General features: G+C 49.3%; 1 protein-coding gene and 1 pseudogene across 8 annotated transcripts in view; one reads left to right on the forward strand and one right to left on the reverse strand.

Moving 5' to 3' along the window:
* Window positions 1-11,992: 11,992 nt before the first annotated feature.
* Window positions 11,993-31,444, reverse strand: LOC144098195 (uncharacterized; annotated as a pseudogene).
* Window positions 31,445-57,204: 25,760 nt separating this feature from the next.
* Window positions 57,205-72,089, forward strand: part of LOC144096722 (medium-chain acyl-CoA ligase ACSF2, mitochondrial-like) — an 841,787-nt gene continuing 826,902 nt past the window's right edge. For 4 of the 8 annotated variants that reach the window (XM_077629564.1, XM_077629565.1, XM_077629566.1 and 1 more), the window contains exon 1: window positions 57,207-57,431. In XM_077629564.1, coding sequence (XP_077485690.1) covers window positions 57,234-57,431 — 198 coding nt within the window. In that variant the 5' untranslated portion in view covers window positions 57,207-57,233. Of the gene's footprint in view, window positions 57,432-72,089 lie in introns of all 8 variants that reach the window. The other 4 variants (XM_077629569.1, XM_077629571.1, XM_077629570.1 and 1 more) reach the window with 2 other exon arrangements.

A 72,089-nucleotide genomic window follows, 5' to 3' on the forward strand; every position in this document is an offset into this window, starting at 1 on the left:
GCAGCCTTCTCACTAATCGGCAGCAGTTTGTCTTTGTTAATAAATGTTAATCTTCTTATTCCTCTGTTATATCTAGGGTACCTCAGGGCACCGTCTTGGGCCCCCTTCTTTTTCTCATATATAATAACGGTTTGCCTGGTGACATATGTTCTAACGTTCGCGTATTCGCCGATGATTGCGTTATCGACCGGCCTGTTACTAACAGCGATGACATTTTGCTTCTTCAGTCTGACATTCAGCACGTACTAACCTGGTGTAATACATGGCTAATGTCCTTAAATGTGAAAAAAAAAACATCTCTGCTATCATTCTACCGACGTCATTCACAACCATCTTCAAGATATCTAATCGGGAATGCTGAAATCGCTTCAGTATTAACTTACAAGTATTTAGGCATCCATTTGACACCTGATCTCAATTGCTCTTTTCATGTATCTCAGATTACTAACGAGGCAGATTGCGTCCTTGGTTACTTTCGACGAACCCTGCGACTAGCACCCCCATCAGTGAAATCCCTTGCTTACTTAACACTTATCCGTCCCAAATTAGAATATGCATGCGCGATCTGGGACCCTCATCAAAATAACCTTTTCACTACTCTCGAATCTGTACAGAATCGCTCAGCTCGTTTCAATTTTTCAGCCTATTCTTATCATGTAAATGCAACTCAACTAAAACGCAATGCTCATCTCACAACTTTAGCGAACCGCCGAAAAGATTCCAGACTGTGTCTGTTTCATAAATTCGATAATCATCCACATCCCAACTCCATTATCAGCCCCACACATCGCATCTCCAATAGCACAAAGCACGGGAAGGCAGTCTACCGTCCCCCTGCCCGCACTTCTGCGCATCTGTCATTTTTCGTTAATACAGCAAGGGACTGGAATGACCTGCCAAACGCCATCGTTGATCATATCGACTCATCGTCATTCAGATCGTCAATAGAAGAAATATACTGCTGAAATTACACCCGTTCATGTAATACCCCTTCAATGGGGGCTTTGAAGTATTAATAAAGAAAGAAAGAAAGAAAGAAAGAAAGAAAGAAAGAAAGAAAGAAAGAGAGAAAGAAAGAAAGAAAGAAAGAAAGAAAGAAAGAAAGAAAGAAAGAAAGAAAGAAAGTGGTTGGGGAGGTTAAAGTAACTGCAGATTCAAAGTAACGTTATCTATGCTCACAAGAAAGATTTTAAGTACGTGAGAAATTGTCGATGTGTTAGCTTATGAACCATTTGCTGAATAGGTACGTTCAAAAATGAGCGCGAACAGAGTTATATAACTTACAGTGACGGAAGAAGTAGCGCTTCTTTCTGAAAAGCTGCGAACAATGGGCCCAATTAACATCTGAAATAAAGTTATAGATAAACATACAGAATATAACGAACTTGTCCTTAAACCCCCTTTAGGTTCTGAGGAAACATTTAATTGATTAAAAACATCATAATTATAAGCAGCCTTACCACGTCTATTGCATGGGAACGGTCTCTTCCATTGTCTCCAATTAACCCTGCTCTGGGCTAGGTGCAGCCATTCTATACCTGCAAGCTTTTTAATCTCGTCTGCTCACCTAACATTTTGCCGCCCCTTCTAGGCATCAGTGATGCCGGCATTGCTTAATCATGTTTTGGAAGGAGCACTATGTAAACCCAGAAATTATTCTCTACTGCTAGTGTACCCGCCGCAGTAGCTGCAGACAAGGCCGGCTGTCGCAGAATAGAAAGAGAACAATCCAAATGTTTGGTCTTGATTAAACTCTTTGCCTGTAGCGCTTGCGTCTAGTCCGTTCTGCGCGCACTCAAGAATTCTGGATGAGAAAAAAAACCGGGTGTCGTCTACAAAATCCGATTCTCAAAGTGTCCGGCTTCATACATCGGCAGAACGAAAAACCTCCAGCAAAGAATAAGGCAACAGAAAAATGACATCCGGCTAATGAATTCAGAATCCAACCCCCTCGCCGAACACTGCGAGACGCGCTGACCACAGGATATCCTTCGAGGAGGCGAGCGTCTTGGCCGTGGAACCGAACCTGTTGAAGAGGCGACATGTGGAGTCATGGCACATCCGGCTCACAAAGGAGGCGATGAATAGGACTCCAGAAACGCTCGCCTCTGCGTACGTTAGTGGACTGCGCCACGTGCTAACAAAGGGAGGGCGATGGGAACAACCCGCTGCAGTTGGCACACTTTAGTCACCCCTGAAGAAGGGACCGAGTTGGTCCCGAAACGTTGGGTAAAGTTAAAAACATTGGTTGGCGACAGTTGTTTTCTCTCAACTACCTCAAGAACCCAACCAGACCGACTTCCGTCGAAGATGTTTTCGTTGAAATCATAGACATTCTGACATACACACTGTAGTAGGCACTTTTTATTTGTTAAACATCTTGCTTTTTTCGAAATGACATTATAGGCGCTCACACAACACAGAATATATTTAATATAGCTTGGGTGATATTTACAACTGCATTATTGATCGTTGTATGCGGAGATAGGGAACCAAATCCGGTTCCAAACGGCGCGCACAAACCCTGAAGATAATTTCATAAAGCCAAATTGAGAAAGAATATCGTGTTAGGGGGTTTAAAGGAAATGGCACAATGTGAGACAGGCGTCATTTCCTTTTCTTAAACCAACTTTCATTTTCCTTTCCTAATGGCGCTGTTTGGGTGTCCACCGAGATATGTGAGACAGGCGTAATTTCCTTTCCTTAAAACCAATTTTCATTTCATTTTTCCTTCCCTTACGGGCACGGTTCGGGTGTTCACCGAGATATCTGATACGGGCGTCATTTCCTTGTTTGACCTATAGCTACATTCAAGGTCTAACGTGCGGCCCCGCGGGCGGCTCGAAAACCTGGCGTAGTGAAGTTTTTCGCTTCAAAAATGTATGTGGCCAAGAGCTTGCCTTATATATATAGCTTGGGTGTTATTTACAACTCTATTATTGCTCGTTGTATGCGGAGATATGGAACCAAATCCGGTTCCACACGACGCCGCACAAACCCTGCAGATAGTTTCAGGAAGCCAAGTTGAATAAGAAATTAGTTTTTTGGGGAAATGAAATGGCACACTGTCAGACAGGCATCACTTCCTTTTCTTAAACCAACTTTCATTTCCCTTCCCTTATGGCGCTGTTTGGGTGTCCACCGAGATATGTGATAATAATAATAATAATTGGTTTTTGGGGGAAAGGAAATGGCGCAGTATCTGTCTCATATATCGTTGGACACCTGAACCGCGCCGTAAGGGAAGGGATAAAGGAGGGAGTGAAAGCAGAAAGAGGTGCCGTAGTGGAGGGCTCCGGAATAATTTCGACCACCTGGGGATCTTTAACGTGCACTGACATCGCACAGCACATGGGCGCCTTAGCGTTTTTCCTCCATAAAAACGCAGCCGCCCCGGTCGGGTTCGAACCCGGGAACTCCGGATCAGTAGTCGAGCGCCCTAACCACTGAGCCACCGCGGCGGGGCCGAGATATGTGAGACAGGCGTCATTTCCTTGTTTGACCTATAGCCACATACATTCAAGGTCAAACTTACGGCCCCGCTGACGGCTCGAAAAGCTGGCGTAGTGAACCTTTTCGCTTACACATGTATGTGGCCAAGAGCTCGCCTGTTCAGTACATAAGTCTTTGAAGACTATACTAACCTGCAAGTATAGTAGTTGTTGCTCTGATTGCATTCTTGCATCGCAGATCGCTCTGCAATTCGTGTCGTCCAATTATTGTCGATACGGGCTAATGAGAAGCCATGCTTCCTCAACGGGCCGGTAAGAGATGTTTTAAGGGCTCGCTGTGGTCGGCATTCTCTAACTTTTCTTTTCGCTTACAGGATGCATACCCTTCATTGATAATTGAAGGAGGCAAGCTGCATGAGCCTACAGACTTTCTCGATGTGTTCGAAAGCCTGAAGATCGACGTTACTGATATTATAGCGGGTTTCACAAGTATCTGTAACCTGCTGGATAATTAATATCCGGTATTCTTTGAAAAACGAGAAGTTGTTTTCACTCTCTAAGCACTTCTGTGGGCTTATTTGCCCGACCCTGCCGCCGCGTGTCCTCTGGGTGATCGCTGACATTGAGAAGTCTGCCACACACGTTTAGTGAGCATGTAGGCTATTCCTTGCGAGGAATAAATTTCATTTATGCCACTCTTACCTCTTGATTGTTGCCACACTGCGTTATTTTGCGCAAAACACATGGGCCTGCGTTTCGTTTTTCCAAAGAAATGCAGAGTTCAGGAAATTTATAGTCCTTGTAGTCGAATGCAAGCTGCATCCACCTTAGTATTAGTGGTCAGCAGAATGGAATAGAGCCTGTGTGACATATGCCTACTGACGATCCAACGTTCGTATGATTACAGCAAAATCGTACCCAACTGCATTAACAAGTGGTGGCCAAATACACGGCTAAAGCAATGCACATATGACTAGGTTCTTTAATATTAATAATTAATTTTGTGGGAAAGGAAATGACGCAGTATCTGTCTCGTATATCGGCGGACACCTGAACCGCGCCCTAAGAGAAGGGATGAAGGAGGTAGTGAAAGAAGAAAGGAAGAAGTGCCGTGGTGGAGGGCTCCGGACTAATTTCGACCACCTGGAGATCTTTAACGTGCACTGACATCGCACAGCACGTTAAAGATCCCCAGGTGGTCATTAACTTGGGTCTTCTTGCTTGCAGCATTTTAAAGCGAAAGCTTTACTGGCCGCGAACTTGCGAATTCGCCGTGGCGGAGCTCCGACGATGCACATGACGTCACAACACCCATCTCGCCGCGGAGACAAACCGGTCTGGTAGGGCCGGCGGCGGCTGGCGCACTCGGTGCGAAATAGAGACGTGCTTCAAGTTTCCGCCAGTGCGGTCAGAGTGCGCCGAAGCCGCCGAACGCGTCGGCGGTCAAGCGCAGTTGGAGTATAGAGGGTCTCGCTTTGGCCGACGTGCCGTCGCCGTGCAGCGCGCGCGCGCACATGTTACGCCGGAGTATAAACGCGCCTTAACAGTGCCTGCGCTTAAACGCTAACCAATGTATTCGGTGGCGGCATCAATGGGAGACAGTGAAACCACCCTCACTGAAACCCCTCTCACTTCGAGTCACTGAAACCCCACTCACTGAATAAAAAAAAAACTCGTGCCGATGCTCGGAAGCGAACCAGGACCTTTGGTGTTTCAGACGGAGACGCTACCACACCGCGACGACGGCTCCCGCTTTAGTAGTCATAAAGGCGTATGTAGAGAATGCACTCTTTTGATGCAGGTCTCCGCGCTTTCGCTACATGTACCCTGATCTGACAGAGCTAGGCCATCAGCAATTTTTTAACTTCATCTGTCTTTTTAAATGGCAATGGGCCAGCAAATTAGCAGTGGGCAACTAGAAGGCATATTTCTAGTGCGGTGTCTTAGTTAAATATGCAACAACCTGCTCCCAGCTATTATAGTGCATGTTGATTTGCTTTCTACAAGTTAGTAAATTATACTATTCTCGGGTACAACTTTAGAAGGCAAAGGAATTTTCCCCTCAAAGGCGGATGCCAACATGCCTCCGCCAATAGGCGCGCACTTGAGGTGACGTCATGAGCCGGACGGCCGGTGGCCCCGCCGACGGAGAACATTCCTAACATGGCCGCCCTCGCGTCGAACTGGGCCGTGCCGCGTCAGCTGTGTGCGTCTCCGTTCGTCAGAGTGAATTCTAATTGTTTGTGGGCGTCTGTCATGCCAGAAATATTATTGCGAGCTTACGATGCACAAGTTGTGCCGTGTGCGTTTGTTCTGAGCCGCGAGCCGACGGAAAAAGATTGCAGCGAACATCGGCGATGCTGCGCTGCGCTTCGTCTGGAAACAGGATCCCACGGCGACACACCGCTGCAAACAAACATCGTGCGTGTTTGTTCTATGTTGTTTTCTTTTGCTCCTAACTGATGTTACTACGAGGAGAGTTTGCCAAAGTCTGGTACCCACTGTGAGCGGCGGGTGTGTTCGTGTACTGTGCCCCTGCGTTTCTCGTCGGACATGGTGAAATGATGGAGCAAAACCATTATCAGTATAAATGAGAAAAGCATGTGCGGATGAAACCAACCTACGAGTTCCTCAACTGAAGATTTGCGAAAGCAACCTCCAACGCAAAGATTCGTTGCTGCCAGCTCAGCGCGCAAACGATCGATTGTTGGCAGCAGTATGATAAGATAACCAAGCGTCTAGCAAGGCGTCGTTCGAGTGTCGTTCGATGCCGTCTATCTTGCTCCGTAGCAGACGACGCGCAGCGTTGTAGAAGGCATGGAGTTATTTTTCTGTCGCGATCCGGCATGTGCCTTAGCATTTCCATCATGATAGTTTTACCAAACCACTCATCAAGATACACAAATCTTATTTCTGCCGAGAAATACGCGCTTTAGAAGTGGTCACAATTTTTTCAGCGGGACTATTCATTTAGTCGCGGAGGCAATTGGCTGCTGCGCTTCGGTCATCTGGGCGTGGCCTCTCCTGTCTTCTAAAGTTGTACCCGACTTTTTCATAAACGGTTGGTGTTACTAGGTGCAGCTTAGTAATGCATGCCTGTTGTGGTTGTGCTCATTACTAGGTTTTGTAGCGATAGCTACATTACGCTAGCATTTCGAGCATTCAGCGTGGCGGCGCCGTTGGTGACATGGCTTGGTCACGTGGTTGGTGTGGTCACGTGGGTTGGTCATCTGGTGTGGAGCAGCTGCTGCTGCCGGCGGTGCGGCGCGCAACAGTTGCAACAGCTGTGCGCATGCGCCGTGTCAAGTACGACGAAGATGAAGGAACGCTCAGCGAAACGGAGCAACGAAAGACTGACTTTGCAATTCGACTGAGCGGGTTCCACTCGGCCAGCTGTAGCTATCGCGTGAGTCCAGGTTTAACCAGAGCTAAACTGCAGCCAATTTTTACTATAAGATTTAGTAACGGTTGCAGGTCGAAACCTAGTGCTTATTATTAGGATTTCCTTGTTAGGTTAGTCACGAGCACTAGTTCTTTGACCTAGTAACAGTTACTACCAGAGATGGGCATCCTCCCGAGGGCGAGCCCTCACGAGGGCGCCCTAACCCTCACCTCATGAGGATTTCACTTGGTGAGGCGAGGTAGAATGGGCGCATGAAATTTCGTGAGGATAAGAGTGAGGGAGGAAAGACATGGTGAGGTGAAGGTGAGTGAAAGAACACATGAAGAGGTGAGGGCGAGGGAGGGAAGATATGATGAGGGTGCGGGAGGGCAAGATGCACTGTCTGAGGGTGGCGGCCCGAACCGTACTCCGGTCTCACGCTTTCTGTCTGTGCAGCCCGTTATAAATTCCCTTTTTAAAGCGCTAGTTCTTAGGGTGAAGGTTCACAGGGAAGACGTCGTTTCTGCAGTCTGGATGAACACGAGAAGACAACGAACAGCGGGGAGCCGTACGCTTTCTCCGCCGCCGCGATGTACTGCACCGCTGACCATACTATGCCGGAAAAAGCGCTCTTCTATCCCAGAAAGCCTATTAGTAATAATTTTGTAAAGTCGTAGGTGAAACACGCGGTAAAGTGCGCTAAGGGGGCACTGGCCGGGCGGTGCGGGTGGCCGCCGGTCCAACGAGAACCGTGGCACCGCAGTCAAAATTTTCATTATCAGTCCTGAATCTGTCACATCATCAGAGAGTATATTAAAACATGTAGAAGTAGTGCCTGTGTCGGGAACTGGCAACGCGTCCCCGACTTTCTGCAGGAGACCGCTATCGCGTGCAGGTTCAAACAAGAGGACAAGAGCACAAAGGCATGAAAAAAAACAAAACGAAGCCGTATTTATAATTTTAACCCGCCGTGGTGGCTCAGTGGTAAGAGCGCTCGGCTACTGGTCCGGAGTTCCCGGGTTCTAACCCGACCGCGGCGGCTGCGTTTTTATGGAGGAAAAACGGTTAGGCGCCAGTGTGCTGTGAGATGTCAGCGCACGTTAAAGATCTCCAGGTGGTCGAAATTATACCGAAACCTTCCACTGCGGCACCTCTTTCTTCCTTTCTTCTTTCACTCCCTCTTTATCCCTTCCCTTACGGAGCGGTTCAGGTGTCAGACAATATATGAGACATATACTGCGCGATTTCCTTTCCCCCCCAAAAACAACAATAATAATAATAATTGGTTTTTAATAATAATAATAATTGGTTTTTGGAGAAAGGAGATACTGCACGCGCCATTTCCTTTCCCTTAAAACCAATTATTATGATTAATAAAAACCAATTATTATTATTAATAATTATAATTTAAAGGAAAAGTGACCAATAAGAAACGGACACGAAAACAAGAAAAGCATGCACTCAACACGCGTACAACACTGCAGAATAAAAGGAAAGAGTTTACCAGGTACTGAGCGTCCCAGGTGAAGCGGGGATGCCTTGCACACAGGTCGTACGCGGGTGGTTGTAGTGCGACGCATCGCTGGCGCTGCGTCGAAGGAAGTGACAGAAGGGAGCCAGGTGGTAATAGTAGCGGAGGGAAACACAGAGAGATGCCGGCGGTCTCCAGTCAACAGCCCGAAGAACTTGGCAGCAGCAGGAAAAAACGTAGCCAGGTCCCATGGACGTCGTCTCGAAACGCCGGAGACTTAAAGCAGGCTATCCAACAGCGCCTTTCGGCAGCACGGACGCTTACTCCATCGGCTGCCACATCCACACTTGCAAACAACGCAGGAGGCTTAGGTCGGTGATCCAAGGGAGGTCACGGCAGCACGGGCCTAACGTCCGACGGCTGCCACCACCTCGCTTGAATGACACGATCTCCGCTGCGCTGTCTCCCTTCACACTTCGGTTTTCTGACACGTCAGCTCTCCGCTCTTCTTGCTCGCCACGCTCTATGTCGCCGTCGCCTCGCACACACCATTTGCACGCGCGCAAGCGCAACGTTGGTAGGCACGCGCAGCGCTCCGCTGTCCGAAGCACCACTGTCGACGCACCGCGTTTACAAACCCCCCGAAGATTTGTTGTGCACCTCAATACCTTAATATTGTTACGTCGCGGAGTTCGAGGAAGAAGAGAAGAGAGGCGCGCGCAGTCTGATCTGGGCTCTGGGCCGTCGGCGACCAGCTTTCATCCGCCGAGCTTTCACCTGTATTAAAGCCATTTCATCCGCTACATTTGGTGCTAGGTGCTGGGTAAATACGTCCTCGATTCGCCAGTACCTCGTCGCAGGCGCCGTGTAGCAGGTTTGCCACCTCTCTCGCCTCAAGTGTTCCTCCCAATGCCTACCACGCAAGCGACGCAGACTCGGGTACAGCGACCTGACCAAGAGACGGCCTTGCTCCATCAGCGAGAGCCGCGTACGTTCCACGGCCAGACCGAAGAGGACGTTGAAGAATGGCTTCGGCATTATGAAAGGTGCAGCAAGTACAACCGTTGGGACTCTACCGCCCGCCTGTACAATGTCATTTTCTTCTTTGCTGGCACGGCTCTGACTTGGTTTGAGAACCACGAGGAAATTCTCACTACCTGGAGCCGATTTGTCGAAGAAATCAGTAAGTCCTTCGGAGACACTCTTGCGAAGAAGGAACGCGCTGAGCAGCAACTTTCTCAGACAGCCCAGCTGCCCGGCGAAACATGCACGCGGTACATCGAAGAAGTCTTGAAACTTTGCCGCACTGTCAACCGGCAAATGCTAGAAGATGATAAGGTCGGAAACCTTCTCAAGGGATTGCTGAGGACGTGTATCACTTCCTTATTTCACGCGACACCCTTGATACGGTTGCAGATGTCACAAAGCAGTGTCGTGCATTTGAGGCGCTTAAAGCACGCCGGATAGCGCCCAAATTCGGCCGCCTCTCGAATGTCACAACCGTCGCCAGCATCGACGTCCCCGACCCCGAAGACATCGCTTCTATAGTCAGGAGGATCGTGCGCGAGGAGTTGGCTGCTCAGCGGCCACGTACAAATTTTGATGCACATTACCAAGAGCCATCGAGGTCCGTGCCATCATGGGAACAGCCTACTCCATGGACTGCTGCCCCAAATGGCAACGGACCATGTTACACCACCGGCTCCGAGCGGACCCGGCAATCGACGTCGCACCCTTATTTCCAGCAGCGTCCGTCCCATCCTGGTGAAGTGCCTCGTGGTGCGCCCCGTCACGTGTCTGTCGCCTCTCCTCAACCTCCAACGGATCCTGATATGAGCTACCAGAGCCGCCAGCCGCCCATATGTAACGGCTGTGGATGCAGCGGACACATCTCCCGCTTTTGCCCGCGTCGACAACTTTCTCGACCCCCTGCACAACGCGCACCACGCATCAGGAATGACGCCCAGTGGGAGCGGCCACCCGCTAGCTTCTATCAGCCTCCTTCTCCCCCCCCTCACCCCCCCCCCCCCCCGATGTGCACGCAATGACTCCCCTGTCTCCGATCGCAGTATTACTCCGCCGCCGCAGCGGCAAGGCCGTTCACCATCCCCACGTCGCCGCTGCGTTTCTCCACCGCTGGGAAACTAGGTGGTGCGACCGATGGAGGTAAGGTCGCCGGACGGTCAATTTCGGGAATACCTCTGCCTATCATCATGTTAAAGAACAAAGTGTCAGTTTGTGTTGACAATGTTGAGATGGATGCTTTGGTTGATACTGGTGCCGCTGTGTCAGTTACGAGTCTTTCATTTAAGAACCGCCTTGGACACAAAGTTATGTTTGTGTGGGACAGAACTGGTACGTTTTGTGGAGTTGGGGGTGAAACTCTAGTTCCGGTTGGCCTGTGCTCGGCTTCAGTTGTACTAGGTGACGAGTGCTACAGAACAGAATTCGTTGTGCTGAGACGTACCACACATGACGTTATTTTGGGTGTTGACTTTTTGCGCGAGTGTGGTGCAACGCTTGACTTTGGTAGCGGTGAGATTTCTTTGAAGTCGAACACTATTCCGGCATTAGTGGATAACCTGTCCCGTCATCATGAAGGAGTTCTCTCTCTGACAGAAGATGTGCTGCTGCCTCCGATGACGGCAACATTTGTGCCCGTGAAATCATCGGACCATTTCTTGGGAAGACACTCAATAGTCGTCGAGCCAGATGTTCAGAACGGGGCGAAGAAAAACGTGTTGGTGCCACGTGCCATCCTGGAGGCAGTGGGTGGTCATGCACACCTCTGGACTGTGAATGTGTCAGAAGAGCCTGCTCGTCTTCCTTCTGGTCTAGTACTCGCGAGATTTGAGAACCATGTGACCCCCACCATTGAAACTATTTCTCATTGCAGCGGCGCCGCGCAAGCAAAGTCTGAATATGGTGCTGCGCTTGAGCGCATGGGCAACAAATCGCTCCCGTCTAGTGAACGCCATACCCTGAAAGACATTTTGACGGCTCATATCCAAGTATTCGGTTTTGCTTCCAACGGATCTGGTAGCCATTTCCCTGCCTCTCGACTGCAGCATAAAATTGACACTGGAAGCGCACCCCCTATTCTCCAGAAATCTTATAGAGTATCTCCGGATGAGCGCAAGTTAATTCAAGAACAGGTGGACGACATGCTGCAGAAAGGAGTTATCCTCGAGTTTTCTAGTCCGTGGGCCGCACCTGTGATCCTAGTCCGGAAAAAAGACAATTCTTGGCGATTTTACGTTCACTACCGTCATTTAAATGCGTTGACCAAGAAAGACGTGTACCCGCTACCTCGCATTGACGACGCCGCCAATTGTCTGCATTCCGCGTCATATTTCTCTTCCGTTGAATTGCGATCTGGCTATTGGCAAATTCCCCTGCATCCATCCGACCATGAGAAGACAGCTTTCGTAACCCCAGATAGCTTGTACGAATTTAATGTGATGCCGTTTGGTTTGTGCAACGCCCCCGCGACATTCGAGCGCTTTATGGACTCTATCCTTCGCGGGTTAAAATGGGAAATATGCATGTGTTATCTGGATGATGTCATCATTTTCGGCAAGACCTTCCAGGAGCACAATGCCAGACTGCGTGTTGTTCTCGAATGCATCGGCAAAGCGGGACTCATTTTGAACTCTAAGAAGTGACATTTTTGGGGGCCGGCAAGCTCTAGTTCTTGGCTTCCTCATCGACAAGGATGGCATCAGGCCCGATCCGCAGAAGATCGCTGCCGTCCGCGATTTCGAGATTCCACGCACCCTGAAAAGCCTTCGGAGCTTCCTGGGACTCTCTTCTTATTTTCGTCGTTTCATTGCTGGCTTTGCGCAAATTGCCCACCCCCTCACATCTCTTCTGCATAAGGATTCGCAGTTTGTGTGGACCCCTGAGTGCGAGTCCTCGTTCCATCTCCTCAAATCTTCTCTCACTTCAGAACCCCTCCTGCGGCACTTCGACCCTTCTGCTGTGACGGAGGTTCACACTGACGCCAGCGGCGTCGGTCTTGGGGCAGTACTTATCCAGCTGCATAGTGGGGCTGAGAACGTTGTTGCCTACGCCAGCCGCACGTTAACAAAATGTGAGCGTAACTACACTGTCACCGAATTGGAGTGCCTCGAAGTTGTGTTCTCTGTGCACAAGTTCCGACCCTACTTATATGGAAGCCACTTCACTATTGTCAAAGACCATCATTCTCTATGCTGGCTCATCGGACTTCGCGATCCATATGGTCGTCTGGCGCGCTGGGCACTGCGCTTGCAAGAATATAACTTTGCTGTCTCGTACAAAAGTGGCCGCCGTCACGCTGATGCAGACTGCTTGTCCCGCCACCCATTGCCGACATCAGTCACCGATGAAGACTGTTTCGACCGGTGTTTAGCCTCGCTCGCGCCGACCTTCCCCAGTGAGGCGACCTTTCGGCGCGAGCAACGTCGCGACCACTCACTGCAGCCCTTTATAGCAGAGGCAGAAGGAGGAGTAGATTCAACGCCCTTTACTGTCAAAGATGGCATTTTGTTCAAGAAGAAATACTCCGTTGATGGTGCTGCCCTGCTTTTGGTCGTTCCGAAAAGTCTCCGTCGGCAAGTTTTGCACGCTATGCACGATGACATCACATCTGGACATCTAGGTTTCTCTCGCACTCTGCATCGACTTCGCCAGCGTTTTTATTGGCCGCAAGTTTATAAGAGCACCAAGCAGTACGTTGCAACATGTGAAGAATGCCAACGATTTAAGCCACGAACCATCCCGCCGGCCGGTCCTTTGCAGCCCGTCAAACCACCCACTTCTCCTTTTGAAAAAGTTGGAATTGACCTTCTAGGTCCTTTCCCAAAGTCTTTTGAGGGACGCCGCTGGGTGATTGTGTGTGTAGACTATCTCACCAGATACGTGGAAACCGCCGCTCTCGTTACCGCAAAGGCTAATGCTGTTTCGACATTTCTCCTACACACCGTTATTCTTCGCCATGGCGCACCCCGTGTTATAATAAGTGATCGTGGAAAGCAATTTACTGCTGATGTCATGGAAGAAATGCTCCGGCTTTGTGGATCGGACTACCGACACTCCACACCCTACCATCTGCAGACCAACGGTCTTACCGAACGCACCAACCGCACTCTGACGACAATGTTGTCCATGTACGTCTCGTCTGATCATCGAAACTGGGACGCAGAGCTGCCATATGTGACGCACGCTTACAACACTGCCAATTATGAGGTCACCGGATATTCTCCCTTCTATTTGCTTTATGCCAGAACTCCCCGCGTTTTTCTCGACACGATCTTCCTGTTTTCCCCCAACGAAAACGAGTCGGTTGTCCAGATACTATGCCGTGCCGAAGAAGCCCGTCGTATAGCCCGTTTACGTACCCTGGCCTCGCAACGCCGTTCGAAAGAAGATTACGACCTGCGTCATCGTGCCGTGACTTACTCTCCACGAGACTATGTCTGGCTGTGGACGCCAATCCGCAAAAGAGGGTTGTGTGAGAAGTTCCTGTACAAGTACGATGGCCCCTTCGTCGTGTTGGACCAACTGACTGACGTGAATTACGTCGTCGCCAAAGTGACGACGGATAAACGCCGTTCCTGCAAGACACAAGTTGTTCATGTGGCTCGCTTGAAGCGCTGCCATCGCCGATCTACCTAACTTTCTCGGGGACGAGAATCATCTGCACCCGGGGAAATTGTTACGTCGCGGAGTTCGAGGAAGAAGAGGAGAGAGGCGCGCGCAGTCAGATCTGGGCTCTGGGCCGTCGGCGACCAGCTTTAATCCACCGAGCTTTCACCTGTATTAAAGCCATTTCATCCGCTACAATATTAAGGCTGTTGAATTTCCAAGTTTAAGTCTTGTTTCCCGGAAAGGAGTCCTAATTCAGCTAAGTGATGTTTCAAAGAACCGGCTGCGGTGCAAAAAATGATTCTACAAAATTCCACTGTCAAATCAAAGCTTGTTGGCGGTGTGGGTGGGGAATTTTTTTATTCACACTGTGAGTAGTTCAGTACAGTCGTATCTTTTAAACCGAAAGCTTTACTGGCCGCGAACTTGCGATTTCGCCGTGGCGGTGCTCCGAGAAGGCCCATGACGTCACAGCGCGCGCCTCGCCACGGATATTTCTCTCTCTCTCTCTCTTGCTACCTAGTCACTATTGCGCATGCGCCACTAGTAGCACCAAACCCCAGGGGTTCCGCCGCTGCCTTTTCTGGTGGTGGTCGTGGTCTTTTAATTAAAGTAATAGTAAAAAGGCACGAAAAGTTTTTTGCTAGCCCCGGCATCTGCCATTGACACTGAAGCACCTGAGCTGGGCCTGCGGAAATAAAGGATATCAGGCAGAATGCAGAAATGAAATGAAAGAGGGGAGGGGACAGGAAGGGAGGATAAGAGGAGGAGTAATATATACAAACTATTTCCACAATAAGAATTGTGTGCAGAATGTGCGCATGATTAGTTCATGATGGAGGAATTAAAACACGCGCACAGCACTGTGTTACTACAGCTGGAGTGGGGCGCCCAGTTCTTAATCGTTCAAGGTAGAACTTGCGGAGCGTTCGGTCCCTGCATGTAACTACCTGGCGGAGACCAGATGGCACGTCAAGTCCATCTGTCTGAGGAATGCACAAAGGCTCACCAAGGTTCGCTCACGAGTGCGCGCACTGCCCTCCGGCCCACAATAGCGTCTTGAGGGAGACTGATAGTATGCCTAGAACCCTATAGGCCGCAAGCATATCGCGACGAGCATCGGCGAACGCGGCACAGTGATAGTGCAGGTGTTCTAGCGTTTCCACTGCACCGCATCCGTCACACACATCACTCGTCGCGATTCCGTGATGCTCCCGTCGTTCCCCGGGCCAAACGCAGCCAATGCGCGCGCGGAGGATGATTACACGTTGCGACCGTGTAAGTGCGCGACCGCCGGTGATGCCATCTTCGCTGCCGGCGATGCCGCAGTGACCGGGCACCCACTGTGCACGCAGGGCACATCTGCTCTGCGCGAGGCGCTCGATGCGCGAGCGAATTTCCCGCACTAGTGGGGTACCGCGGCTGTTAGATTGCAGCCGGCTGAGGGCGGCGCCGGAGTCTCACAGCAGAGCACTCCTGGGCGGCGGAGGGCCGAAGGGTGAACAGCAGATCCAGTCCGATCCGGATCCCCATCAACTCCGCCGTGGTGGACGAGTCCAGGAAGGTTGCGTGTTGCTGGCTGTGCAGTCGCAGGGCGGGGATGGTAGCCGCCGCTGCAAGAGAGCAGGTGTCGCGGGCCACTGAGCCGTCGGTGTACACGAGGACATGGTACTGAAGCTCCTCGTGTATGACGGCTCTGGCCAGCTGCTGCACAGCACAGAGGGGTATGATCCGCTTTCCCCGCGATGCCGACAATCTCTCGCTGTACCTCCGAGGCAGCAGGCCAGGGCGCGCAGGAGACGTAAGGGGGTGGGCATTGAGTCAATTGCTCATACTCGAGCAGCGCCGCGCCCATTCGTGAGCGCGGGTGCGAGCGCATACGCTGCAGTAGCGAGCCGCCGTCTGGTGCGCGGTGAAGCCGGTCGTAGCGATTCGCTGCCATGCGAGCTGCTTGGAGCTCAAGTGGCCACGCTCCTTCCTCGGCCAACGTTGCGGCGCACTGCGAGTTTTTGGGCAAGCCTAGGCACACGCGCAGGGAGTTGCGGTGTTGGAGCTCGAGTTCGTTCTAGCACGGCTTGTGCACCGTGACGAGCGGCAGCGCATAGAGCACCGCACCCAAAGCTGCGGCATTGTACGGACGCAGCGCGGCTTGCTGAGAAATGCCCTGGCCTCGAGCGGTGAGCTAGTGCACGGCGGCGGTGATCCTGTTCATCTGCAGACAGGCCTTGGTCGCCGCGGGGCGGAAGGAAAGGCGCCAGTCGATGTCCAGGCCAAGGTGCTGCACCGATTTACGCCAAGGAATCGGAGTCCCGTCCAGCGACAGTGGCGCAAGGTGCGCGTGCGAGCGCGAAACGCAGGCCATGACCACCGATTTGTCCGCGCTCAGCGAGAGACCAAGGCCGCGCAAGCTGGCACGATTGCGGTCAGAGCTCCCTGAAGGCACCCCCGTACGCGGAGCGCCTCGCCCGGTGGTCCCCGGCACCACAGAGCTATGTCGTCTGCATATATGGACATCTACACATGGCGTCGGCCGCTCGTGGGGAGGGAGGCCGGCACCACTGACATGGCCACATTAGAGAGTGATAAGACAGAGCCCTGCAGCACGCCCACGTCCACCGGGCGAGGCTTGGAGAGCTTACCCTCTACTCGTACGCGCATGGTGCGCCCGCTCAGGAAGCCGTGAACCTATCGCAAAAGGCGCCCGCTCACACTGGCCCCCTCAAGCACCGCGAGAGCTGGTGCGCGGTGAAAGTTCTCAAAAGCACCCGAGGCGTCCAGTAACAGCAGCAGCGCAAGCTGGCCTGCCGCCCTGGCATGCTCCAGCGCTGTAAAAATAATAATAATAATAATTGGTTTTGGGGGGAAAGGAAATCGCGCAGTATCTGTCTCATATATCGCTGGACACCTGAACCGCGCCGTAAGGGAAGGGTAAAGGAGGGAGTGAAAGAAAGGGAGAATAGGTGCCATAGTGGAGGGCTCCGGAATAATTTCGACCACCTGGGGATCTTTAACGTGCACTGACATCGCACAGCACACGGGCGCCTTAGCGTTTTTCCTCCATAAAAACGCAGCCGCCGCGGTCGGGTTCGAACCCGGGAACTCCGGATCAGTAGTCGAGCGCCCTAACCACTGAGCCACCGCGGCGGGGCCTGTAAAAAAGTCCGATATAGAATCAGCCGTGCACCGCATCCCTCGGAAACCCGTCTGCCGCTCGTCAAACAAATCAGCCTCCGCAAAGTCCGATATAGAATCAGCCGTGCACCGCATCCCTCGGAAACCCGTCTGCCACTCGTCAAACAAATCAGCCTCCGCAGCCCGCTCGTTCAGACCCTGCAACGCCATATGCTCCATGAGCTTACCTGCCGCTGATGTTAATGCCACTGGCTCGTATCCCCTGAGCTGCGCAGGTGGGCGCCCTGCCTTTCGGATGGAACAAACGACCGCGGTGCGCCAGTTCTCCGGTAGCTCCCCGCGTTCTCACACCTGTTTGATCTGCTGCAGGAGGATCTGTCGTTGCTGCGTATCCAGGTTTTGCAGCATCTGCACGGTATGTCACCCCATCCGGTCCGGGCGCCGAGCTGCGGCGGAAGCGCTGCAGCGTATTGTTCAATTCCGCCGCGGTGAACGGCGCATCACATGGACCTTCTGAGGCGACGGGCGAGAGACTGGCGTCGCTTCTGGGGCTCTCAGCAGCAGCTATGTTAGCTGCGGTTGCGGGGCTGGGCGGCGCGAACCGGCCGGCAAAGCTCTCTGCCAACTCTTCAAAGCTGAGCCCACTGGAGATTGCGAGGGCGGCCAGCGGTGGACGGTTTGCCTGTGTTTCGGTGATGCGCCGCAAGGTGTCAAACAGCCTCCGCGAACTGACATCTTCCTCCATCCTTTGGAATAATGAAGTACACTGCCGGTGGTATAGCTTTTTGGGGTGCCGGCGCGCTGCCGCGTCCAGGCGGCTGTAGACAGTCCAGTCGGCGGCTCTGTCAGTCCGTCGCGCCCGTCGCTCTGCGCGATCTCTATTCTCGCGCAGATTGAGCAGCTTCATATCAGGTGTGGGCTGCCCTGCCCTTACCTCGGCTCGTTGGGTGGCTGCGAGAGCGCTTCGGACTAGACTTGAAAAGAAATCTTCAAAAGTGGCCGCCGCCTCGTCGACCGCCCGCCTGAACGCAATACTCCAGCTGGTAATGGAGTATGCACGTTCGGGGCGCGCCTCCAATGCAGTGGGTTCGATTAGGATGGAGTAATGATCCGAGCCCCAGAGAGATGGTGGTCGGCGCCATGTCGCCTCGATGCCTCTTGATGCGAAAGGAACGTCGATGAAGGAGCCGGTTGTTCCGCGTCGTCTAAAGGTGGGCTTGCCGGTGTTCAAGGGGTATTGGGCGAGTCCCAGCTGCGTTGCTGCGTCGTGAAGGTCGTCTCCACGCGCGGAGTGGCGCGCACTGCCCCACGCTCTATGGTGGGCGTTAAAATCACCACAGATGATTTGGCGCGTCGCACAGCAAGGAAACACAGAGCATTCCACGCGACAGCTGGACGCATATAAACACTGGCCACCGACCTGTCAACACCACCGACGCGCACTGTCACCACCACGCACTCCTGGGCGTCAGATGTCGCCGCCGCCGAGCCGACGAGGGTGTGCTGGACGTCCTGCCGCACATATATCGCGCACCTTGATTTCCAGGGGCGATGAGATGTGTCACAGCAGGGCACTGCGGCACAGGTGGGTTCCTCGCACGTGGTGGCTGAGTGGTAGCCAATGTAGCCAGGTAGCCGCATCTGGGGCTCCCCGTCATGTGAACGTACGTACGTCTCCTGCAGCGCGATAACTTCCGGCGAATCCTGAGCGATGCGAACTCGCATTTCGGCGTACCGCGCCGCAAGTGAGCGCACGTTTCGCTGCAGGATGGATGGTATGCGGGATGGAGTCCGCCGGCTAGCTATCATGCTGGCTTATCTGTGCGGGAGCACCCGCTGCTTCTAAGCAAGCCCGGTGTCCATCGGTGCCCCACCCCCCCTCCCCCCGGGAAAAGTGCGCTGAGGGCGCGCAACGCCAGCTTTAGACGCGCGATCTCCGCGTCCTGTGCGTCAGGGGGCTGGGCATGAGAAGCGGCTCGGGTCGCGCTGCACGGGACGCCGGGCAACCGGAGCGCCGCTGCCGCTGCCGGCGCGGCCGTTGCTTCGGTTGCTGCTGCTGCTGATGCTGGGGTGCTCCCCTGACGGCCTGGGCCTAAGAAAGCGCGCGTGTAGCCTGCTGATGTTGCTGGGCTGGGGCCGCTGTTTCAGCCTGGACGACGGCTCGGACAACCCACCTGGACATCGGTGCCATGGATGTGGCCATTAAAGTGGCAACGTGACGCTTTCGCTGCCAGTGCGGGCACGCTGGGTCAATGGCTGCGTGCCGCCCCCCCGCAGTTAATGCAGCGGGGTTTGCTCGCGCAAGTACCAGGCTCGTGCGGCCCGCCTCAGCGCGTACATCGGGCAGGAGTGCGACACGCCTCAATGGCATTCCCCAGGCCGTCGCACTTGGCACACTGGAGCGGCCGGGTTCGGCAGGGGCGGACCGCGAGCCTGCGCTTGAATATGGTGTAGAACGCCGGTGGTGTCGGCGCCGCAAAACGGAGAGCAAGTGTGCTGCCCGACAGCGACGCCGAGATCATCGGCACCGTTGGCTTCGCCGCCGCTAGCAGCTCCTCTGCCGTCCTGCGCCCGTCCACACCGAAGACCAGGCCAGAGCTTTGGTTCCGAGGAGGAGGCTCCTTGGCACAGACCGGCACGCCGCGGATGACGGCTGCGGCTAGCAGGGCCTGGAGAGCATCACTGCTCCCCGCGTCTACTGCCACCGCAATCCGCCGTGCCCGGACGGCGAGGACGCCCGGACGGGGCCCGATCTCCTCGGCCAGCTCCCAGCCCTGTTCCTTGGTGAAGGCGGTGCCCCGGTTCGCCGGCCGAAACAGCACTGTCCCCACCAGGCTGGACGAGACCTCCACGGCAGCCGCGGCTCGCTCCAGGGCATCTCTCCGACGCCGCTGCGCCTTGGTAGTGATGGTGCGCCACGGTACCAGGCTGGCCCCAGCATCAGCGTCGCCGCTGTCTGCGGCCTATTGCTGCGGCGCGCCGCGGAGTTGGGCGCGCTCGCTGCCAGCAGACGAGGCCCCAGCCGCTCCCTGGTCTCGTGCGGCGGGATTTGGCGAGGTCGCACCCGGTTTTTTTCTGGACGCCGTCGCCCCAGCAGCAACAGCAGCAGCAGCAGCAGCAGCAGCAGCAGCAGCAGCAGCAGGCTGGAGGTGGGCTCCATGGGGTTCGTGCTGGGCAGGCCCTGCTTTTTCAAGTGTGGAGGGAGAGGAAGCAGTGATGGGGGGGGGGGGGGTGCTTCGAGCTTCCCGCTTGGCCGCCGCGATGTCCCTGCTGGTTTCCGCGTCCCTCTCCTCCTCGGACCCCTTTGAGCGTCGCCGTTTCCTGAGAACAGACTCGTCCATCGGGGTGCACATGCTCTCCTCGGCTGCAGGTGTCCTCGGTGAGCCCGCAGCAGCAGCATCAGAAGGAGAGGGAATCACAGCCGATCTCCCATGAGCAGCAATGGCGGCGGAAGGCGCAGGGGTGGCCAGAAATGGCCGGGAGGGAGCCGCAATGGAGTCCTGCGTCTGGTGAGCAAGCGCCATGGCGCCCCTCAAGGCTAGAACGCGTGGGTCCACCGGCGACACGTCCAAGGTCCCGATGACGGACACGATGTTCTCCGAGGTGGCGATGAGCGCCGCAGTCAGGCACCTCACCGTGTCCCGCAGATCAGCGATCTCGGCCTGCATCCGCCGAATGGTGCTGGACGACCTTGCTCTGGATGTCGCTCGTCTCCGTGATCGTGAGCGGCCTGCCCTGCGTTGCTCATCGTCACCGCCGAACGCAGGCTGTCGCTCGTTCACGGTGTCTGTGGCCTCCATGGGGAGACCCCGCAGCACAGCGAAGCCTTAGGCCCAGTGTCCGAAGGAGCGGAAAGCTAAAAAACACGTCCGCTCGCTTCGAGCGCCCGCTGAAGAATCCCCTGCCTTTTCTCAAAATCCAACTTTCAATTTTTCCGTCTTCTCTTTCTTCTTTCCCTCCCTCCTTTATTCCTTCCTTTACGGCGCGGTTAGCGTGTCCACCGAGATATGATAGACGGCTACGGTGCTTCGCGCGCTCGCCGCGCCATCTGGCATGACGTCACACCTCGCGGCTCGCCGCCGCCGTTTGGTATGACGTCACACCGCGTTCCTCGTCGTTGCGCTCGCCTCCGCTCGCTTTGCCAGCGGCGTCGCATGCCTGATAAAATTAAAGCCCCTCAATAGACTAAAAGTAACATCTCCTCTCTCCTCCTCCTATGCCGGCGCTCCTCCTCTCGGCTCCTCCCGGGCGCCGACGGTGGCGGCACCTAGGCCGGGGGTTGCTAGCAGACGCTCCCAACGCTCGCTTTTGGCTCGCAGCAGACCGCGCGCCTACGCGCGCCCGAATGAATTTTGTGTTGCATTTTTTGCTTTGGCATCGGTCGAAACGGCATGATAACATGGAAGAACGAAAAATAAGTTACTGAAATAACTGCAGCGACCTACGCTGCGCTGCTTTATCGAAACTTTTTGTCCTGCGATCGCTTTGATTGCGGAGCATACGTTGGAAGTGGCGTGCGCGAGCGAGTTCGCGGCACTATTGTGAATATACTCAGCGCGTTGTGTTCCCAACGCTCGCGCTTTGGCGTGCAGTGGACAGCGCGCCCGAATGAACTTTTCATTTTCTGCCGCTGATTCGGCCGCATGGCATGGGAGATAAAAAAATTACATACCCAAATAACTGCCCCGACCCAAGTCACACTACTTTATATGAACTTTTTGTACTGCGATCGCTTTGATCACGGTGCACACGGTGGAAGTGGAGTGAGCAAGCGAGCTCGCGGCACTATAGTGAATGTCTCGAAGTCGTGTTTTTCAACCGGCATCTTTTGCCCAATCTTATTAAAAATTTAACTACGCCAAGAGGAAGTGGACCGACATGCGACTAGATGTGCGGCCTAGGCTTTATTTGAGCGGATGGCGGTTTAATGCTCCTAAATATATTCTCTCAAAGGCACGTTCGCTCGTGCAACGGGCTGTGCTATTCAGTGTGTAGGTGATTACTCGTCTCAATTTTAATTATTTTAGTGCAGGAAAGGTTGGAGATTATTTCGGAGTTAATATGCCTCGGACACCTCGCAGGCTACCATTAAAAATATCCGACTGATGGTAGCCACGCAATGTTTGCTTCTCAATAGGCGAACACGATGCCCTATGGTTGCGCACTGTAACACGATTGTGATCAGAATTTTGATATAGGGTTAATAGTTTGGGTTGATTAACAGCAACCAAAGAAGGCATTTAAACGCTGCTTCGTGAGCAACTACAGCACCACATGAGTCATTCGAATGCTGCTTGTTTAGGTGATTATCATCTCGGGCCAGCATATGCAATAATGGCTTGTAAGAGAACATTGCCTTCCCTCTTGTAACCTCCATGCCTAACGCGCAGTCACCTGGACTGCCGCAGTTAATTAATTGCTTTCGGTCGAAGTATCGTGCAAAAGGAAAAAAAAAACTCATATGCTGAAAAATCTAGACACGAATTTACTCAGTTCTCTCTGCAGCAAACACGTTGGTTCGTATAGGAAGTTGCTTGAAGTGAAAATATAGAAGTTGCAAGGAGAAAATAGAATGGGGTAAGTCTCTCATATTTCTTCTGAAACATTGGCAATGCCTCGACTCCAAACTTTTATAAGCTCACCTGCTTTAAGCAACTATACCTTTCGGACAATTATGAGAAACGTGTTCTTGAAAGGTTTGTTATGGTAATAAGTAAACATGTGATTACAAAGCAGTACATCGCGTGTTGTTAGGTTCCAACCTTCGCATTCCCATATACGCGAAATAATTTATCACTGCTATATGTTTCTGAAGAAAAGAATGATCAGCATCACGTTATTTAAATCCCATATGGTCCGTGACCAAAACCTGGGTGCACACTTCTGCTTTGATGTTTGTTCACGGGGTTTAACGTGCCAGAGCGACTCAGGCTATGAAGGACGCCCTAGTGGAAGGCTCAAGATAATTTCGACTACCTGGGCTACCTTTACGTGCACTGACATCGCACAGTGCACGGGCCTTTGCCATTTCGCCTCGATCGAAACGCGACCGCCACGGCCGGGATCGAGCCCCGTCTTTGAAGTCAGCAGCCGAGCGCCATAACCACTCGGCCACCGCGGCGGTGCTACTGCTTTGAATTCACTTTCATGCCAATATCATTCCGCGCGCGTTGAAAGATGCGTGAGCTCCCTATATCTCCAAACCGCAGACAGTACTGTACAAGCGTAACCAATGTGTTAAGTCTGAAAATATGCTGTGGCTGAGTGAATGAGCATCTGTCATAATAAACCACGCGCGTAGTTCCGTCCCATATCTGTACTGGCAATTTTCTCAGCGATTTTTCAACCGGCAGCTGCTCAAACACACAAAAAAGATTTATTTTTGCGCGCATCAATTTACAAAAAAATTCTTTAAGTCTTATATGCGGCTTTGAAAAAAAATTAACTGCCAGCCTAACGCCAACAGGTGCTTTATGCTTGCTCTGATAAGGATGCAGGCCGTGTCATGGCTAGGTGCATGAGCTTACTGCCTGTTTAGAGCTCTGTCCGAGCCACAAAGAATCTCTCTTGCAGCATATTTTGTACAAAATAAAACAGTTTATTTTCTTTATTACACTGCAATAACAACACCGAGAAAATGGACAAAAGTACGCAAGAAGAAACTACGCATGGTAGCGGCGAATAATTACAAGCCATTCAGCTCGTTACAAGAATATTTTGTCGCTCAGAAAACAGAACAAGCATCACAGTGAAATCACTTTCAGATGCAATGGCCACGCAATATGTAAGAAAATTTTCAAAAATGCACGACGAAGTATTTAGCTGCTCAGTGCAACAGGCATTGCATCACTCCTTTCCGACAAACATAAAAACAACGAAAAGGCAAATAATCGCGCATAATGTCGACAGTGTGCTCATATTGAAGAAGAAGAAATGTTGTCATATGGTTTAGCAAAACGTTGATTTGGGCGAGTTGGTAGATATTCATGATTTGAACAGCGCGAACTACAAGGGACAAGAAAAGAAGGGAAACAGGACAAGCGCTGACTCGCAACTAAAAGGTTTATTCAATGAAACCTTCTTATATGAAGAAACAATCAAAGGGAAAAAACAACACAAAAAACTAAAAACCATGAAACGCAACATTCGTCAGGTGCTCCCGAGATAATTCATCTCCCTATCGCAAAGGAACACAGAAGGTTTGCTGACGCACTTCAGTTGATCCCCTGCGATGTGAAAAGCCTCGACAACTTCTCGTGTCGTCTGATCACTGTGGGTGTATAGCACACGGGTTTGATTGAATAATGCAGTGCATTTTTTCTTTTTCTTTTTCATGACTTTACATTCTAGACAATGTTTGACCAAATGCGAAAGGTCATCACCATTGTTTAAGTTGTTCCTGTGCTCTTGTAGGCGCTTGTTAAGGCAACGCCCTGTCTGACCAATGTAACGCGCTCCACAGGAAAGGGGTACACTGTATACGACACATGTTTTACAGGCCACAAACTTATCCCTGTGCGCAACGCCACATCCTTCTTTTTTCTCCTTGGCCTCTTTCTTTCAATGGCAGGGCATATCTGTTTGAGCTTGACGGGGGCTGTAAGGAACACGCCAACTTTGTACCTACTTGCTACGTTCTTTCCTACCTACCTACTTGCTACGTACAAAGACACTTCTTAATTCTCACTCCGGTCATTCCAAATTGGTAAAAAATAGCATTATCAGTTCCTGCTTGCGAAGTGCTTTGACCAAGTCCTGTCATCACACCATTCAAGATAGCTTCCAGACCCAGTTGTCTAGGGTTAAGTTTGCTGGATATCAAGACCAGATGATAGCAGGGGCGTGTTCTCGTTTAATTCAGTCATTAAAGCGTCTGGCCACTCCGCTTACGACAGACGTCCAGCCTGAAAAGAAGAAATTTGCCGTTTTGCCATATGTTCACCGCGTCTCCCACGGACTAAAGAACGTAGCAAGTAGGTACAAAGTTGGCGTGTTCCTTACAGCCCCCGTCAAGCTCAAACAGATATGCCCTGCCATTGAAAGAAAGAAAGAGGCCAAGGAGAAAAAAGAAGGATGTGGCGTTGCGCACAGGGATAAGTTTGTGGCCTGTAAAACATGTGTCGTATACAGTGTACCCCTTTCCTGTGGAGCGCGTTACATTGGTCAGACAGGGCGTTGCCTTAACAAGCGCCTACAAGAGCACAGGAACAACTTAAACAATGGTGATGACCTTTCGCATTTGGTCAAACATTGTCTAGAATGTAAAGTCATGAAAAAGAAAAAGAAAAAATGCACTGCATTATTCAATCAAACCCGTGTGCTATACACCCACAGTGATCAGACGACACGAGAAGTTGTCGAGGCTTTTCACATCGCAGGGGATCAACTGAAGTGCGTCAGCAAACCTTCTGTGTTCCTTTGCGATAGGGAGATGAATTATCTCGGGAGCACCTGACGAATGTTGCGTTTCATGGTTTTTAGTTTTTTGTGTTGTTTTTTCCCTTTGATTGTTTCTTCATATAAGAAGGTTTCATTGAATAAACCTTTTAGTTGCGAGTCAGCGCTTGTCCTGTTTCCCTTCTTTTCTTGTCCCTTGTAGTTCGCGCTGTTCAAATCATGAAATGTTGTCATACAGTTTACTCTAACTGGAACAACTTGCTTATCTTACGTTGCTAGTAGCAACTTTTTTTCCGACACTTCGGCTGCCACACTTTATTGAGGTTGCATTTTCATCTGCAAGCTGATTTTCCTTCCTTAGAAGTATATGCATCCTTGTTCGTAAAAACACTCGCAGTATTCTGCTAGCAACCTTGTGACAATCGGGAAAGCAGTTAGCAGTCATTACACTTTCCGAAACAGAAGCTTCTAATTGCGAAATAGTGATGTGATTCTGAATAAGAGCGTTACTTTTTGCTCGAAAAAGGCCCTCTACTGTTTCTAAGAATTGCACAACAGCTGTTGATGGTAAGGCCAGCCGCATCGTTTCTGAATAAGATTTCAGCTGCGTCAGCTTGCTAGCTTTGTGGCATGTTATCGCTTCCATGCACGCTGAACAGGTAGATACATTCTTCTGCACGTTCTTGACTACGTATCCAGCTAAGTATTGCAATGATTCTTGCTCTGGTATGCTTAGAAATAAGATGTCGTCAGGAAGGGTGACTTCAGCTTCTCCAGTAGAAGTAGGACCCTCATTTTCCTTACTTAAACCAACAAGACAAAATCCTGTGTCGGGAGCATAGCTACCATTCTTGCTTGGTTTCAGGAACTGCGCCATTGTTGCCGCTCTAAGTGCAGAGCGAAGCTCAAGGGGCCTCGGAACTGGGTTTTTTGACCTCAATGTAGAAAAAAGGTTTTCTAGCGCGTCTTGGCCAAAACGGCTTAAAAGTACACAAATAAATCCTTTTGTGTTCAGGTAGTAGTGCTGAAGTTCTAGTGCAACTGTTGTTGATAAGATGATGCCAGTCTGGACTGGCATCCAGACATGTTTCTTCGGATCACCTATGAGGATACGCTCGAAGAGAACAATTACTTCTTGTAGGAACACAACTATGTTATCATACTTTTGCTCATCAAACTTGCTTATGGCGAGTTTCGTAGTTCTAGATGTCATGACTTTAAACCATTTGAACACCACTTCAAAAAACCAAGCAGTTGTGAGTGCATCCCTTGGCAAGTCACCTCGATCCACTAAAAAGCGCAAAGCAGCTGCAGTGTCATGGTTAAATAACGAAAACGCCAATCCCACCTTCATTTTTTCGAAATGGCCTGGGTCCAAACAAGCTGGCTTAAGGTGTGGGGCGATGTTTAGCTGAAGTTTTGAGTCAAGCTCTACTAGTTGCTTTACATGCTCAAGGTGCACTTCGTTGGATGGCAACTGGTTCTTTTGGACAATATTTTCTGGCAACAAAAAGGATTGCCCACGAGTCAGATGATTCCGCAAATTCTTAAGCAAATGTGCAGTGTCTGCCATGAAATAGAAACTCCGTTTGGTGTCACAAGGGTGTTCACAAGACACTCTGCGTCTAGAATGCTTGCCACCAACAATCCCGAACTGCTTCCACAAGCCTTGGTTGCCGCCTCCCATATCACTAACAACACCATCGACAATTATTCCAATTTGCTCACAAGCACGAACGATATCAAAAATAATACTTTTGACACTAGCACTGCAAAAGGAATTTCCCGAAAAGTGGTACGCAACTGTTTGCTTACATCGGGTGGTCACGCCTCCCAGCATAAAAACAAGTGCGTGCGTAGCCATCGTGTCCGCTGGAAGCGACCCATCCCTCAAAGGAACAGTGGGCTTTCCGATCACAGTGCCTATCGTCTGGTCAAAAGCAAGGCCAGGTGTGATCTGTATTTCATCGATCATCAGGAATGCGTGGCGCTCATGATTCTGCATGCTGTCCACCTAAAAGAAATTACGAGACACACCGGAAATAAGTTTGGTTATTCGTGAATGAAAACCGTCAAAAATAAGCCGCTGCGGAGGTGTTTGTGGGCAAAGCGTATAAATTTTAGCGCGCGCCCCCGAGCATTTGACGCTTGGTCTCAATGCACACTTCCTACCACTGAAAACAGCCTGAGATTTTAAATTTCCCTTCCACATGACAACCTACTAATTCTCGAAAACATCATTATTAGCATTATGCTTCCACTGTCATCACCAAAAGCACATGGAAAAAAACTAGTTAGTCGTGGTTCGTGAACATACCTTGGCTGGAAGTGCACGGAGGATGTCATGAAGTATTCCGGGCGAGAGCTTGAACCCCTCAAGATGCCTCTGAAGGGTTCTCTCTGCCGGCAGTGGTGCACCTATTTCCCTGACAACATTGTAGCCTCTTGACCCGCTGGAAAGCCGTATTTTTAGGCCTTTTACAATAGTTGCCTCTGTCCACCGTATTTCCTTCATGGTCTTCTGTTCCATAGACCTCAGCTGGTCAGGTGCAAGGAACCGCTTCAATCGATTCTTCAGTGCGGCCTCCTCCTTCAACATTTTGTTTGTTTTTTTGTCGTCGTGAGAGGAACATCTGCCGTTTTGTGCTTTGTAGCCTTGCTTTCAGGTCCCTGATCTCGGTCTGAAGACCGATGATGGTTTGTTCATTAACGATACAGTTAGAGCATCGCCCTGGTGGAGAAATGGGGAACAGCAGTATTTAGGAAAAATATCCTGGGGAACGTGAATACAAACAGATTACCTTCAGTTTGATAGCTCGTATCTTGGTCATTGGAAGATGGGACACTACACGAGGAAGAGATATCTTGAGCGTACAGAGTACAGCCGCCACCTATGAAAGACGAACATTGAAAGTGATGGCAATTTAAAGCAACTGTTGCTTAAAAGTAAAATCTTTAGTACCGCCGTCCTTTACCTGGCTGACAGCCGGTTTGTACGACTACGTTGGCTGCTGCAAAGAATAGAAACGCAACAATTGAATGCATTAATTCGAAGAAAATAGGTGACACAGAAATAGAACTCACGGCTTGAGCTCCATACAGTTGCTGGTTGGAAATGGTCCACCTGAGGTCCACGGAATGCAGTGTGCAACGGCACACAATCTGTGGGCCACATGCAGGGCATACGCCATGAAACAAGGCACAGCCCGCACATAGAAGTGTGGCGAACTCACCATCAGCGTGTTCAGTTTGTGAGCAATGCACTGCGAAACCGGAAAAGGCTCCATTTGGTTCGAGGTCTTCGCTTAGTCCACCTGTCGTAGAGAGCGAGTAAGAGTAAGAAAAAAAAAGTTCTGCTTCGAAACTGAAATATGTGGTTCATTTGACCCTTACAATCCTGACAGCAGTTCTGCGTGTAGACAGTAGCAGCTGCAAGAAATTGAGACGTGAGATTGCGGACTGACGTCGTCTTATGGCGCCAGGAGCAGTACTCACATGAGCTGCATGGAAAGTTAGACGGCGCCTGGCCAAGCTGAGGTTCACAGGGCACGCTTGACCAAATCTGCGGCGGCATTCCATCTGCATGCCACACAAAAGTTGCGCGTCAATGAGCGAGGAAGTATGTAGCAATTAGAGCGGAGCGAAAGTCACCTTCGGAGTATTCCGCTGCTGCTAGAAGCATTGCGAAGCCGGAGGATATAGCGCTTGAATCGGGGCTTACGTAGAGAGCACCTGTCGATGGTGGGCAGTAACAGTAAGGCATAACGCTAAACCATAAACGGCGCTTCAAATATAAATGTGTGCTTTCGCGGTGTCCTACCCTGCTGAGAGCCCGACTGCGTGCCATGAGTGGCACCTGCAAAAAATAAGGCGAGACATTAAGCTATGGCGTCCGTTCACACGAAGTATGTACCTGCATGAAAGTATAATACCCACAGCTGGAGCTCTGTGGAGCTGCCGACAGGTCCTGGTCCAGGCGAGGTGCGCACGGTGGGCTTAGTGATGGAATTTCATCTGAAAACCAGAGCGAAATGTGCTCGCCATGATACGACGCATATCTAGCATTTCAGAGTGCCAGAGCATAGCAGAACTCACCATCAGCATGTTCTCCCGGTGCAAGACCTGCTGCGGGGCCGGACTTAATTGGAGCTTGTTCGGTACTTTTGCTCATGACTCCACCTGGCAAAGATGGACAGTCGCAGAGAAGAGAACGGATGTCTGCTACTCCGAACTGAAGTTCTTAGCCTTTTGTGCTAAGGTTCCCTAACGAGAACAGTTTTGCTGAGAGTAGAGTTCAAGATTTACATGCGAGTTTCCACGGTATTACATATCACACCGTTTTGCAATAATGACTATATGACACGAAAGCTAACAATGCTGGGGCACACAACTTTTTTTTTTGCTGGCAATTCTGCTCCAAAGCACATTGTTAGCATTATATATTTTTAGATGAGGAATAAATAACTAAACCACGATCATCTTACGATTAGTTGGAGGCTTCCTGGTTGTGGGCCGCTTTCGATGCACAAAAAGGCTTGGTACTGCATCTGGCCTTAATTTCTTAATACCGTAATTCCGAAGGACTTGGCTCTCAAACTGGTCTTCGGTGAAGTGATCCTAAGACGAATAAAGTAAGATTTTGTATGACACAACCTTGCGAGGAACATTACAAAGCACGAAAAATATATAGAGAGCGTGAGCTTTCAGAACTTATGCGCAAGTGTTAACACGTCAGCAGACCCCACAGAAGGCCACAAGAGCTTTGCCGAAGTCGGACGTTGGAAATCGTCAATATCAGCGCGCACCCCTGCGTTGGTCATTCATTTGACACCACCTATCCCATTACAAAGTCCCACGCAACGTGACTTTTTGCACGAATTCGCGGCAGCTACGACGGCCTTGAACCCAAAATGTCTACAATTATGTTTAACGGAGGTCATCGCTTGCATTCTCAATTATTATCCACGCAGATATGGAGTATTCGAGCGATAGCTGCGTTACTGTGCCTAGACATAGTAATGCCCGATTTTGGTATGAACCCTGTCTGACAAATACGTTCAGCAATGCGCGCAACATGGAAGCTAGATGTGAATAGCGAGCAGCATGAACAGCGGGGGCTTCAACAGCGATAACCACCTCTTTGGCGTCGAGTTCGTGAGCGACGGAGCCCAACTGCAACAAAATAAATACGCCCAGCGATGCGCCCAACATGAGAGATAGACCAGCACCGCGAGCAGTATGAACAGCGTAGGCTCAAACAGCGAGAACCGCCCTTTTGCTATCGAATTCGGGATCGAAGGATTCCACCTGTAACGACACAAATACGGCAAGCAATGCGCCCAACATCAAAGCTAGACCTATATTGCGAGCAGCATGTACAGCGGGTATCAGACAGCGAGAACCGGCTCTTTACTATGGGGTTCGTAAGCGAAGGAGTTCAACTGCGACAAAAATTCCTGCAGCAGTGCGCAAGATGGAAGCTAGACCTCCAACGCGAGCCACGTAAACATGGGGGCTCAAACAATATGAAGCGTAACTTTCGAGTCGAGCCTGCGAACGAGTCTGACTGCAACCACGTCGACACGCCACGAAATGCGCGTAACATCAAAGTTGCACCAGCAGAATCTAGCAGAACTGGCACAGTGGTCATATAAGACAACAAGAAGCACAGCTTTCGTGGCCTACGAGCGAACGAATCCAAATACAACTATGCCAAACCGCATTTACTGCGAAGAAAGGCTGCAGTCGCTCGCGCTTCGCACCAAGTCACCCGAAAAAAAAAAAAAAAAGACTGACAACTGAAGAACGGCCACTCACCTCACAAAGTCGCGGATCCAGCACATTGTCGAAGTGTGCCCGGCCGATCCTGTGCAGCCAAACCTTTCGGCGAGCCGCGTTGCGTTTTCCGGACGGAATTGCAAAAAACTTTTTTCCGCTGCCTCCTCCGTTGTTGCATCCATACGCGCAACAGAAGCTCGGCATCGCCGCAACGCGAAAAAAAGATGGAAAAACACTTGCCGCCAAAACTGCTACACACGAATAAAACGAAGCGCAGCTCCTGCCCCTGGAATGGCGCCGGCGTCTGCTGCGGAGCAAAAAAGCGCGCGCTAACACGTGACCACAGCGCCTCGGCCAATGGGAGGCTCGATTAACCGGCGGCGCGCTAGGAGAGGGAAGCCGGAAGTTCAAAGCTTTGCGCTACTTTTGTTTCATTGAGGGGCTTTAGATAAAATGTCGGAGGATTGAAAAGGAGAGCTCGCGTGCGCCGCAACCACAGTTGAAGCGGCAGTATGGACGGCGACGATTCTGATAAGCAACGCGTGCCTAGCCGCGGAGCCGAACCAGCCTGGCCGGGCCGGCGGCGGCTGGCGCAGTCGGCGCGAAATAGAGACGCGCTCTAAGTCTCCGCCAGTGCGGTCATGGTGCGCCGAAGCCGCCGAACGCGTCGGCGGTCAAGCGCAGTTTGAGTACAGAGGGTCTCGCTTTGGCCGACGTGACGTCGCCGTGCAGTGCGCACGCGCGTTACGCCGGAGTATAAACGCGCCTTAACAGAGCCTACGCTTAACCGCTAACCAGCGTATTCGGTGGCGGCATCTATGGGAGCCACTAAAACCCACCCGCACACTCACTGAATAAAATTTAAAAAAAAACCTCTGCCGAGGCTCAGAATCGAAGGGCCTTTGACGTTGGAGGCGGAGAGGCTACCACTCCGCCACGACGGCTCAAGCTTTAACCATGAATGATAGCGCATCTAGTGAATACACACTTCCGATGCAGAAGCCTCCGCGCTTTCGCTACGTATACCCTGGTCTAAAAGAGCTAGGCCATCAGCAATTTGTTTTCTAATTTCTATTTTCGCTGGAATTTCAGTATAGGAAAGCGATGCCGCAGTGTGGTGGGCAAACCCAACCGCTGTAGTCTTACCATGGAAATAAAGCAGGAGCTTAAACACCTTGGTCTAAATCATCGCTCGCTCTACCTTGCATTTTACGATGTGCTAAAAAAGGAAAAAAGTTTACTGCTCTCGAAATAACTGGGACATATCTTGGTTTATTTCTGTCCCTGGTGAGACCTCTGGCCACTTAATCGCACGCCTGATTTTATTAACCAAATTTCTTGCAGGTATGGTAGGGAATTGACACTCAGTGTTTGGATAATGCGTAGACGTGGGAGCAAATAAATCACGGGTCTTCGGGTCAACCACGAATTATCGTGCTCTAGCACGATTAGCCCTGGTGTTGCATGGTTTATCGACTTTCTGTGCTTTTTCTTGACCTGAACTAGCTTACTTCGCTTGATATTTCATTTGATGTAAGTTTGCTTGATACTGCATCACTTTAGACTTGTACTATGGTAGAACTTTATACATTCAAAGATTCCTGGGAGTCCTGATTGCGCTCCTGGCGGAGAGGTGCAACAGTTCAGCGATGCGCCACTGTCCTGCGATGACAGGTGCTGCCATTGGTAGGGCTTGTGAGACCCAAGTTGTTCCTGCGGAATCTCTCGCGACTAATCATTAATTGAACTGCCACGGTGGGCAGTTTGCTCGCAATCCGGTGGGCAGCTAGCTTGTGATGCCGTCACAACGTTAGGTGACCAAGGTGGCCCGCGTCCTACAACTAGGCCTCATACAGACAGACAACTGATTTTCGGATAATTAGAAGCGTTAGGGCACTAAAATGGCAACCGCACGAATCTTTCACTCTAGACTCGGGGAGTTAGTGATTACCATTATTCAGCCCAAATTCTGCATTTTAGCGAGCTGTCTGATTTTGAAGGCCTGAATAATGTTTTATTTTAAGCGACCGCACAAGACCCTCTCTGCAGCCGAAAGCCGGCACCGCACAGGGGGAATACAATAAAGGAATAGAAAACTTCTTAGCGGGGTCCGAACCCGCGGCGGCGCTAAAAATATCAGTTCCGCTGGCCCCTGCTTTAGACCACTACGCCACCGCCACAGCTTTTTTAAGCTTGGTATTTATTACATTGAAAATGTATTCTATTTACATTAACTAAATTATTTGCAAAGACTTTAAGATATGCCACAACAAACATCGCAAAAAGACAGAGCAAAAGAGCACTAGACGCGAGGTAATGCTGAGCACATCACCAAGAGGAAGTGCCACTACGGTTTAAAGTCGGTCCATTCAACACTTCCCTCCGATGAACAATGAGTTGGGGGAAATCTTAACATCCTGCCTGAACGAGCTGGCAAGCTCTCAAGCTGTGCTTGCAATGCCGTCGTCTTCGCCACGTACCCATTCACGCGTGTTAAGCTGCCAGTCTGCAGTCTTCTTTGTAAAACATGGTCCATACCCACATTTGGGGATTGGCCAAGGTGTTGTGGCATAAACAAGGAGGGAGAGAGAGGGTTTATTGACGGGAAAGACAAAGAGGTTGACAGGAAAACTAAATATCTGGCCTGCTACTCTGCACTGGGGAACGGGAAGAGGAGAAAAAAGAGGGTCACAATGGAGGATGATGATGATGACGATGATGATGATGATTATGATGATTATGATAGGAGGAGGAGGCAGATGAAAAAAGACAAAAAACAAGGCACACTTTCTAACATCGCAAACGAGAGTCAAGGCCATTGTCGCTTAAATAGCGTGAGAGCGCTCACGTTGCCTGTACAGTTTTCAAACTGGTGTCAAAAGACTTCAAAGCAGATGCTAGCATCAGTCTTTCACGTCCATATGCTGGGCACGCCACAAAAACATATTCTACAGTCTCTAGCACGCCGCATATGGTGCAGTCCTGTGAGTCCGCTCGTCCAATTAAGTGCAAGTACTTGCGCGTGAAGGCGACATATAAACGTAACCTATCCATTATGCATGCAGTAGGGCGTGGTATTCCGCGAGGAGCAGAAATGTTCATAAACAAGGAAATTTCCATAGGCGGGTATGACACCAGTCTCTCACACAGTAGGATTTTCAAGCGCGTGGTCTTCATCATCTTCCATCCGTGCGCATGGATGTGTCATCAGACAAGCATGCAGCAAACCGCACGAAATGGCTACAGATTAGAAGCAGTACAGTTCAGAAGAACGAGTGCTATCGCAGTGCCATCGGGTAATGGTAATTAAGTGACCTACAAACTTTCTTTGTCCTGTGTCTGTTCAGTGATTAGCACTTAATGTAATTGTCGTGGTAAATGCTACTGCATTGTTTTCTCAATATTCCTGGCGTACATTAGTTTTTTCACACAGACACAACGCGCTGACACATTTGATCAGTGTATATAGACAACAATGAAAGGATATGAGTGCAGGGCACATGTATGCATGCAATGCGCGCAAAAGTAAAGGCAGAGTGATATTTTGGTGCTCAACATCACGTAACTGTCTGTTTTGTCTCACGTATTACTTCACACACACACACACACACACACACACACACACACACACACACACACACACACACACACACACACACACACACACACACACACACACACACACACACACACACACACACACACACACACACACACACACACACACACACACACACACACACACACACACACACACACACACACACACACACACACACGCACGCACGCACGCACGCACACGGATTACAACGCACAACAATATAAGCGCCTAGCATATCGACCAACAGTTTGAGCGGGTTTGTGCGCCCGCTCCGCTGTGCGAGCTAGCGGGAGCGCTACAGCGCATGCGCGAAACGCTCAGGCGGGAGCGCGCGAGCTAAGCGGAGCCCGGAGAGGCGTGGTGAGCGGGCCTCGCGCAAAGCCTTCTGGGTTCTCGCAAAGCCTTCTGGGCTCGCGCTAGCCGAACCAAACGAACACATTCAACATGGCTGCCGCCAGCGCTTCTTCTGCCACCTCCGCTACCTCCGCAGAATGCACAGATCCCGCTTCGATTCGAACGCCTCGAAGGAGGTTTCGTATCAGCGAGGATCTGTCTCTTGCGCGAGGTGGTGTCGGTGAATCCGTTTCAAGACTTGCTCAGGTGGCGCCATGTTTTGAAAAATGTTGCGGCTGCCATCCAGCGCAAGCTCACTATTCGTGCTGTGCTTGACATGGTGGACCTGTCGATTGGTTATTTCCGGCAACAGGACCGAGCTAATCTGCGAAAGTAAGTGATTGTGTGCTTTTTACCTTGGTGTGTTTGCGCTTACAGCTTTGTGTTATGTGGGGGGATCCTGTACTATGTTAGTTGTCCAGCGTTTCCGCGGCCGTCCCCGTCACTTCGGTTCACGAGGTGGCTGCGACACTCATGTATTTCCTTCCTTCCTTGAATCTGTTTTTGCTTTTTACGCCCTTCTATTCGCATGCAGCATTGATAGCGGCCCTGTTGTTTGTAGTCGACAGGTTCGTGATCTTTCCTCTTGCTGCTTTTACTGCCTCTAATCGGCATTCGTGTTCACTTACATAATCAAGCGTGAGCTTCTCGTATTTCCTTCTCAGATCCGGCACAGAAGAGGATTACAACGAACTAGAACAGTTGCTGCAGGAGGTTTCCGACCTAGCGCGGGAGTTTGGACATAGAGTCAGGACTGTTCCTCGAAAGGGGAACGGATCCGCGCCAGAGAAGCGGCAAACGCTGCCAGCACAGACATCGGCCGCTGCAGAAACGCGTATGTCCCAACGAAAAAGGGACGCTGCTTCGGCGGAAACATCTCTTGTGCAGGCCAGCCAGGATGAGGACAGCCAAATGAGCAGTAATACCCTAGTTACACGGCCGACTTAACCGCGGTTAACTGTATCCATGGTTAGGCGGAGATATCCTTGGTTATTGCTAACCTCAGTTTGGCGGTGTTACACGCGAAAACTTGTCCCATGGGCGTGTTCGGCGCTGGTCACGTGACTGCTGCTCCAGACGCAATTATAAGGCCCATTTTATTCCCGTGATATACAAAACATTTAACAAAACACTGTGATAAGAAGTTCTTTTGTGAACTAAGCTTGGTATCGCCTGTGCATCTAAACTTGTTACCCGAGGTTGTTCGAATTTAGACAAAACATGAAGGTATAGTCTTTCAACACGGGGCGCAGTCGACACCGTACCTGATGCTAGAGCCAAGGCAATCCCCCTTCGCTGCTTGCCATCGCCTCGGCACTTTGAGCTATTTCGTTTTCTTCTCGCTGTTTTCGTTTTATTCAATTTCAGATTGTATCTCGTGTCATAATAAGTGCGCTTTGCTGTTTTAAGTATGTTTTCAATTCTAGTTCATCCTTTTCTTCGTGTTTGAAGTGTATTTTACTACATGAAGTGTTGACAGTGCTGTGCGTCGGCGGGAAGTTGTGCATATAGCGATGGCTCAGAGCAAGCCTGTGCCGGGCGGCCAGGAAGAGAGCAAGTTCTTCGCTGTGCTCGCCGCTTATCAAATGGAAATGCAGCAGCTACTTCTGCGACAGCTCGCCATTCTTGGCGAACTTGAAGACTAGCAAACCGAGCAAGAACGAGCCGAACATACGTGCCGGCGCCTCCAAGTTCTGGCTGAAAGTTCTGTGCTCTCGCGAGTGGAGTGTATGGGCGTATCCGCGCGAAGCTTCATGGTACGAAGCAACGCTTCCGCACTTGCCAGAGGCTGGGTTTAGGGAGAACTTTAGAATGACAAGAGGCACATTAAAATACATTTTAAATGTGTGAAACCGCGTGAGGAGGCTGGACAGAAATATGCGGAAAGCAATACCGCTGCATAAACGTGTGGCAATTGCCGTATATCGTCTTGCGACTTCCGCGGAAGAAACAACTGTGGCAAACGTGTTTGGAGTCAGTCGCTCCTCAGTTAACATCATTGTTAAAGAGTTCTGCGATGTTGTTGTGCAACTTCTCGAACCTCGGTGCGTGAGAATGCCGAGGACGCACGAACTGGCCGAACACCTGCAGCAGTTTTCTGCAGTTGCAGGCTTCCCTCAAGCTGTTGGAGCACTAGACGGCTGCCACATCGAAGTCTGTCCACCTTCCGTGCATGCAGTGGACTACCATAACTATAAGGGGTGGTACAGTGTAATGCTTTTGGCTGTTGCTGACCACAGGTACAAATTCCTTTACACAAACAGCGGATATCCTGGGAGGAACCATGACGCAGGCGTGTTTGCAGAATCGAAACTGCCAAAGTTTCTGAGCAGAGAATTTATTTTATTTATTTTATTTATTTCAGATACTGTCAATCCCATTGGGATTTTTACAGGATGGGCACATAGTAAGAAGGTACAAAGCGAATACAAATGGAATGGTATATATTAAGAACACTGTTGTTTGCAAGTAATTACATGAGTATGGGAAAAAAACACAGATAGCAGAAAATAAAACACATAACTAAAGAGTATATTTCACAGAAAAGGGTGCGATTTTATACATTGTAAGTAGTATGTTCATACAGATGCTGTTATATGCAGTGATACGAGCGGTCTGTTGTACTTGTATAATTATTATTTATTTATCTATTTTAATTATCGCGCAACTGTTCTTCTACCAGAGTTACAAATTTCTGCAAAGATTGTTTAAGATGGAAGCCAAAACCATCGAAGGAGTGCACGTTTCACCTCTGCTGCAGGCTGATCAAGCCTTCTCACTACAAAATAACATCATGAAGCCATACCCGCATTTTGGGACTACTGATTCTGCTACGCAGGCATTTAACATTCATCTTTCAAGTGCCAGGCTATGGTAGAAAATGCCTTCGGGCGGCTCAAGGCACGTTTTCGCATACTGCTTAAGAGCCTTGAATGCGACATTGTCAATGTGAACAAAGTCATTCGCTGCCGCTGCGTACTCCACAATATTTGTGAGGAAATAAGTGACAGATGCGACGCCAACTGGCTGGATGTGGTCCGTCTAGAGGATGGACGATGACCACAGCCTTCCTGCACAAGCAGTCAAGAGGAGCATTCAGGGTGGCAGTGAGAAATGCCCTGGCAAAGCACCTTGCTTCACAGTGAACGGTCTTGCATGTGTAGCAGCAGCATGATCGGGTGATCGAACGCTTCCATCGTTTGCTAAAAACATCCCTCAAAGCCCAACTCGACACCACCCACTGCACCGCCTCCTTACCACTGGTTCTGTTCAGCCTCCGTGCTACGCTGAAACAAGATCGTCGTTGCACTCCGGCAGAACTTGTCTTCAGCTCACCCTGGTGAATTTTTCGAATCTACCGGTTCGTATACAAGTCCAGACCCTACCGATCACGTGACACAGCTCCGCTATTTTTGCCGCCATCTCAGGATGACTCATCTCCGACGCCAGTCTCGACGATCCGAACTCACGACTTGCACGCACCTCTTTCTTCGCCGAGACTCTGTCCTCAAGCCGCTTCAGCGCCCCTACGACGGCCCCTTCCATGTACTCAAAAGAACATCGAAGTTCTTCATTTTCGACATTCATGGGCACACTGACAGCCTTTCAATCGACTGCTTGAAGCCAGCCTTCAGAGAGGACGTGCCGCCCACAGGACCTTCATGTGTGCTTTCTCAAGTTGTATAGCATGATGAAAAGTAGTGTCTTTTGCAGCAGAGTTTATCATGCAATTGTGACGATACACCCATCAATCAAAGCACCTGCCTACTTCATAGTATACGTATTCATTACACCGCATAAAGTATTGAGACGTGGCCTCAGCCTAATGCTTGCAGCATGTATGTGTTTTATGCAGTGCTGCCATTGTGTCATGTTGTGCAAAATGGCATTGTAGGGTTCTGGAGGTTTACAACTTGGATCTTGTTCACTTGCCTACCCATTTTATAATTTTGATAGCTTGTCGTATAGCATGTATATATTATTAACATTGTTGGCCACAAAATATTTTGTTTTATGTTGGGCAAAGGCTTGTTTAATGTTTGCCGGATAAAAGGATAGTGATAAGCATTCTTAAGTTTAAAATATTTAAGTGAGTGCTGTATCATTATTGATGCGGACAAATTAGACGGTAGTAGTTAAAAAATATTCGGCTTAAGCATTTGACCATGCTGCACTGTCTGTCGAAGTTGGTAATACATCATTTATTTCAGACGGGACAGATTATTTCATTCCTGATTTTTATTTGCTGTGAAGTACGATTTCATGACATCAAGCATTCCTCTTTGAATCTCGTTGCTTTCCTTCTGCAGTTCCAAGAGCTGCTTTCTCAGCTCGGTACTTTCTCTGGCGGCCTTGGCTGCCCGGTCATCGGCATGCTGCTGCATTGTCAGCAGCTCCTGCAAAACCTGCCAATACCAAGCAAAAGTTAAAAACTATAAATATGTATGCCACATAGCTGCAGGATATGAAACCTAGCTGCTAGGCAAGGCCCAAAATACAGATTTTTGATAACTTATCAAGAAAGCTCAGAGAAATGAGCAGGATAAAAAAGGTACAAATGACGACTTCTAAATCGCAAGCCATTTTATGATGAGAAATGCGGTGTGGATTCTTCCTTTTATGAAATATTTGACATTATACTTTATTAGACTAAACTCCTATTAAGGAACACCTATGAAGTAATATAATAGGGTTGCCACATGTTTTGGAAAATACAAATACTCGCACCCTATTCCTTTAACTGCGGCCAGCTTCTGAAAACAGGACACAAGGCAGATTTAGGATTAACCGGGGTGCAGAAAATGTTATGCAGTCCCATTATGCAATGCATTTCTTGTACCGCAATTTGTTCGTCTTGGAGAGTATCAGTACAGTCTGACAGCAAAGGTCTTTCACAGCGCACAGTGCAGTGTGTTGTAATTGTGTTATGTGTGATTACATTCAAACACAATCAAATCATGTGCAGCTTATTGGAAACACTTCACAGAGCTATGCATCACTCCATCTTGTTCACTTTGTTGTTTACCACAGGTTTTCTTTGCTTGTTGGCTCTTGAACATGTTCAAATTCTTTCATGCTCTCTTTTCACTGCCTGCTTTGGAGCAAAGTGCATACATATTAATATGAGTTTATTCTGTTGTCTGTAATAAAACAAAGTGAATGAGACATGTCCTTTGAATGTTTTAGTCACGTGATTTGTGTTGTGTAGTGTTTTTGAACTACATAGCTGTGATGGCTATAACACGTCATCTTGCCGAGGCAAAAAAACCATTTCCTTGTTGAAGCGTTGCTAGTCATGATGGATTACAATACTTGTGAACAAAATACACATGCTTCAGGCACTGTCAAATTTTTTTCTGAAGCATTGATTACCTCTACACTTTCTTGCTCCAGGCTACTGTCGTTCACTGGCAGTGCTCCAAGAAAAGAGTGAAGCAGCCAGTAAAATGGCCATTCAATGCCTTTTGGTCCAGTGCGTGAGCTAGATCTCCTCAGCCTCCTAGAAACAAAGGTAGTTTTATTCCATGAAACTTTGCATCAGAAAAATTATAGGCGGGTAGTGTTTCGTTTAAAGACAAACAGGAAAGAATCAGCTACCCATATGGAAGAAGTACATATCCCGCCTGTCTTTGTATAGACTGAAAGGCTGCAGAATTGGAGGAAAAGCATGCTGGTCAGCAGATAAAGTAGTACGTATCAAGTGTCAACCGTGCTAGCGCAGGTACCTGATTTAACGTCGAGATTACTTTGCTGTTGCTACGGTTAATTTGGGACGGAAAATATAAAGTGAATACCAGTTCTATACAGCCTCCGAGCATTGACTAATACCGCGCGACCGCCGACAGGCTGCGAAAATCGTAGCAAGCTAAGCTAGCTCGAGGCAGGACCTTCTCCTGTTGCGCGAACTCTCACCATTAACCCCGCTTATCGTCATTATACGGCGCGTGCAAACTACGTCAGTGACGTTCGCACTGCCAGGCGGGTGCATGCGATGCTATGCGCTCCAAAGAGCACCAAGAACGAAACACCTGCGTGCTGCTGGCGCACATCACTTTGGACGATATAGGAGTCAATTCAGGAGACGCTGTCGAAAAACAATGCACTTGACGCGGTTACCGTTAGTAGACATACAAGTGGTCAGTTCAAATGAGCCGAGTTCAGGGCAGTAACGATCCGCGCACATCACAGGTCAGCCAGAAAAAGAGTTATGTATTCTACAGCAAAGTAGCTGTCATGCCGGACGAAGCACCGTGCAGCACGGCGAATGTTTGTGCGTACGTGCAGCGCACCGGATACCAGCGTTAAAAAGCACAAGAAAAAAGCTTGTAAACTACACCATTATATGAAATGGCTTTCGTACTTACCGGTAGTGCTTATTGAGATTTTCCAGCTTCTGCCGGATCTGTTTTGCTGAATACGGCCCTTCGCCTGCCGGCAGGCCTGTGTTCAGGGAGTCTCGCATTGCGCGTATTTGACCGCAGAGCCGAGAGATTGTCCTCCCAGATGCGTATGAGTGCTTCTGTCGTGGCAACAGACCAGTTCACACGCTTCTGCTCACTTGATGTGGCAGCGGGCATCGCGAGCTCAGCCGACATGGTGGCAGCCATTTTGTCAGTTAGCCGCTTGACTGAGGTAGCCAACCACAGTTACCGATAACCATGGTTAGTGGCATAACTGCGGTTAGGCTCTCCGTCTAACAGAGCACAACTGTGGTTAATATTAACTGAGGCAAACTTAACCGCGGTTAAGGCGGCCGTGTAACTAGGGTCTAAATGTTGTGGTCTTGTTCACGAGTATTTTTACGCCTAATCCTCGTTTGCACTTCGTTCTCCTTGTTGCGATGTTCGACATCGGTGTTTGCATGACTGAAATTATTAGTAAGGGCATATAAAATGCGACAAATTTCGATTTGGGTTAAATGGGCTGCTTTATGGTGTACACATATAAAACGTACAGCGAATCTGTGCATTTACTAAAAGTTGTGAAAGCTTTTGATTCTTTGACTGTCCCAGTTTATTATCTTTGCAGTTTTGTTATTTCATTGACTCACACATTATTACTTTCTGCATTGCCTTTTTCTACCAGACAATGAGTCAGCAGCCAGACAGCTGCTGCTGATTTTGTGCGAGCCCGAGTGCCGGCAGCCATATTCCCCACACAGCCCGCAGTCACTGCAAACCGAGCAGGATGCCACTGCAGAAAATAGTGCCGCAGTCCATATTGAAAGCGGCATTGTACCTAGTGCACAGGTAGACAAAGAACAGCCGCAACGAAAGCGGCAGTGCAGGAGGAATGTCACAACAGGCAAGAGAGAGCTCTGAGTGGTGCCCTAGAGCAGCGTGTCTCCATTATGTTCAGACAGTAGTGTCAAGCAAACCTGCATTTATTATCCCTTGCAGGGAGCACTTTTGACTACAGGAAAGCTGTATGTTGTATATTTGGAACGTGCACCTAGAGAGTGTGGCACAGGTCATACCTGATTCTTGCACCTGAAGTATTTGAAAGTTGTTCTTGCCTGCATAAGTACTCTTCCATATACACATAATGCAACCAGAAAAATCCAAGAATGCACATGAAACAGTTGCCACAGATTTAATCAAGGAAAGCTTTATTGCACACCTGGTCACATTCATTTTTATTTTTATTTCTCAGAATTTCGACAAGGAAAACAATTCAACATGTACAGGTACGGACATAAGTAAATAGAGCACGAAGTTTTGTTCTAAGTACAGTTACGTCTTCTGTATGAGAAATGCAGATACACTGACAATTGCAGTTCGTGTTCATTCTGTCAAGCCTGGCGTTCCGCCTCACACAGTTGGTTCCGAGGCTTACTCTTGTCTTCTTCTGCAATCTGTTGGCGTCTTCTCATTCTTCTTCACCAGTGTGCCATGGGCCAAACCAGGTACCATACAGAAAAACAAAAAACTGCTTTTAACCTGATGAGAAGCCATAGTTCTAACACACTCAAAACAGAGCAAAAATACAAGGTACATAAGTTGAAGCACTGTTTCCAGTAATGTTTACGTTTACTATATATTTAATTAAGAATGATTTTAGGCATTTCAGAATGATTTGAGCATGCACATATCACCTTGACAAAGACTGTACTCTGCCCCTCCGCTCAGTCATAAGTATACAGTTGAAGGGGTCTGCTTGTGAGGCCTACATCATGCTTAGTTATGCATCTTCAGCGACAGAAATCTCTCGAAAAGAGGAATGGTTTTGCGTCTCCAATCCTCCCAAGCCTTACACTGTTGGATGTGCTAGGGAGTCATACTAAACAGCTTAGAAGCAAACTCTTTGGGCTGTATACTTAGAATGGACGCTACACAATCTAAGGCGATGTCCCGGTACACATCGCGATGGATAATAAGGTACTTTGACATATTAATTTTGAAGGTACCACGTTTCATCAGGAAAGGAAGCATGTTCCTATTAACCTTTGTTCTATGTTAAATTTTTGTACTTTGCCAGTTTGCATAATTCACTAAAGAATATGTGTGGAATTATTTATGAGAAATAAAGTAAGAAGTGGGGTATCTAAAAGTATTGAACGATTTTTTCCTCGGTATTTTGCAAGGATCTCGCCTGATTTTTGCATGCCCTATGATTGGCATTACCAGGGTAAACTGAGTGAGGATTACTGCATCTGGAGCTGCACTGCAGAGATTCTAGCTTAGTCTTTCACAGCATGCGTGGGTGCATGAATTAGTTAAGGCTGTATTCCACTGTAGATCGAAAGTGAACTGCTGGCCACATACTTGTGCTCTTGGACTCTCTTAATCTGCTTACTGGTAATTAGCTGGCAATAAGTCATAACGGCATTTGGGGAGGGGATGGGGAATGAAATAGCGACAAACTTGCCTGAGAACACTCGGTGCTGGGCGAGTTATCCAAAGTGACGGTGAAAGGCTACTATGCGTGTCCGCAGCTTTTTTATGTGTTAACAGTTCCTTGCTGTATATTTATCCTTCATTTGGAGAAGGCAAGTGCATTACAAGTTAAGAGGCTTTTGATTACTAATTTATGTTTCGTTGCCGAAATATATAATGCAACTGCCTGTCCTCATGCTAGTGTTCTTTGAGGCGACATTGCTCAAATTTTCCTTTTGTTGCCCCAATAGGAGTGCGAAGTCTTCAGGCAATGGGCTTGGAGCTCCTGGCTCGCCGTGAGGATTATGAATTTCGGCTGAGGCAGGAAGAACTGGCACTAGGAAGAGAGCGGCTGGCCTTCGAAGAAAGGAAATATAGCTCTCGAGGAAGAACGACACCGCCTTGAAGTGCAACGCCAGGCAGAACAACATGATCATGTGCTTGCCCGCCTGGACAGGTTTGAGAGACTTCTCGAGAAAAAGAACACCTCGGGTGCTTGAGCAATGAATATCGAAATGAATGGGTCTTCATGCTCCTTTTTTACGTAGCTGTCAAGAGCGGCAGCGATGTGTGGAAGCCATCACTCAGTAAATCTTGAACGAAGGCTCAGTTAGTCCTTGTAAGTTGCAATGATGTGCAGACGCGTAGCATAATTACACTACTCAAAACAATGTAACGCCTTCAGCACTGTCTTTACATTCTAAGTTTAAATTCAACTTTATTTTCCAGAAGATCCTGGTCGGCTGGTTAGCTTGACATGACCCAGGGTACCGTTACTAGGCACGACTTCACACACACTGGCAGAAATATTCGCACACGTTAAAGCAATACTTTAAACGCATTAGAAGCATAACCCAACAGGAACAGAAAATGAAGGGAGCGCATAACACACATATGTCCACTAAATTCATTAATATCACAAATACAAAGGAGATAAACATAATGAAAAATAGCAAGAATATGTATACAATAAACTGCTCAATAACAGCAATTCACATTTACATTATTAGGCTCTTATGCAACGTAAAAACAAACAAAACAAAACTACAGAAAAACTAAGGTGAAAAAAGTTTGTTACATGATTACAAAGGGCACAGCACAGTGAGAACCTTGAGTGAAATAGGCGGCCTTGGCATTGCCACCCATGTGACGTGCTGAAGTGGAGCATGCAAAGCCGAAAAGACCAGCACAGTCACCTGCTTGGCCGGTTTGAAAGGCTGAGGAAAGGTTTGAATGCTGAGGAGCCCGATTTTTAAATAGGAAAAATAAAATTGTGTTGATTTGACACTCTGCACGTTTCGCCATGTGGCTCTCATACGTGGTTTTCCATTTCATGCTTTGTTTTTAAAGCGTACACTGCATCAGGGCTGTTGTGTTTATTGTGCAAACACGACAGTAGGTACCACATCATTTGAGAGTGTAATACTTGCCTGCGTGTCCTTGTCACCGGCCTGCAGTTAGGAAACAACTTGCGTAAGACACTACTCGAAGGACATTTTGAGGAGCATTGATTGACTGCTCACTGGTGGCAGACACACAGACAAGTGTCAGATACTCAAATAATGATACGTACTGTAATGTTTGCTTAAGAGCCACAAAGGACCTGCTGCAGTGGTAACTGCAAAAACAAAGCTTGCAATGAAAACGCTACTCACAGTACACGCTCGTGTGGAGCACTAGCAGGGTGTCAAGTACACTTCAAGTGACGGCGATTCCAGGCCAAAATATTGCGACGCTTGGGCACTGTAGAGGCATGTGTGGCAGTTAGCCATCAAAGCACTTGCCTTAAATTTGCGGGGCACATTTTGGAAAAAGAGCTTCTGATTTTTTTTTTCAAATCCACGAAAGCAAACACTCCAACTATTTTTCCGAAGCCCCATTCTACCGCCTGTCTCACAGCGCTCAGTTACTTTTTAAAATCATACTGCTGTGCTGTTAAGTGGACACCACCATATGGCTTCTGCAGGAGGGGTGACAGTGGATATGCCAGGTCTCCATATATGCAATAGCTACGTCCTTGCACAAGTTTTTGTAGCTTGGCAAACGCATTGCTCCTCCCGAAGTTACCTGCAAGGGCATAAAAAATGGCACATTCAGACAAGCTTAGATGACACCTAGCTTCAAGCTGCAGGTACAGGTAGACCAGCTTGTTGAGCCAGCTAGTGTTTTACTTCTGCTAGTTGCACACTTACCGGCGTCATGTTTGCTGCCGGGATAAGAGGCATCCAACTGGCAGATTATGCCATTTGGGCAGATAATGGCCTGGTACTTCAGGGCATGAAAGCATTTGTGGCCACTGAAATACAACTTCTGGTCTCCAGACAGCCGGCATATTGCACGTGCCGTGCCTTCAATAAACCCCCAGCAGTTCCTAAGTGAGGCTCCTTTTGCGTGGATAGCCTGAAAACGAAAGGGCGAGTATGCAAGAAATTTTCAGGACCACAAGAATCCCCTAGATTTTGTTACTTACTTGCGAGAACTTCTCCAAAGTGTTAAGATCAAGCCACGCGTGGTTGTTCACGTCGCCCAACAGATGAGAGAACCTTTCATCGATGTGTTGCAGAACGGCACTCGTCACCGATGAAATTGTGGAGCTGTGCCGCCAGAAAAAGTTCTCTAGGTCGAGGAGCCGGTTGGGGTATGCGAGGCGACGTAGAGTGATACAAAGGGCCTCGTCCCCAGGCACTGTAACCCTTTGAGGAGATGTCACAGCCTCGGGAATGAGCAACGCTCTTTGCAGCCTGTTTATATCGCTTTTTTCGAATCGGAAGCAAGACCGGAATACGCCACTGTCCATAGCGTCAATGCTCAGTAGGCCGTGCACAGAGAGAGGGTCCCGGCGGTTTTCTCCGAGTACTTCTAAGCATAAGTCTTCAATCTCGGACCACTTCAGCTGGAAAAGCAGAAGTGGGTCTTGATGAATGCTCTTGGGCATAGTGGAGACGCAGCAGACGTTGCCAGAGACGCTGTCAGAGCACGAAGGTCGCGAAAAATCAACGTTTAAAAAAAAAACTCACGGGCGGCATTCACGACGATCGCACAAGAAAGGGCTTGCAAGCAAGGCCTTGGTTTGACTCGCACTGGCACATATTTTCTTTAAAGTCCTGATTGCTAAAATCAGTGCGCGGTTTTTATCAAGCAATGCATATTTAATATTACAAGATATTTATATTTATATTTATATTGGTCCGTGGTCCTCGTGAAAAAGAAAGATGACTATATTCGTTTCTGTGTTGATTACCGCCGCCTGAATAAGGTCACATGAAAGGATGCTTACCCTCTTCCGCGCATAGGATGATGCCCTTCTTCTTCTTCACAATATATTCAAACGTAAAAACATTGGGATTTATGCATTGTCTTTTTCTGGTAGGTTCGAATACGAATATTAGGCGGCGCAGCCGGACTCCTCGCTTGTGCGAGCGGAAAACACGCGGCGCTAAAACTCATTTCTAGCGCGACGCTCCGCTAGCGTTACGCTTGGTCTGGGAGCGGAGCGAAACGTAAACCCGCTCTGCTAAAACTATCTAATGAGGCCGAGAGTCATGGAGGACAATGAATTGAAAATTTAAAGTGAAAGAGGAAAGGTAAAAATGAGGATGTTTGCCTACCTCTGGTTACTACCATTTCATTAAGTACTTGCAGTTACTAAGAACCTAGCAACATATGTTACAAGCACTTACTAGGTTTGCCTTACTAAGAAGCGCCACCTTTTTTTATAAAGTGTCCTCCAGCCATACTATTATTTACTTCAAGTCTTTCAGTTTACAAGCATTCCCTAAAGCCTCTTTTTTTATTTTAAGTTCGAAAATGTACTATTAATGGCCGGTCAATGCCGGAGTGGCGCTGACCTGAGCGGTGTGCTCAGGGATGTTTACGATGGTGACGTTTATTTCGAAATGAATTAATAAGAGGTTCTTCGCAATGCATTCCGATTCAAGAAAACCGTCCTGGACTTCATTGGGGAGGTCCTTGATGAGGGGATTGTTTCGTCTCACGCGATTATTCATATCGTCTACAACGTCTCCAAGCTCTTCACTTGTTTTCGAAATACCCAACTTCACAGCTTCGATTATTGTTACCATTTTCGGAGACACTGCTTTATCCAGTGCTGTTGACTCCGGCTTTTATGCCCATTATCTATGGTGGCAGTGGTCTCACTTTGCCGTTCCATGACTGACTGACTGAAAAACTTTATTTTCAAATTATATAAAGGGAGCGAGTGGAGCTGTCCTTAAGGGGCCGTTCCTTACAAACGCTAAGCGGGCTGCTCATTACATGAGCCCATTGGCGGTAGCTGCGGCTCAGGCGCGCCCAACCTGGGCCTATTGGCTCGCCAGGTCAGAGCAGCCGAGCAGGGCCGCCTTGGTGAACCTGTAGCCATCCGCAAGCTGGGAACCACCAAAGTAGCCGTGCTCACTTTTGGGGGCTCCACTGTCCCCCGTTTCGTGCACTACAACTGCGAGCTTGCCCCAGTTCGTCAATACAAACGTTCCGTACAATCCCAGCCTGCTACCGGTGTGGCTAACTGGGCCATCGAGTCGACATCTGTCCGGCTCCAGTGCGCGAACGCTGTGGCCTATGCGGCCAAAATGTCGGCGAAACTGAAGAGGGAATGGCACCGCACGACTGCAAGCCAATCTGCCTTGTTTGCGTGGGTAGTCACCTCACCAGCTCCCGTGAATGTAAAGGCAAATTCCGAAAACTTCATTCACCTGGTGGGCCCACTAAGCGGGCTAAAGGACCACCACCACCAAGACGCTCGAAGAAGGCGGCGAGCACGCCACCCGGCGGTGCCAATCAAGACGCGCAACGAGGGGATCGCGCCAACACCTCCAAGCAAGAAAATGACAAGGAATGCCAGCAACTGGCACCATCATAACCCAAGAAGGCCGCGCCATCAAGCGGCGGCACCGGGAACCCAGCGCCCGGGCCACGTCAGCAAAAAGGCGTCGTCGATCGCGCCTCACTGCGGGAGCCAAAACAATCACAGGTGGGCAGTTGGGCAAGTCGAGTGGCCTCCCAGTCCTCCCCGTCTTCACTTCCCTCTCCTGCTTCCACTACCCCCCTTCACCCCTCGAAGCTGAACTTAAACGAGAGCTTGCTCTTCTCCGGGCACAGAATGAGGAGCTCGAAGCCCGACTTAAAGGGACACTGAGGAGAAATTGAAGTTGGCTTGTATCGACAGAACACCAGCTCCTGATCACAAAAACGCCGCTCTTACTGGAAACAAAGCTCTTGTAAGGTAGAAAATAGCAAGAACCAAAATACAGGTATCACCACCACAGGCCAATCTCGCAAGTACAAGCGTGGTGACGCCATAGGACAAGAGACGCCACCTTGGAGCAATTTTCCATCCTACTTTGTGTCGCGAATCTCTGAGGCTGACAAAGGTAGGTTGCGCAGATCAATATTGAAGTAAGTTTTGTTTTAAAACCAATAGTGCACTTTTATCACACAAGGAAGGAAGGCAAAAGACAACCTCAATGTTGGAAGCAAAGAAAACCGATGCTTGGCGGCACCACAGGCGGCCAGGAGAGTGGATTTTTTATGGCGCTTCGCGTCTATGAGCTTTGCGTGCCTCGTGGTTTTGTTTTTGACGCGCTTCGATTTACAAGCGCCGAACACCAGAGGAACTCGAAGTGACGTTCAAGTGCTAGTTAATTTTTGAAGGAGCCTGTTAAGGCTTGTCAGATGATCGCCACGGTCGATGAAAAGCTATGATGGCACGATGGTCGGTGATCGTACAATGCAGCACTTGTGTATTCGCACGCTTGCCCGGCGGAACGTTCCCGGCTGTGCCAGTCAACTTCAAACTACTTAACGGAAATCGTTTATTAAGGACGGGAGACAAGGTACAAGGCAGTTCAGAAAAATTGCTGATGGCCTAGCTCTGTTAGGCCAGGATATACCTAGCGAAAGCGCGGAGATTTCTGCATCAGAAGAGTGCATTCACTTGATGCGCCTTTATTGACGGCTGTAACTTGAGCCGTCGTGGCGGAGCGGCGGCGTTTCCGCCTCAAACGCCGAAGGCTCTGGTTCGATTCCGAACCTCGGCACCGGACTTCTTTTCTTTTATTTAGTGAGTGGGCGGGGGGCTTCAGTGGCTCCCATGGATGCCGCCGCTGAATACGTTGGTTAGCGGTTAAGCGCAGGCTCTGTTAGGGCAGCGTTTATGCTGCGGCGAGGCGAGCGCGCGCGCGCCCTGCTCGGCGAAGTCACGTCGGTGAAAGGGAGACCCTCTATACTCCAACTGCGCTTGACCGCCGACGCGTTCGGCGGCTTCGGCGCTCTCTGACCGCATTGGCGGGGAGATTGGAGCATGTATCTATTTCGCACCGAGTGCGCCAGCCGCCGCCGGCCCGACCAGACTGATTTGGTCCCCGGCGAGGTACGCGTTATATTAAATAGCTGCGACAGCTCGGCGGAGCTGTTCCTTTCGAGCTCGGCTATTTTAATCCATTCACAGTACATATCTGAACGCACATGCAAGTTGGCGAGAGAGCCAGATCCAGTGGACCCGTTGGATCTAGAGGAAGCCGTTGAAGCGTCGTGCACCGGCTTTGGTTTCAAGCCGCCGACTTAAAACGCGACCGCCCTCGAACACCCATTTGTTTTTTTTTCCTGCAAAAAGTAAATATATAACTTGGCCCTTGCAACCGTGGGAGACCTCGACGCTGCCTGCTGCGCCGTGCATCCGTTGGCCCCCAAGCCCCGGCCAGCCTCCGATGGGCGCAACGCACCCCTCGCGACTCCCCGCACTGGTGTTATGATATTTAGTTTGCAACGGCTGCTCTCTGAGGAAGGGGGAAACCACCCGCTGGCGTCTAACCTAACCGTGCTCCCTCAAAAGCAGCGCACGCTCTGTGGGGCTGAGGTCGCTGAAATGCAGGCCAGAGTTTTTGCGAGAACTACGTCGTCGGGTTCGGGAACGGGATCCATCGTAACGCAGGCAAGACGCCGGTGCAAACGTAAACGAAGTGACGGTGGCGACCCCCGATAGATGCCTTCAACGTGCGGCGGCGGTAGCTTTCATTTCGGCAGCTGCTAGACCGCACCGCTAGCCACCAGAAATCACGGAGTCTCCGTTTACGTCACGTTTCACGTCACTCCGTTCTGTGTCGTCATAAGAGTTCTCGAGTTTGAATCAGAGTGGCGAAAAATATTTTTTAACTTCGAATCCAAATTTCTTTGAAATAGATGCATCTTTCGCTCCCGGACAAGCGTCAACAAAGCCATGAAATGCCGAACTATCAGATATTGCTAACAAAAAAATTTTGATAGGGTTCTCCTCAGTGTCCCTTTAATGCTCTGGCCACTCAAAACTCTTCTCATATGCCCTCCCTCACGGAGGACGACGATAACATAACTGAACGGGTACCCTCGCCACCGACTGAAACGCACCATCATGCCCTGGAGGCCCGAGTGCGGCTATCGAAAACATTGCTGCACAGCTTCCTCAACTCATAAATGCTGCCATTGCTGCCCAGATGGATAGCATAACTGCCCGCATCACGCCCTCGGTATCAGTCTAAACCCAGAAATGGATTCTCGAAAACCCAAGTCTCTCTAAACGCGTAGGACCCGTAGTGTTCCCAAACGCCCCACAAAACTCTCTCGTCGTATTGACGATTCCGATAACGAGGAATGCGCCCTCCGCACGGCTTCGGGCTGCAGTTGGTCGAACCTCTAACACAGCAGCATCCTTCACCCCCTCAACCTCTGATCATGGCCCCCTATCCTAGATCGCGAGCACCGACACAAACACATCCCTTCACAGTAACCCAGTGGAATTGCAGGGGTTTCAAGGACCGGCGGAAGCAAACCCACTTTCGCCTTAACCTTGAAACCTTTGAGTTCCTCGTGGCCGTGGTCGCCCTTCAGGAGCCCAGAGCCAACACCAAACTCACTATCATACTTTACAGAGGGACACACAAACCTGTATCCTAGTTCACAAAGACTATACAGCGCAAGAGGTCACCCTCCCATCGACCCCCGAATACTCCTATGTCATGGTCACGGTCTTATCTTTGTGGAGCAAAGACCCCTCGGTTCATGTGCTTAATATATACTGCCCCCCAAAACTTGAAGACGTAACTTTTTCTAAGCTCTTTACAGAAGCAATGCGCGTGGCTGGACGCGACCCCCTGCTCATTGTAGGAGATTTCAACGCTCCATGTCGGCAATGGGGCTACCTTAGGGAGGAACCCCGAGGCAGAAAATTGGCGGAACTAATTTCGACTCTCGGTGCAACCCTCCATACCGATCCGGCCAACCCCACTCGCATGGGCAACTCGGTAACCAGGGATACATGCCCAGATTTGACCCTTACCCGCAATATTCGGTACGCCGACTGGCTTAACACCCAAGACACCCTTGGCAGTGACCACTGCATTATTAATACGACCATTTACACACGGCCCCTTAAACGCCGCACAACGTAAGCACATATTCCCGATTGGACTAAGTTCCGCTCGACACTCCCCTCTGTCGACATCGTTCACACGGGATATTTAGAGTGGGTGACCTCTCTAATGATAACTCTCCGCAAAAACGAACAATACATTCAGCTCACTGATTCCACCCCTGAAGTAGATAACCATCTTCTCCATCTTTGGGAGGCCCGCCGCAGTCTCACCAAACGATGGAGAAAGCAGAAACACAAGAAACTCAGACACCACCTTCTTGAACTCACCCACAAGGCTGCCGACTATGCCGCTCAGTTAGCCGACACTAACTGGGTGGATCGATGCAACACTGCTGCACGCCAGATGTGTGGCCGCAACACCTGGTATATGTTTCGTGCACTTATTGACCCCAATAAAACGCGTGCAGAAACGGCGCGGCACCTACAACGTGCAATGCATCACTTTCCCGGTACTACAACACAACTGGCCCGAACATTGTGTGACAGATATCTCTGTACCACGGTGGACCCTCGTCTTTCTCAATGCTCATTCATAGGGCAAACAAATCTGGAGCTGGACGCCCCCTTCAAGCTCCATGATTTGAAGGAGGCCCTAGCCACAATGAAACGTGGTACTGTACCAGGCCGGGACAGGGTTACCGTCAAACTTCTGGCGAACCTTCCGGATGCAGCCTATCGTACCCTCCTCGAATTCATCAACCATATCTGGCTTGGAGAGATTCCTCTCTCCCCGGATTGGAAAACAGCCTTAGTGACGTTTATTCCTAAGGCAGGCAAGCCAATTGATGTGGAGCACCTGCGCCCTATCTCCCTCACATCTTGTGTTGGCAAACTGATGGAGACTATGGTGCGAGACAGGTTGTCCACTTACCTTGAAACACATCACACTTTTGCAGACACTATGTTTGGTTTCCGACCACAGAAATCCGTACAAGACATCCTTCTACAACTCCATCATGACATATTAGAGCACAAAGATCTCCCTCACAATGACAAGGTAGTCCTGGCCTTGGATTTGAAAGGAGCCTTTGATAATGTAAAACATAAAGTAATACTTAACCACCTCCAAGATACCAACTGTGGTCAGAATACATACCGATACATCTGGCAATTTCTCGCGAATCGACAGGCCTACATTCTAATTCAAGACAAGGAACACGGACGCTATACCATCGTATCTCGGGGTACACCACAGGGTCGGTTTTATCTCAACTCCTCTCCAACCTCGCAATGACAGAAAGACCTTCCCCGCAAAATTAAGCTCTATGCCCGGCATCCGATATGCCCTATATGCTGATGATATCTCTATCTGGGCAACAGAAGGCAATCTCAGGCACACGGAGACCTGCCTACAACAGACAGCGGAGGCAGTGGACACTTACGCTCCATACTGTGGTGTCCAGTGTGCTCCCACCAAATCAGAATTTGTTCATTATCGATCCTCTCCTCGGGACGACAGTTCAATTCACCTCACACTCCCTTCGGGTCCGATTAGAGAGGCCAAGGAGATCCGCATCCTCGGTCTCTTTATTCACCAACAACGCAGACCGGACACAACACTCGCAAAACTCCGCATGTATGGTGATCAGGTGGGCCGTATGGTACGCCGAGTCTCCAACAAGCGTGGGGGGTTACGAAGCAACGATGTCCTGCGGCTGGCATATGCCTTTGTAACGAGTAGAATTCTCTACTCAAACCCCTACCTTCACATGCGCAAACACGACGAGGACCAAATCGAGGCCATGCACCGCAAAGTCATCAAACGGGCACTTGACCTTCCCATTACCACATCCAACCAGCGTTTGTTGGACCTGGGGGTGGTCAACACCTATCGGGAACTCCAAGACGCCCATCTCGTCAACCAATATACGCGCCTATCACAAACGCCATCCGGTCGCCGCATTCTTGACCGACTCCACATCCAACACACCATCACCTTTGAGGAACGGGTACGAGCGCCAGAACCCTGGAGACGCTCCCTCAGGGTCCGAAGCATTCCCCGCAACATGTCGCACTGACCACAATGGCCGTCGCCAATCGCGTGCGGAAGCCAATCGCGTGCGGAAGTCGACAATAACACGTGTACTACGTGGACATTGCCGGTCCCCAGCGTGGGGGGTGGTTCACCGCAGCAGTGGTCCACGACAACACCACAGTGGCAGGACTCACTTTCCGCGCCTACTGCGCAACACACGCGAAGGAAATCGCGAATGCGCTCGCACTCTCCCTCCCACTAGTGAAACACATCATTACCGACTCGAAGGGGGCCTGTCGGAACTATGAGCTGGTTTAGATACCTCCTCTCGCCTGGCGCATCCTACAAAATTGCTGTCGGTCCAGCGACCCTCCAAACAGTAACCTCATCTGGGCTCCCGGCCACCAGGGATTCCAGGGCAATTAGTTAGCCGATAAGGCGGCCCGCGCGCTCTCTCTCCGGGCAGTCACACTTGCTCAGGAAGCCTACTACGAGCGTACCCAGTATCTAATTACATTAAAAGACATCACTACATATTATAAGGACAGTCATCGTCGCTTTCCGGAACCCTGTAAGGGTCTCCGGAGAGCAGACGAACGGCTTCTTCTCAAAATTTTTACAAATACATTGCTTTGCCCGGCAGTATTGAAACACTTCAATTCAGAATTTGATGGTGGCTGCAGGCTGTGCGGAGCGACGTTCTCGGACGTTTTCCATATGGTCTGGGCCTGCCCTTCCAATCCCCACCCTTCCCAATCCTTCATCTCCCACCCTTCTAGGGAGGCCTGGGAGGCGGCGTTGCTCAGCTGCCATGACCTGCAGTCCCAATGGACCTTGGTCGCCAGGGCGCGAGCGGCGCTAGACGCCATTGGGGCTCCGGAATAGGAGCTCCACCTAGATTTATGAGGACCTGGGCCATAGGGCCTGGGCCCAAACAGCTCCTTGTAAATAATAAATGTTTACCACCATTACCCAATCCTCCCGGGTAGGTTTGGGGATAGGGGAAGGTGCGGGGTTGCTTGGCATGCCCACACCATGTGGTAAATGTCCGAAGACTTTTCCCTATAGTGCGGGCACTCCCCTGTGCACGCAGGGTCGAAATGTTTGGTGACTGCCGGCCACAGCAGTATTTTAGTATAAAGGCGAAGGGATAAGCGTTTCTCCGCCTTCGCGATGCACTTGCAGAGATTAGGAAGGATTGCATGGCCGAATTGTTAATATTAGATGACTTCCTTGAAGGTAAAAGCCGGACTAGGGTTGGAGTCCGCATCGGGGGAGGCGTGGGCAATGCCCGGAGAGTAAGCGCGCGGGGAGCGGCGTCGGCCGCTTCGTTCCCCTCGAGACACGTGTGCGCATGAGTCCATACTATTCAGCGGGACGCGGGAGCCCCGACATAATTGCTATGCTGAAGTATTCGGTATGCCTAATAGGGAATAAAGCCCCTTTCGATGTTCCTGCAGGCCCCTCGCGAGTCGGTAATGATGACCCGCGAGTCCTGAACGGCGGCGGCGAGCGCGATTGCCACCTTTCCGCATAGGTAATGTACTTGTGCTTTGAAAGTAAGGCTGTTCACTGCGGTGTTTTGGTGGACGACTGCGACCGTGTACCAACCCCAATGGTGTGGGTCGGTGGCGTCTGCGTAAAATACTCGGAGTTTGTTTTCATAATAGCGTGCCAAGGCTTCCTCCCGCGAGAAGCGCCGGCCTCTATGGTCGTGTCATGTCATGTTGGCCTGAAGAGGGCGTACGTACAGGGCGTTTCTAGAGATTTCGGGGATGCGCACACGCTCTACCGTCGGTGTTGGATGGTGGATGTCCGAGGCTTTCCTTTAACAGCCCCCGAACAGAGCAAACAATAGCAGTGAAAAAACTGACAACAGCGCCATGGATGGCCTTGAGCAAAGAACGTGGATTACCCCGGATGCCCCACTCTAGCCGGCATCATTAGGGTGGTCATGGTGCTGATCAGCGAAAAACGTGCCAATGCGCGCTTGGTATGCGTGCACATATCGATTCCCATTAAATAAGATACAAGCAACATGGAAAGCAGATCACAGCAGCAAGGGCCGACTGGGGACCAACGGCCACAAGTTTGTAGTGCAAAAAGCAATGGTGTGCAGAAGACATGAAGCGATGCCTACATCAACAGGAAAAGTGCGTCTTAGTCGAAGAACTATGCAGTCACGAATCCCGAGGTGCCGATGGCGAGCACCCGCTTTTGCAGAAACCGATAGCGCTCGTTTCGATGACACATCACACCCTTGGTCACGCGCACTCTGATCGCTGCCTGAATCGCTGAGAGCCACACACTTGCTTTTTCGACAGCCAGGGTCGATCAGCAGAGGAGCAGCACAGCACGACGTGATCCTCTGGGGAGCTGAAACAGGGAAAAACATGTCTTAGTCGATGAACTATGCAGTCACGAATCCATTCATGAAGAAAACGCGAAGAATTTTAGTGTCGAATACTGAGCGAAAAATCTCTAAAGCCCCTGCCAGAAATATGGCAGTCAAAAAAAAGAGTTGTTGTATAAAAGGATGTTGTAATATCTACGTGCTGAAAATGAGGGCAATAATAGCCTGAGAAAATGGAGGCTAGGGAGCTGTCCTCCGGCCGAGGGTGCCGCCGCGACGCTTATCGTGCACGGCGCAGACAACAAAGAGGCGCTATCTTTATCGGAGCCGCCATCAGGCCGTGGAAATCGGCCGTCTTCGCAGTTGGGTCATGGGACTCCTGAGAGCGCTCGTGCGAAGGACCGCGTCCCGCGCCTGCAGTGATCTGGCTGGCTCCTCGCAGCCGGCTTTGCGGCGGGACACGCTTGGCGACGTCTGCGGCCAGGCCGCGCGCAAGTGGCCCGACCGGGCCGCTCTGTACTTCCCCGCCGAGGATGTGTCGCTCAGCTTCGCCCAGTTCGACCAACAGGTGCGTCCTGCCGCTGCCCTGACCGCGGCGTGCGCCGCTCCCACGGTCGCGCAGATCGCAGCACAAACTTCTGCCGCCAAGCATCTACGCGTTTGGAACCGCGCTCTCTCCCTGTCACTCACGGGTGCTCGGAGCGCGTCGGCCTCGCGACAACGAACGCACAGTGTTTGAGCAGGACCTCAAGTGGAGCGGGCTCAAAGTGCGGTACTGGCGCGCCACCTTCTCTGATAGCCCCTGTTTCATATATCCGACCACGGACAAGACGCCCAAGAGACTAAATAACTGTCTGAAGAGTTTGTGTGGTATTCTGTTTAAATTAAGTCCCAGCGTTTATTAGTCAACATAATACGGTTCTTGCTGGCCAGAGACCATTTTCCTACCGCTGGGATGTTGTTCGCACCTTCAGGAATGGCCCTGCGCTCATGTTGAACGAGGAGCATAAAAATTGCATAAGGTTAGATGTACGGGAGCAAAAATTTTCCATGGTGTCTAATGAGATGGCTTGACTCCCAGACCAAACACACTGCTGCTACCGAGTCTGGATAGTAGTGTCAGTCCGTTGTTGGTCTTAAGGAAGCAAGCCGCCGGGCACGCTCCGTGCAACCGACGACTTTGAGGGGCATCCGTACCATCAAGAATGGCGACACGTGTACATTATTAAGGGCTACGATATGTTAGGAAACTTGCGCTGGGGCTTCACCGCCGCCCCACCGCGGGCGCTCGGCTACTGATCCGGAGTTCCCGGGTTCGAATCCGACCGCGGCGGCTGCGTTTTTATGGAGGCAAAACGCTAAGGCGCCCGTATGCTGTGGGATATCAGTGCACGTTAAAGATCCCCAGGTGGGATAAATTATTCCGGAGCCCTGCACTACGGCACCTCTCTCTTTCTTTCACTCCCTCCTATATACCTTCCCTCACGGCGCGGTTCAGGTGTCCGCCGATATATGAGACAGATGCTGCGCCATTTCCTTTTCTCAAAAACTAATTATTATTATTATTATTTCCCGCCGACCACTAGCGCTGTATCGCAGTGATTGACGTACTTGCTCCGTAGGCCAAAGCTTACACCGTGAACAAAAGTGCGGAATGGAGACCATAAAAAAGATGAAATCATCGGCATTGAAAAGGGTAAAGCTAACACTGTTTTCGTTTTCGCCGCACGAAAAAAGAGTTGCTACAGATGAGTATTCAGGCACTCGGACGAGTACATCAAATCCGCTGGCGGAACAATAATTTCTTAACTCAAGGCGGCTTCGTCAATGGCGGCATATGTTGAGCAGCGCAGTTGTGTGTCCTCTTTGTTTCTTGTCCGCTGTCTGTCAGCGCTATGTTTTCCAAAATTGACCACTTCGTTTAAGGCCGCCGCGATGGCTATGTGGTTACGGCGCTCGGCTGCTGACCCGAAAGACGCGGGATCGATCCCGGCCGCAGTGGTCGAATTTCAGTGGAGGCGAAATTCTGCAGGCCCGTGTGCTGTGCGATGTCAGTGCACGTATAGAACCCCAGGTGGTCGAAATTATCCGGAGCCCTTCACTACAGTGTCCCTTATAGCCTGAGTCGCTTTGGGACGTTAAACCCAACTAAACCAAGCTGAACTTTCTTTACTTACTGCACAGGCAAGACGGCAAATGGTAGCACTTAATGTGTGATTCCCGTATAAGGAACAAGTATTTTGTTGGGTGTACAAGCGACGTAATGAACTTCCCGGCATGTATTGACAATTTCCCCTACAGCACACCACCACGCCACTTTTAGAGCGACTCCTTTAAAGGGTGGATATGAGAAGCATAATTTGCTGTGCTCTAAAAACAATTCCTAGAGTTGGAGTTTCTCGCTGTTAACAGAGAATAAAACGCATGTCACCTCAAGAGCATTCACGAAGCTTTTTTTGTCCGTTGCCTCAGTGCTCGTGCTAGGTTGTGTACACATCCCGAAAACTGTCATGTAATATTTGCTTCGGGGCACTGCCAATCTGTAGGCGTTACACAACTTTATCCTTTATACTTCAAGCCCAATCAATTTCGCAGCATGTTCTGCTGCTGTGGACAATGCCTCACGATAAAAAATAATGATTTTTGAGGAAAGGAAATGGCGCGGTATCTTTCTCATATATCTCGGTGGACACCCGAACCTCGCCGTTAGGGAAGGGATAAAGGAGGAAATGAAGGAACAAAGAGGTGCCGTAGTGAAAGTCTCAGGAATAATTTCCACCACCTGGGGATTTGTAACACGTACTGACATCGTACAGCACACTGGCGCCTTTGCGTTCTGTCCGCCGAGTTTCCTCCGCAGTGGCTGCACTAAGGTGGTGGCGTAAGCACGTCGAAGCAGTCACAGATGTCACACCCTTAAAGTCATGCCTGTCGCAAACTTGTTTATACAGGCGAAACAGAAAGGAGCAAAAACGTAGTAAGACATCTCTAGCACACTTCCTTTTTTCGAAAGAAATCGACTGTGCTAGATAGAACTTACGGCCTTTTTACTTACTTGTAAGCCTATTCGTGCTTGGAGTGTAGTAAGGAACGCTGCACCTCAGATTGGCATTCTAGTTTTTATTTGATCTCTATTTTCTTGATCGACACTGAACCGAACAACTTCCAAGTTAGAATAATTTCTGGCCCCTGAAGGTTGAAAGCGCATTCTCAGACCGATCAGTCAGATACAAATAGTACAGTGTCGCCCCCCGCCTGTGTCTTTTCAGGGTACAACTGCAGCCCGTAGAGTTTACAGTACAACGGGTAAACACCGTTATTTATCCCGGCAGCAGCGTGATGGTTGTGCTTCTCCCAAAGCAAGCCGTGCAGGTTAGCTCGGCACTCACAGCAGACGCGCGGTTTTCGAATTTGTCTAGAAATGACCAGAATTTGTTGAACCGCTGTGGCGAGCGCAATCACGCTTTCGAAACTTTGAAAACTAACAAGAGTAAAAATTTATTTATTTATTTATTTATTTATTTATTTATTTATTTATTTATTTATTTATTTATTTATTCAGCATACCCCTAAAGGCATCCTTCGAGGGCATTATATAGGGGGGTGGAGGGGCGGTCAGTGCAAAAAACACGTACAAGGAACATCATTAACAAACAAATGAACGATAAAAAGGCTATAGTCGGATACAATTTAAGCCTGCAGTGAAGCTCCGCCTACATTCAGGACCGGCGCACAGAATTCTTCCATGACAAAAAAATAGTCCGTTGTTAAAACTTCTCTTGTCATCTAAACAAGAAGCTATAATCACGAGAAAAAAGTTTCATACCTAAAATTTTGATACCTGGCTTGTTTAGTAAACTCAAAAATTAAAAAGCTTATTTCGTTTACTTCTGTGACTGGCTAGCGGAGTGATACAGTACGCCGCGGACCGTGGCCTAGTGTTAACAACTGCTGTTTTTTTAAATTGTATCCTAATATAAGTAAAAGATGGAAACATAATTAAGCACAAGAGAGTAAATAAACAAGCAGGCGATAGAAAATAATATAATACAATTTGTACGTTTAAAGAAAACGTTTAGGCAAAACGGAAATGAAAAATACTAGTGTACGTATTAGACACGAAAAGAACAGAAGTAATTGCAAAAAAATAGGAACTGGAAGAAAAAAAAACATTTCAGACATTTCAAATGCCAATAATTACAAGCAACAAACTCGAGTAATCAGGCATCTGTCTGTAATAGTTGAAAGTTAACTATTGCAATTTAGTTAATAACATCAGTATAATTAGCGTGATTTGGCTCTTCTACTAAGTTCGCCGACTTTGGTAGTACTATGCCGCAAAAAGAGTCTCTTGAACTCGAAACACCTAATATTAAAAAATCAGTGGCTGGCTTCACTGAAGTATTAGGTATATTGGACGCTACAGCTGTCGCGGGTTACCTATACCCCGTGTGAAACATCAAGTGCAACGCTGTGAAGGCTACGGAAGTATCCGAAAAAAAAAGAGAGAGAGAGGTGTATCACTGCGCTGTTGTGTGGCCGTCTGCATGGTGAAAATTTTTCGCATTGCTTTTTTCATCACAAGTTGCATTTCGCGTGACTTTGAATGAGAAATCTCGATTTGTTCAGAGTCGCTTGAATATTATGCCGCGTTCTGAAATGAACTGCATGCATCTGTTCATTTGATGCGTACCGGGTTAATGTGAAATGTCCGAAATCTGTTGTCAGTGAGCTCGCACCGGCTTCTGGTCAGCAGCGGCGGTATTCTTCCAGATTCTGCAGCATTGCGACTATAATTTTCAGATGCAAACGAGAGATTTATGTGAAAAGATGGCGTTCATTCGTTGGGTTTAATTAATTAAACTAGCACAGTGGTGACTGCTCCGCCGTGGCCCGATTAACAAGTGGTCGTCTGCAACTTTCGGCTTCGCCGTTTCCGAGAACCCACTCCGTTGTGGGCCCCTCTTAAGGTACCTGGCATGTTATGAATTCTTCCGTGCAACCGGTTAGCGGCGGATCCAGTCTTCGTGAAAAGAGTCTGGGACTGACTTTGGCACTGTGCTGTAAATAGGCTAAAGGACTTGGCGAGAGCAATTATCTTTTACTGATCGTAAAGTTCAGACGGAAGATGTCTGTTAATTTAGAAAGCTGATTTATCATACATGAGCGCAGAAAACACATTCTCAATTCTTGAATCGCCTATTTTCTGATTGTATATATGCAACATTCTTGTGCATATCTGCAATTTCTTGTCTTTGTTAACATATTTTTCGTTCCTAAGCGAAGCGCGTTTTCCTTTCTCATTGAAAAGAGAGGTCTATGTGGCAAAAAGATGTATATATAAACTGATGGGTCAAATTATTTATACACACACCACATCAATATGGCCTGTTTTCCCATGTTAAGTGTTAAATTTAGAACGTATAGTCTTAATTCACACAGTGACAGAAAATAGTACTGCCTCAAGAGTTAAAGATTTGTAGTCGTGCACAAATGTATATGAAGGCAATACAAAGGAAAGTCAGCTTGTCTCGATTTCCCTGCTCTCCAAGAAGAGCACAGGCTGCTTTGGCAGAATTTTCATGCAGCCATGCAAAAAGAGTTCCGAGCTGTGGGAGCGCCAAGTAAGAATGCAGTAAAAGTTGTACAACACTATGAGAGAATATTTCGAGAGAGCAAGCAATAAATGAGACAGGACAATAAAAAATGTTGGCCACGCAGTGTTTGCGAGAAATGGTTTATTCGGAAACACCCAGTGGCATGGATCACATTACATACAAATTAAAAGGACACGTTCAGTGGAGTTACAGCAACACACAATCAGTCAAGGGCTCCAAAATTGGAAAAAAAATGCGCAGGCCATCGAACAACATTATTTCATACGAGAACCTGACCAATGTCAGGACAGGGTTCAAAAAGCAGTGCATTTTCAGTCAAGAAAACCAAATTCCTGGAACATGTAAAGTCCGCATCGCCCTTGTGTAGAGCGCTCGAGCACTGCATACCTGGTAACAAAAAGTGAAATTAAAGAGCAGCCCCTCATTTTTTGGCAAAATGGTCACGTGTACTTTGTTTGCTGTTATATCAGGCACTGCTTCAGCTAAACTGTTTCTTCTGGAACCTAGCAGCTGCAACAAGATCTGGATTTGTTTCCACGGTAGTACACCACCCGAGCGCTCTACACAAGGGTGACGCAGACTGTACTAACAAAAACATGACTCGAAAAAAAACAAATTCACACTGAACCGAGCAAGAGCCAGCTTGAAATCATTCACACCTCCAAAAATAACATACAGCACTGGCTACCTCAACACTGGCACTGCAGCATTGCATAACATGTAGGCTTGTTCTTTTGAAAGCCGAATTGATTCGGAGTGATAATCTTTAGGCGGCCTAAAAATGCGGAAAGCCTCCTGTAGATCAAACGTTCGACAACTTTCGAAAAACACTCAATATAGATATTGGCCTATAGTTGTTTAGGTAACTTCCCTCTCATTTATGCATTACCGTCACTCGTGCAACCTTTAGTTCTTCAGGGAAACAGCCGTCACTCAGAATACAATTACAAATGTGCGACAACGGTGCTGCAGGAACACCAGCTACTACTTTCATTGGCAAGGCTTTAATATCATCAGGGCCAGCTGATCTGGAGCTTTTTAATGATTCAATAATCTCCTTAATTTCAGCATCACCGGAAGGTGCTAAAAATATTGAATGTTCGACATGTCTGTTTATGTATTTTGTTTGCTCGGGTAACAACCCAGCAATTGTTTGCCTGTTACCACCTGTGAGAAAATGTTCATTAAAGTTTTCACATAGCTTCAGCCCTGATGTTATTTTGCCACATATGTTTATGCTAGACGGAGCAGTATCCATCCTTCGAGCATTTGAAAGTTCATTAAAAACCTTCCAGAACTTATGTGGCTGGTCAATATTTTCAAATTTACTGTTCTGATAGGCATGTTTAGCTTTCTTGATCTGAGAATTAACTTTATTGCAGAATTTTTTAAATTCCTTGAATTTTGATTGGTCTTTTGTCTTAAGGTAATCTTCAAAGAGCTTGCTTCTTTGTCTTCTTTTGCGATAAACATTCGCTAAAAACGACGGTTTTCGTGCTTTTTTTAGGTTTTTTCCAATAGCATAATGGAAAAGCTTTATCAAATAGGTCCCTAATTGTACCATATAGGGCAGAAAAGCTTTTCCGTGCGTCACTTTCACAAAACACGCAAGACCAGTCTGCCTCAAGAGTAAGGGTGCTAAAAGTGGATAACGTGCTTTGATTAATTTTTCTGGCTTTATACCCTTGTGCAGCCAGCTGTCTTGAGACATGACCTTCTAATATACAGAACAAAGGTAGATGGTCACAGTTTCCAGACACAAGTGCACCGGAGGCGGTGTTCCCTCTCTCGTATGTAGCAAAGAAGATATCAGTCATAGTTTCAGAAGTGTCAGTTATTCGCATGGGACAAGCAATAGTATTACTGAAGCCATGACAAATCATCATTCATAAAAAGTCACTCTGAGATTGCTAGGCACTTGTAAATCAATATTGATGTCTCCAACAACAATAGCCTTTCCATCAATTTGGGATAAATTCATTAAAACTGTGTCTAAATATTCAATGAAGCAGGGTATTTTCCCTTCTAGAGGTCTGTCGACAAGTACCACAACTGCATCATTACATCTTAAAGTGATTATTTGATAATCACTGTTAAGTGTAGAAAACTCCTGTAGCACAGTGCATTTCAGCCCAATCCTAACATATATAGAAACGCCACCACCTTCCCTGTCCTTTCTAAAGAAACCAAAATGGCTATAACCGTCAAAAGTATGTACATAAAATTCATTAGCAAACCAGGTATCCGTAACACATAAAATATCAAATTTGAGGGCAAGGTCATCAAGGTCATTATTCGAGCTGTTCGACCTTATTCATTAGACTGCGACAATTCAGTGCAAGTATAGAAAACGATTTACGCGTCCACTTCTCTGAGATGTACCGATTAAAGTATTCATAGTCACACTTCGTTCTGTACAGAGCCCGTACCATAAGCAGCTCTTGAGAAGTACAAAAAATAACGAGCAGATGAGGCCACACGTGAAGCTATTTCTTTCTAGCTTTCTGGCCCGTCCCCGTTGCCCCTGGACAACCGAGGCTTTGCCGTCATGCGACCGATATCGCCTACATTTCAGATATGCAAGATAGGCGTTGACTCGCCTCGACGCACAAGAATCTTTTCATTCCCGGTCCAGACAAAGTTCCAGCCTACTTCTTTCTCTCGCAGATGCCGCGGTGGCTGAGTAGTAATTGCGCTCGGCTGCTGGCTTGAAAGACGCGGGTTCAATCCCGGCCGCGGCGGTCCAATTTCGATGAAGCGAAATTCTAGAGGCCCGTGTAGTGTGCGATGTCAGTGCACATTAAAGAACCCCAGGTGGTCGAAATTTCCGGAGCCCTTCACTGCGGCGTCTCTCATAGCTTGAGTCGCTTTGGGATGTTAAAACCCCCCATAAAACAAAAAAAATCTTTCTTTCGTAAGATAGCAGCGCCTAACAGTTGCTTATTCTTTCCAGTCAGGTGCTTGTCACGAACACTGTCTGGGTATTGCCTGATAAGCAAAGGTCTTCTGTAGTAAGGCGATTTTTCCTTGCCTTAGCCAAAACAGCATCGCGTTTGAAACGGCGTGTGAAACGAACAGTTACATTCTTGTTGCTGGATTTTGGCACATCAACTTTGTGGCACACATCGATGTCAGCATCTTTAATCTCCTCTCTGAGTTTTTTTTTCCTATTTCTTTCACAGCTGCCACTTCATCGCAGTCATTCGGTAGTCCCCTATTTGCAAACTATTGAGTCTCTCATACTGTTCAAGTTCATCTACTCTCTCTTGCTGCCTTTTGTTTTCCATTTCAAGCTCCTTGTTTTTTGTAGTAGTTTCATCATAGCGATCTTTATTTCTTTCACGTCCTGTTGGATTTCAGTTACACTGTCGCAGTGGATTTGTCTCCACTGTATTTTTCTGCAATTAATCTTCCAAAAACTGCACACACTGATGCTGTGTAACACTAAACATATTTTAATTGGAAAAAGTACTATTTTCCCTCTCTTACAAATTCTACTTCTATACAGACACTTAACAGAACCACACACCACAACCACCGCCGCCACCACCACCGCCGCCACTACCACATCCTCCTCGGCCACCACCAAGTCCTTCACATCCACCTCAACACCTACACTACAAGTTACTGCCTGACACAATTTGATGCTAATGAGCACGAGCTTTTACACACAAGAGTGATCACAGCATGCCGATGGGTCCGCTCTCTTTCCTCAGTACACTGATCAACACGCACACAACCTCATGCACACATATTTTCACTTTTCCACCCACACATGCACAAAGGTGACCACAGCATGATGATGAGTCATCTCTCTCTTCTCAGTAGCATGTATATTACACATCCATTCGAAGTCAAACAAGTTCCTCTATGCCACTTATATCTTCTTCACTGAAATGAGTGCTCGACTCATCAGAAGAGGAGTTGCAAAAGTCACCAATGCTGAAGGCAACCTGTTCAATTTCAGCGTCGGCAATCATATCGCGTTGCCATGCTTCAGCCTCAACTTGCTCCACATGAACACAACAGTTTTGCTAGTTTTCCAGGCTTACAGACTCCAGTGCTTCAGGCAGGAGCTTTTCCACTTTAGCCAAAGTGAAACATTTCTAGCGACTTGCGATGTATCCCTTCACCTGGCTCCAGACAAGTTTAGTGTGAATGAACTCGCAGTGGTATGGTGGCAAACGAAGCACTTCGTGGCCATGGGTAGCTACCAGGTTGTCGGTGTGGTACACAACGCTCGGTGTCATTACCTTTTGAGAAAGCTCCAGCAGTTCTGCCCTAACAATTTCCTGTGACCACGGAACACCTTTCTTTCTAAGCCAAATCTGGTAGTGTTTTTTTATTAAAACAATAGTAAAAAGGAAGGAAAAGTTTTTGCTAGTGCCAGCATCTGCCATCGGTACTGAAGCACCTGAGCTGGGGCAGCGGAAATGAAGGATAGCAGGCAGAATGGAGAAATTAAATGAAAGAGGTGAGGGGACAGGAAGAGAGGATAGGGGGACAAGTAATATATACAAACTATTTACACAATAAGATGTGTCCAGGTTGTGCACGTGATTAGATCATTTTATAGGAATTAAAACGCACGCGCACAGCACTGTGTTGGCTACAAATGGAGTTGGGCGTCCAGTTATTAATCGTTCAACGTAGAACTCGCGGAGCGTTCGGTCACTGTGTGTAACTACCTGATGGAGAACAGACGAGACTTCAAGCACGTGTGTTTGAGGAATGCACAGAGGCTCACTAAAGTTTGTTCACGAGTGCGCGCACAGCCCTGCCGCCACAAATAGCGTCTTGATGGAGTCTGGTAGTATGCCCTGCGCCCTATAGGCCGCAAGCATATCGCGACGAGCATCAGCGAACGCTGCACAGTGAAGGAGCAGGTGCTCTAGTGATTCCACTGCATCGCATCCGTCACACGCATCACTCGTCGCGGTTCCGTGACGCTCCCGTCGTTCCCCGGGCCACACGCAGCCAATACGCGCGCGGAGGATCATTACACGTTGTGACCGTGTAAGTGCACGACAGCCAGTGACACTGTCGATGCGCTCACCTCCCGCGATGCGTGGGTCGGGGTGCTGCTTTCGGAGATGGTCGTGGATGGCCACACGCACGTCTTCCCGCACAGGGGGCAGATCGGTGGCAGGTAGTTGGTGTGCAGCGGTCGCGAGGTCGTCAGCTTCTTCGTTGCCGGCGATGCCGCAGTGACCGGGCACCCACTCTGCACGCACGGCACATCCGCTCTGCGCGAGGCACTCGATGCGCGAGCGAATTTCCCGCACTAGTGGGGTACCGCGGCCTTTAGATTGCAGGCGGCTGAGGGCGGCGCGGAAGTCGCACAGCAGAGCACTTCTGGGCGGCGGAGGGTCGAGGGTGAGCAGCAGGTCCAGCCCGAGCCGGATCCCCATCAACTCCGCCGTGGTGGAGGAGCTCAGGAAGGTTGCGTGTTGCTGGCTGTGCAGTCGCAGGGCGGGGATAGTAGCCGCCGCTGCAAGGGCGCAGCTGTCGCGGGCCACCGAGCCGTCGGTGTACATGTGGAGATGGTCCTGGAGCTCCTGGTGTATGACGGCTGTGGCCAGCTGCTGCACAGCACAGAGGGGTGTGCTCCGCTTTCCCGCAATGCCGACGATCTCTCGCTGTACCTCCGAGGCAGCAGGCCAGGGCGCGCATTAGCCGTAAGGGGGTAGCCCTTGTGTCAATTACTCATACTCGAGCAGCGCCGCGCGCCCATTCGTGAGCGCGGGTGCGAGCGCATACGCTGCAGCAGCGAGGCGCCGTCCGGTGCGCGGCGAAGCCGGTCGATGTGATTCAGTGCCCTGCGTGCTGCTTGGAGTTCAAGTGGCCACGGTCTTGCCTCGGCCAACGTTGCGGCGCACTGCGAGTATTTGGGCAGGCCTAGGCACACGCGCAGGGACTTGCGGTGCTGGAGCTAGTTCCTTCCAGCACGGCTTGAGCACCGTGACGAGCGGCAGCGCATAGAACACAGCCCCAAAAGCTGTGGCATTGTATAGCAGCTGAGCCAAAGCTGAATATCAGCTTTGCGCGTAGACTTGGTATGTGCTTTTTCAAGAGCCACGCTATGATATGGAGCATTGTCCATGACGACAATGCTATTGGCCGGAATGTTTGGCAAAAGCTTGTCAGTGAACCACTTCTCAAAGTAGTTGCCATCCATCTCAGGGTGGTAGTCAGCGTGGTCTCCCTTTTTTGCTCGGCAGAAGTCAGCAGCGTCTTGCACGAATGCTGTTGTACTGCGTCCAGCATGTACTAGGATCAAACGTGCCCCTTTGCCCGAAGGCGCTGCCATTCCCATTGTGAAACTTTTCAAGAAGGCATCCTGAGATGACTTCACAGCCTTGTCCTGCCAGACGTATACTTTTGTGTGCCCTGCGTTGACCCAGGTTTCATCTAGGTAGATGATGCACCTGTAAATGCGAGGCAACCGAGATCACGAGTTAATGCTTCTAAGTAAACAAACACACTGCAGCATGTAAGTAGGCAACGCACTGAAACACACTGCTGACCACTGTCTCACAAACAGCCGATCTAAGACAATCGAGAAAAATAATTATCCGGCTTTATTGCTTCCTTGTTCGGTCTTATATTTCACGCCCAGGCGGCATTTGGTAGCCACTTTATATTCACTGTATGTTTGTAAAAGGTACTTGACTAATTTGGCAACATTTGAAATTTCTTGACTTGCGGCTACTGCGAACAAACATTGCCAACGTTCGCAGCAGTAGCGCCAGTAACTCGCACCACCGGAGCAACGGGCAGCGTACAGTGGGTGTTCATTCGTTCCTACGGTGACGACGAGATGGCACTACCCATTGCAGTGCTATGACATTTTTGGCAGTTTTGTTGTTTTTGCTTGCTGCACCAATTGGAATTTAGCTTTTAAATCTGACCCACGCAGACACGTGCCCAACCCAAACATAGCGCAAAACTGGCCGTGAAACGTCACCTCATCGCACAAGGTACGATACTGAAGCAACACTCAGTGTTACGACTACGAGGTTGCAACGCTAACATCAAGCTCTATATGAAGTCAGTCTAAACGGGCTGCGTAAGAAAATAAGCAAGGAACGACTCGTACCTGCCCTGTCCTCGGAATTCTTTGATCGCCCGCAGGTACCTGCGACGCCAGACAATGATATCACTTCACTCGATCAGAGCAAGGCTCCGTTTTCTTTTTTCAAATGTGAATACGACGTCCTTTATCAACCTCCACAACGTCGTTTTCTTGAAATTCGGCAGGTCATCGTCCTCACTGACAGCCTTTAGCACACTGTCCAGTGTTGGGACTTCCTCCTTCGCGTACATACTGTGCACTTTCAGACCTATGGCATGTACCGTGAAGCTGTCATTCTCGACTGTTCGCGAGCTTGAAATCTCCACGTCGCGAGGACTTTTCTTCGGAGACGCCAAAGGCCCACACAGACGCTCCGCCTTGGTTTTGGCAACGGCACGGGGAGATACTCCGGTATCCTCGCTCGAAGTACTCAGTGCTTCCCGAACAGACTTCTCCGGAAAACGGGTCCTGGTACGGGAGTACACATTTGCAATTACTTGCTTGGCGTGCCTTGAGAGCTTGGATGTACGAACCTTCGAGAAAATGCGTACAGGAGAGGTGGTCGCAGCCGGTGTGCTGGGCGCCATTTTCTCAAAAGTGAAAGGGAGCCAGAAAAGTAAACACGACGGCCAGGGTTGCGGGGACAGCGAAAACGTGAAATGGAAAAAGACGACAAACGCAAAATACAAAATCACGGATCTCGATCGATTCGCTCACAATAAGAGCGTTTTTTGTAACGCTGATGACTAATGTGTTATATACGAAGCCTGTCGGCAAAGCATTTGTTATTTTTTGCTCACCACAAGCAATGCACTATTTTCTGTCGCGGATGCAGGCAGCGCAAAGAAGAGCGCTAGCTTTGGCACCGTTGTACATGATGTTTGAAACGGAGTATAGTTCAGATAGCCTTAGCATTATTTTCGCCCCGGCCTTATTCGTTTTTAGGAGGTTCAACGCATACCAGCATGAGTTTGTAAAGGTCGCATCTCGCGCGCCATCTCTTGGCTGAGCGGTTTACTATTTGGCACTTTTTTATTCTGGCGGCCGTCGCATGGCAGCGCCACTGAACCAGTCAGTTGCGTAACGTGGCCACACCAGCTGACTAATGCGAAAATTTTGCTCGCGCCTAGTTTTGCTCAAGCCGCCCGATTTTAAAGCGGAAGCTCTATTCCTGAAGTACATTCCCAGAGAACAGCTCGTTCCGTCAATTTCACCTTCAAGCTCAGACAAAGGTAAGGCCCCCCCCTCGGGACGAACGGCGAAAGTACGAGGGAGTAAGAAAATTGTGCGGCCGGTGGTGCACCTTTCACATCTGCTGGAGCGAACTGCACCTACCAATGGGGAACTTGGGCTAAAGTTTACGGTGCCGATTGCAGTGCCATAACACACTGCCTAGTGAGAAGAGCAAGCAGTTGTGGGTAGTACTATTAGTACTTTTCCGCGCCACCTTCAGGCGCATATTGACGTGAGCCTCCGCCCTCTGTCGAAGACGCACGTGCCGTGCATCAGCTATCTGGGCTACGCCGAGAGAAGCTAGGCAATGAATGCTGTCAGCCAAACTCGGGTATCTAATCGCACGGAATGTGTTCTCGCGTTTGCAGCGGCCCAAGCGGCTGACAAACGCAGTTTTCAATCACCGAATGGAACAGTTGCCGTGCCACCTTGGCAGCGCAGGTTCCCCATAGATGGAGCTGGCGCCCAGTACTTTTATACGGTCGATATTCTGCTGTTAGCAGACAGCCAGGATGATTTGCGAACTCTGGTTAATTGCTGTGGAGACGAAGAAGGCACTGTAGGTTTAAGTTTTAGCGCAAATTAGTCAGCAGGTGTTATGATTTTCAACGATACAACTTATCAGGTGCTTACAAGGCCATCGAATACCCCGAGTAGCCGAATACAAATATCTCGGCGTATGGGTAAACAAAGGGCATATGTACACGGAAAAGCACAAACGGCCTCTCATAGCAAAAGGGCGAAGAAATGTCGGAATAATGAAACATAGGCCATTATAGGCGTACAACAAATGTGAAGTATTTAGAGGTATTTTGAAAGCAATAATGGCGCTGGGGCTCACTTCCGGGAACACGGTTCTGGGCTTAAAGGCAGAAGTTCAGTCGAGGTTAGAAGTCGATCAGAGAGCGGTTGGAATATTAGCACTAGGTGCCCACCGGAAAACCACAAACGAGGCAGTACAGGGGATATGGGCTGGGTATCGTTCGAGGCACGGGAAGCTTAGAGTAAAATACTATACGAAGAACGCCTGAGGAAATTGGACGATAACAGGTGGGCAGCTAAGGTATTTAAGTACCTATACAGAAAGAGCACTGACTAACACTGGTGGGAAAGAACTAGAAAGATAACCGGTAAGTATGGCAGACACTGCGACGGAGAAAGAAAGAGCATTAAATGACAGAATAAAAACACGGAAGGTGAAAATTGGATAAATGCAATGGAAAATAATCATAGTGCAGAACTATATCGATACTGGCACATCAGCAAGGAAGCGTTTTATGATAACTCTAGAGGCAGTGCG

Source organism: Amblyomma americanum, chromosome 7 (assembly GCF_052857255.1).
Source record: "Amblyomma americanum isolate KBUSLIRL-KWMA chromosome 7, ASM5285725v1, whole genome shotgun sequence".
Taxonomy (NCBI): domain Eukaryota; kingdom Metazoa; phylum Arthropoda; class Arachnida; order Ixodida; family Ixodidae; genus Amblyomma; species Amblyomma americanum.